Raw genomic sequence first — 58390 nt, 5'->3', positions numbered from 1 at the left:
AAATGTAGTACAAAGGTAAACAAAGAAAGCGTTTAATGCACTTTTCTTACATGTTTTTGGTTAGCTTTGTGGATTATGAATTTCGTTCCTCACCCATTACACAGTGACTTGCTTAGTACGAACGACGCTGATATGGGCTGTGATGGGAATAACAAGAATGAGGATGTTGAATGTTTCGTTTATAACCAAAAAAGGTGTATGATACCTACATACGGTACACTAATTAGATAGAGCAAGAACAAAAAAAAAACACACAAAACAAAACATGATTCTAGTAGCAAGTGCTATCGGCAAATTTGGAACGTCTGATGGTAATGAGTGTCACCGTATGACAGGAGTGTCTCCGGTATCGGTCCGGCTATTCTTGGTAGGGATCTCACTAATTTGGAGACGAGAAGCACCGAGATGAAGCACAACAGTGTTAATCACAATCTTAGTTACTTTTGCGCTGTGAAACTGTCTTGTTGATCATGTGGATATCTGGTTTCTACAACAGGCTTGCTCTTCTTTTTGTTTTGCCTACTACCGTTTCCTTGAGGAATACGGCAAACCAGCAAAGGTCGTTACATTCATTAGTGTAAGTGTGTGTGTGTGTGTGTGTGTGTGTGTGTGTGTGTGTGTGTGTGTGTGTGTGTGTGAGTATGTGTGTGATTTTGTTGTCTATTGTGTAAGTTACTCACATCCTCTTTCCTTACCATCACTCCAATATCCTCCCCCTATTTCGCTTTCCTCCCTTTCGTTATATCTCACCTTATCGTTTCTGTCTATTTTTATTTCGATCACACACTGTAGTGTCGGTAGTAGTCGGTACGGGATGTTAGGCTTTCCGTACGGCGCTTCCTTGACGTCGTCCGTTATCATCCCCGCCCAACCGTGCCGTACTCGTGCGTCGGCAGTTGTCCTTTGACGACGAACACGGCCGTCATGGCGGCGGATGAAGGTGAGGTAGCGTTCGAACCGCCGTGAAGCACGACGTCACCGGCCAGGTCCATATCCGGTGGAGTGACCGACGTGAAGGAGGTTGTGAAGGCTAACTGCTGTTGATATTGCTGCTGTTGCTGTTGTTGCTGCTGCTGCTGCTGGTGATGTTGCTGGTGCTGCTGCTGTTGTTGGTGCTGCTGCTGCTGTTGCTGCTGTTGATGATGTACATGATTTGGATACTGATGGCGATGATATTGATGGTGTGGATATAGCTGTTCCGGGTAGGGCGGTTGTCTGGCTGTTCTCGCATGGGCAAAGATTGGTGATGCAGCCAGCGGCTGATGGGGAAGATGCGTTTGCTGATGGGTGAGCGCGATCGGTGAGCTATCGCCGGTGCCATCGGCGGTTGGATGCGGTGTCACCGCCGTCAGGGATAGCGGCGGTGACGGTGGTGGCATCGGCGACGGTTGCGACACAAACAGGAGCAGTGTGCCGAACGGGTTGTTGTTCGCGCTGGCCGCGTTTCAGACCGTATCCGTGACGCCCGCATACTGGCAGGCGGACAGTCCGGCCGAGTTGGAGCGGGACACGGGCGACGACGCGGAGTATGGACTAGAGAAACCGGACGTATGCTGCTTCGCCTTCAACCGCAGCGTCGCGATGCTGGAGCTCATCGCCGTGCACGGTTCGGCTGCGGCACGGTGATGATACATGTACGGATTCGTAGGTGTCGTGTAGGGGCACGGTGTCGGCGAAACACCGGTCGCACCGGACGTACCGGTCAGCCCGGTACCCATGCTGGCCGGTAGCATCGTGCCGGTACCGGCCATACCCGCCGCCACCGAGGACGCGGACGTGTTGAAGCAGTTGATCGAGTTCTGGTGATGGTTGGTCGACACGATCGACGTACCGAGCGGGTTCACCGTCCACGGGAAGGTTTTGGCACCGAGCGGTGACGGTACCTTCGCCCAGTTGTTGTACGTGTAGGACGAGTACAGCGTGTCGGTATCGGCGAACGGCTGCACAAACTGGGGCCCGAACCCGTTCTTAAAGTCGGCCGCAGCAATCGCATTCATCTGATTTCGCTCCCGCTTACGCCATTTTGCCCGTCGGTTTTTGAACCATACCTGCAAGAAAAGTGAGGACGATGGTGGAGTTAGAAGAAATTAAGTTCATATGAAGAACAGAAAGATGTCAGTTGCAAGTATTGAGAGAAGTCTAAAGATTTGGTATTGGTTTTCATGTTTGTGATGTAACCTTTTCTCAGATTTCTCAATGAAAAAGATATTGAGAATCAGATATTACTCACTTCACTAGTCTGATGAAGAATTCCTGTTTAAAAGTTTTAAGGAGAAGACTTCAATATTTTATACACAACCAGAACTCTACACGTTGGAACTCTCGCGACCCTCATTAAATTGAAAATGGTGTCTTTTGACACTTAGAATCTTGTTGATGTCACTTTGAAGTAATCTAGTTCACTATGGTATAGATACGATAGGTAGAATAGGACTTATTGAGATATAGAATTATATCCTCGAGGGAGGTCTTAGGTGATGCTATTAATACTATCTCCCCAATAGATATCTGAGGACACCCAACTTCTTCTTTTTGGTACTACAATCTTCAGATCTAAGGTCTAAGATTTGGCAGTTTCTACTTATAGTCCGAGGTTTGAGATTTAGTACCAGGATTAGTTACAGCAACACCACCGGACATCTTACTGTCAGAATTATCTTCCAGATGGTAATATCAACATTCGCCATTAGATCTCAATATTCAATAAAACCTTGAAGGTTTTATACCGTAAGACAATTTAAATCATACATCTAACGTCTTATATCTGACGTTTGCTGTCAGTTTGGCTTGTAACATACAACCAACTGCCTGCGAATGAAAAACCACGTACAGTTCTGATGTCTTGAAGCAAAGCGAATTAATCTGTAGATAGCTCTGTCGCTTTGAAACACAACATACTTGCCCTGCTTAAGATGCTGGAGTTATATTAACCCGCCGGTACAAGAGCGTGGAAGCGTTTAAACAAAACCTTCGCCGCGTTACCGGCTCCGTACCGTACCGAGGCTTTCAACACTATATATCTTTCATTTAACCTACCAATACCCATTCGTAGCAGTCAATCGAATAAATTTACAAATCCACAACCAAGCGAACCGGAGGCGAATGTAACGCATCGAGCTGATTCCGCACTCGTTCCAACATGCTAGGCGAGTGTCCCTCCGTCTCGCCTGAGCGCTTTAATATTCGTACTACGTGTACTACGGGTCGACCACGTCGGGGTCATGGCAATATGGAAATGTGCGATTTCTGACGACAATGCAATCATGCCGTACCGTGCCCGATTTGTGAACCCACTCCTATCTCCCTTTTCCACCCTCGCCCCCCCCCCCTCTCTTCTCTCCCTACACACAATTCCCGGTCCCGGGGTTTGCCGAAGCCGTATGATTAGAAACGGAGCGTTCTTGTGTTCTCATCCTCGTCGTCATTTCGCCGCTGAAATTTATGCATCATACAGTGAGCATATGTGAAAAGCCTACCCAAAGCTACCACCGTTATCCGTTGTTCGCAACAACGGGATTTTCGGAGTATTCGGGATGGTGGTTGGAAGTGTATTGGGGAGGGGGAGGAGTGAGTGTCAGAATAGGAAAAGCGCCCGAAAGCGTCCAAGAGAGGCCAAGCGCTTGTGGGCTGTCACCGCGACACATCGGCAACACTCGGGTACGGAGGGGGGCGGGGGCACCGGTATATGCGAAAGCCATCTGCAATGAAATCCTCTACGTTCGGTTAACATAATCCCTGGAAATACCTATTTTACTGTCGCTCAATACCAACTATTCCGTACGTATTGTGCGCGGCCAACACGGAACCATTTTTCTCTAGACGTGCGTTGCGTATTGTACAGCCGGTGTACACCGGATAGATAAATATAAGGGGATTTGTTTCTATTAGTAGATTTATTTATTATTATGGAAAATAACTCGAAACACACTCTTTTGGTTTTTCATATTTATTAATGTTTGCATCGTGTAGCGATGGTGGCAGAGTTAAGTGCGGGATGTAGAGATATGTGGAGCGGAATGCAAAAAGGTCTGTATTTTTTTTTATTTGACGTATTTTTTTTTAAAGTGTTTCCTAAAATCGAAATACATTCCGTAGACAGACAATTAAATAATATTCTAGTGGTATACTAAGAAGAAGGTTAAGTTTTGTTATTGAAGCGTTTTCCCCAAGTAACAAAAACGCTTAAATCGATAATGACGTTTCTAGTGACATATGGTTGTGTGTTTACATGTCGGTATTCAGTACTCGAACTTTAGTATTACATTTTTTTCATCTTTTTTACTTCTTTTACTTCATCTTTAAGGGAAAAAAGAAGAAGTGTAAGAAAATGTGATAAACATCACGCACTTGTTCACATTTTCCCATAAAAAAACTAAGTCACGTAAAAATACAGGAACGTCCTCTTCTACCTTTAGCAGCAGGCAAACGATGCATATTAAAGAAGTCACAACACACCACCATCACAAGTAGTAAAAGCATGCTCGTAAAGCTCATTTAAGAGGGAGGGCCCTCCGGTGGAAAATAATGTTGGCCCGTTGGTTTTGAAGATTGTCATAGCACAGTGAACCATAAAAGAGTTAGAGCTGCACCGGATGGTAAATGGTGAGTTCATTAAAAAAAAAGCAAGTTAATACAAAACACGATGACTCTCTCTCTCTCTCTCTCTTTCTCTGTCCGGCATTTTCGCTTTTATCACGGTAACAAAACCGTACCGGGAAAAAGCTAAGAATGGCTAAATGAAAATAAAAACAGAACAAAAGACTACACAACCCCGACGACGAACCAACCGACGGGAAAGATTCTAAACTCACAAATCACACAGCAGGTTTCAAGGGGGGCGAGTTGCGAGATTTCGGCGTTACCATTACACGCCGCATGCAGCAGCAGCAGCAGCAGCAGCAACCGAAAACCGGGTGATGATGGTTTGCCGTTGTGTTGGTATGCAGCGAGATTAAACTCTCGTTAACTTTAATCGACTTTCATGCACCGCCAAAAAGTAAATCAACTTCGACCGAAGGATGCGCTTTTAGTTGCGCCTATTTAACCGCACGTGTCGCGACCATTTTCCCGTCGGCGGGGACAACCCACCGTAGTACCTACGGGGTCCGGGATGACAGCGGTAACCGACCGACGGGTAAGAGAGAGAGAGAGAGGGGTTTTTTGTTTGCCGAACGGATTATAAGCGTAATCCTCGGTCATGATTAACGATTTTCGTTACCTATGGGGCTGGTCTCTGCGTGAAATCGTGCGTTGTGTACGGTTTGCGAGCGGTTTTTCCCCGCTTTTTCAGTTTTCCCTGCCAGTTGTATATTTTCCTTTTCTGTCACTTTTTCTTCACCGCAGATTCTGCTTCTGTGTGAGGGAGAATGCTCTGTCGTAGCTTAGTTTCCTTAAGCCACCTTCAACCCGGGGCGGCCGTATAAAGGAGAACAAAACAAAAAAAAACATGAATGAGGGAGTTTTCGGTTTGCTGGGAAATGGTTGGAAAATTGGATGCGTTTTATTTCCTTACGTTTCGCGAATGGTACGCACACACACCGCCCCGATAGACATTTTATTGGTCTTCCCAAAAGACGATGTACACGCCGTACATTGGGGAGGAAGGAAAAAAAACACACCTCTCACACACTTTTATTTATATACCCAATGCATGGTGCACGCGGAAACTGTTACCAGTTGATGAGGCGTATAATGAGCCATGAGCCAAACCGGTGTGGAAAGCGGCTGGCAAAGAAAATCGCGCCCCGCGTTAAAGCCGTCGGCCGGTGGGCAATTGAATTCGTTCGGTGTGTACGGGCACCGGTTCCGGTGCGCGTGCCACAATTGGATGCAGTGCATGTCGGTAAAGGTGAGAAGAATGAACCATCGCTAATGTCTTCATTTTTTGGGAAGCAAAATCATTCACGCTTTTTTTTCTCAAGACGCAAGCAAAACACGCGACGAGCCCTTCCTATCGGTCTTTTTTTTGAAGCACCGTGTGTAGGGTTGGAATATTGTTTAACAAATATAGTTTTTTTTTTAATATTGTAAAATTATTTTCCCATGATATTTACAAAACATCATTCATTTTTAACCACGTAAAATCCCACAAACCTTTTTGGGTAAGTTGTTTTGATCACTTGAATAAATCACTCTTAAATGATTAGACTTAGAATTGACACAAATCTAAACTATTAAAGAATCAAATAAAAAAAATTCAAAATCTGTGGAATGTTTGGTTGACCGTTACAGGCAAAAAGGAATTTAACTGAATATTATGTTCCATCGTGTTTAATTAACACTAGAACTACCGGACCAGTCATTTTGACTGGAACGCTTAATTTTCATCATAATATTTTTTTTGGGGTTAAACAATCATAAGGTAATTGATACATGATTTTTTCATAAATATTCTAAAGAGCGACCTAAAATAAAAAATAAAATATACTTCAACTCTTCGAAATTGTTTAAAAATTAACCACGAACGAAAAACGCATAAAACGCTTGGTAGTTGTAGTGTTAAAAAATTATTTAAAATTTAAAAATTATTTTTAACTAATGTTTTTTAGTTGAATTTAACTAAGAATAATCCCTTTTATAAATAAAATGCCCATATATGATGAAAACTTTTATTTTTATTTTCGAAAAGAGTGATGAACTTTAATTCGCAAATAATTTATGTAAGATTCTAGTTTAAAGTTTCCTTATTTCAGAGCAGATGTTTACTGTTAAAAAAATAATAAAATAATAAAAATATAATTATGCCGTCGAAAAAATGTTAAACAAATTAATCCCAGTAGGTTATTAATTCAGTCTCTCGTTCCCTAAAAATTTGTTTTTCTCCAAGCGTTTTAACATTTAAGCGAACAGAGCCACTATTTCTCAAAACGAGTTGATCAATAAATGTCAAGATATAATATTTATCTTGCTTGTTTAAACCTGCTTAGATCCATTTCTTAGTTATTTATGAGTACGTGGGAACAAAATGTCCCACAAAAAGTCATAATTTAAAGAATTAATAAAAGAGTTCCAATAGCTGGATACAATAAGGCACCATCACCGTCTCCTACATGCGAATAGTTTAGGATCTTTTGAAATAGATTATATAATAAAAGAGTGTACTCCTGTTCTAGTCGTCCAGCTTTAGCTGAAGAGGTATTTATTTAGGATTTAAAGGGTATTTGTATTAGCTTAACACTAGATTGACCGTACCAGTCATTTTGACTGAAACGCTTCATTTTCTTCATAATTTTTTTAGGGTTGAACAATCCTAAGGCAGTGCAAAACATGAGTTTTACATATATTTTCTATAGTATTATCTCCAATAAATATTAAAATATACTCCAATTCTTCGAAATTGTTTAAAAATTAATCACGAACAAAAAACGCTTAAAACGCTTGGTACTTCTAGTGTCAAACATAACACCCAAGAATTATTGATTAAATTAGTTGAAATTGATGTTAAATTTTGTTCTTACATCTGTTTTAGCAGGACAACTAGGGGCACCTGTCCGCATTGTCGGAAACACGCCTAAAAACATGACAAACAACGCTGTTATCAGAAGCGAACGCCACATTGTATTGTAGCACCGCGGGTAGACGTGACAATTGGTTTGGACACACTACGTTCCTGTGTGTAAAGTGGATCTCCCCGGATGCACTTGAACTTTGCCAACCCCCCTTCGAGCAAGGCACCTACCCGTTCGAGACCTGCGACTTCTCCGCCTGGCGATATGTTTCGTCAAGTGGCCATATTAGACATGTACCACAAATAAAACGCTTAAAAGAAGGAGAAAGGGGTTGAGGGGAGGGGGGGGGGGGGGGAGGCGGGAACCGAATAAGTGTTTGGTTCGTTTCCGTTTTTCTTTCAATTTCCTACAGCTTAGTTGTTGCTGTGCGTACGTGACAGTTGATGTGTTGCGGGGTCTGTTGCTAGGATGGGGTATACAAAGTTTCTCCTAGCAGATGTAATTAAATAATCAAGCTGATGTTGATAGGGTGAAACTAAGCACAAACACACACACCAAAAACAAAAAAAAACCAGACTCTTGAGCGAATTTCTGTTTTTTATTGGTGTTTAGCGTTGTTTGCGAAAGCGATCAAGTAGTGTAAACGGTTTTGATTGAGACTTGAAAACAAAAAGTCATAAATAATAATGGCGCGGACAGCAACGGCAAGGCAGAAATGGCAGAAATATGGACACCGGTAACGTAACCTCATTTAGCCACCATTTAATGGCCACTCTTTGGCACTGAAGCACAGGACGGTGGATCATCGGATAAATGTGTTTGCCTTTGCGCTTAAGTGGGGATATAAATATTTGAAAGATTTCTTTGTCCATGCTGCAAACAGTGCCGACCAAGTCAAGTCAAGTCGGCGGAGGAGCAAAACCCCCCCTCACTTGGCGTATGGTATGGTGAGAAGCAATTGCAACTCATAATTAGTCGCGCAACAGGCGAGCAACAGAGTGTTGTTTTTTTGTTGTTGCTTGTGCCATTCCAGGCGCTCATAAAAATCTGGCTTCCAGTGAAAGATATAGCGTGGACGGACTGATACGGAGGCACTCTACCAGATTAGATCCGATTGAATCTTCCCAAGCTGTTGCCCGGTAGCTGGTGGCGAGTGACATACAATCCCACGACAAAAGAGCAAACAAACAAACAAGAGTAGAGGAAGAACCATTTCAACATTCTCCTAGCCGCTACCGAATTGATAACGGATACAAATTTTTATCATCATGTTCCAACTCTTCTCCTACTCCCCCCCCCCCCCCCCCCAAAAAGCACCTCAGGAAAGGACGGACGGATGCGGCGGTAGATATAGACATCATGGGTTATGATAACATTCAGATAAGACAGCTTGAAGTCTCTTGTCGGACATTTGCTGGAACTAGGGTGGGACAAACATGCAACCCCTTCGGAACATCTTTATGCTACCAAAAGCGTTCGTGTTTCACGGCGAAAAGCAAATAGGTAATTATCTTTTCAATCGAGTGCATACACAATACACGACTTGTTACACTTGGTGGTGCTACTGGTTGAGCGTTATACGTCTTGAAGTACCCAGCGTTACTGAGCTGAAATCTTCGTCCTGCCTTTCTCAATATTTCTTAGGTCTCTCGTCTACGTCTAATACACGCCCGGATGACTTGTCGCGTGGGTTTGTTCCCCAAAAAAATCTGACGAATCACCAAAAGTGTTAACACACGTCACTACCAAATTTCGTGAACTTTGGCATGACAGTTTCAAGAATTAGAAGGGGGGATAACAAAAATAACAAATACCCTTTACCGTAGATTTCAATCGCAAAACTCGCACCGCGTTCGATATTTTTCAGAACTCCCTTCAATTTATCTACCCAACAAAACCCCCAACAAAAAAAAAGAAGTTCCACGCACATTCCCGCACGTTATCATCAAAAATACCGCCCCATATTTGATATGTTATCATGCGTAAACACTAATAAAAAAAAACCCGGAGGCAAAAATTAAAGAAATACACGAAGCCGCGTTGTCGTTGTCAAAACTGCAGAAATGCGCCCGACAAATTTCCATCGCAACGAAATGAGCCCAATTTTTCCGTTTGTCGGTGCAGTAAAAAAGGAACAAAACTGGAATGCAAAGCGCTGGAGATGGGTTGCAAACGTGTCAAAAATTGGCTTGCATTTATATACCTCGCGTAATGAATAATGGTGTGGGATGCGACAAAAGCTGGAACAACCCGGCAACAACTCGAGCCGGGTTGATTTATATCGAAACGCACCGTGCCCGAGGTATGGAGCAGGATTAAATGCAAATGAAATTTCATTAAACGTACGATTTGAGGTTTTTGACATGTGCCTGCAGCTCGCCACCGCCGGACATCGTATCGGATATCGGATGATCATTTTCACTTTTGTTTGCCTAAAATTTGGCCCAACCCCGGGGGGAATGTTGCTGAATCAAACACCCGAAGCTTATGACATTCGTGGACAACTAGTGTCACAATAATGGATTGGCATTATGTGCGTCTATTGCTGTGACAATGGACAAAGAGACAGAAATGTCAAATGATGTTTAAAATAATATTATTTTAAGAACGCTTTTGATCCCTAGATGCAATTGCAAAATAGAAATAAATGGTCCATTTTCTTACACACAATCATGCAAAGGATTGATCGAGCATCGGTAAATATAATAATAAAGAGATAAATAAATAAATAAAGATAAATAAAAATAAATAAATAATAAAGAGCTAAAATAATATTGTTTCATTAGTGTACCGTCGTATTGTCAACATTAAGGGTACAATACACAGCACGCTTCTGTCATACTGTCTTGGCTGTCACTTTTCTGACACTAGCTGTCAATACTAAATGTCACTGGAAATTAATCGCATACTAACAACGGTGACCACAGTAGGAAGAATAAACATGCAATCAAAATGATGTTTTAATTGATTTAAATTTCCTATAATAAATAACCATTGATTAGTGATTATAAAAAATACAATTATCACCATCTGTCAAAACGAAGCAATTCCAATTAGTTCAAAATTATTTATCGAATTCAGCTTTTAGCGTTATTGTTTCGCATAGAATTAATATTATGTTTTTTCCGTCGCTTTTTCTTTTGCCAGCTGAACGATGGTTTGAACTGTTGTAAAAAAAACACACACAAAACAGATACACGTTCGAACGACTTTACAGTTTAATAAAGTGCCATTTTGCCTTCAAGAACTGACTCGTAAACATGATTGATACATTCTAACATAAAACGGCTTCCAGTAATGGTTTTTATTTCACTTTCTTTCTCGTTTAGGTATGTTCTTGCGAAGCCAACGGTTGGTCGTCCGGGTATTCAACCACTCGAAAAGGTATCCACGGTAAGAGAAGACAGGAAAAGAGCAAAAGGAACAAAAAAAAATACACAACAATCCACTAAACGAAATAACCATGAACAATAAACTAGCCAGGCTAGCTCATCAACAAGTTTTTTAAACCACCGTACCACAACGGCGTTTGTATCGGCGAGTCGATCTGTGTATCTCGGCAAAGCGGAAGTAGAACTAAAAGTTTCTAAAACAGATTTTCCACTGTGTAGCACTGTGAAATTGTTAACCACCGACACCGATAGTGGTGTAGCAAACCGAGCAAAAAGCCATAAAACGCCAGTGGTACGGTAAATTAAATATTGCGCTTTGGGTTGCAAAACTACAACACCGGCAACAGAACCATTTCCAATACTTTTCCGCAAACCTACCTTTTCGACGTCCATTTTCTTGACCATCACACACAGTGGAACGCGCGGCATTTTGTATCACACACACGTGTGTGTATTGGATCGGTAGAAAGTAACACTTCGACACCGTACGGAGGAGATGACTTCGGCTGTATCGATAACTACCGCTTTATCCGGGTGAGGCTAAAATCGCATTCGATTTTGGTGAATGCGTATTTGTTGCTTTGTCGCTACGTACGGAGTTTTGCACCACGTTCCGGTTGTACGTTGCACTCCGACGGTCACTACGGCAACACACAGCAGAAAAATCGTACCCTTTGGCTCGTATCTCGATAGTCCGGTGGCCATTTACGATGATTGTTGGAACATCGAACCAAGATTAATGATTGTCCCTGCCACTACACTAGCGCGGATGAACACGACAGGTTTTCAAGGCTCAGACCACTGTCGTCGGAGCACTATGTCTTGTGTGTCTATCTACACACACAATAAATGGCCACAAGACAATACTTCACAAGACACAGGTTTGGCACACACACGTGTTCACACCAGTCGAGCGGCGGCGAAAAGTTTGATATGTTTACAGGATTTGCAGCCATTTTTTAGCAAATTTTTTTTTGAGGTTATGATGAAGTTATTTTTTTGCTGTTGTGTGCTCCGGAAAGCCATCAGGATGTTAGTCAGCAGTATGGGGAAATTCTGACCAATCGTGGACTTTGCCATTGTTAGGCACTTTTAGGTTAGGCACACTAAAGGAAACACTACAGCTGTTTACAGCTTGTAGTTTAGAGATTAAGAACTGTTTTTCTTTATTTTGATTTATTTTATCTTCACAAAAATAGTGTAAAAATAGTGTAAAGTATAATTTATGTATATATTTTTTTTAAATTCGCACATAAAATGATTTTTATGCTGTTATTCCTGTGTGCTCCGGAAAGCCATCAGAATTTTAGTCAGCAGCACGGGGAAATTATGACATTGTTAGGCACTTTTAGGTTAAGGCACACTATAAAAATAACTACAGCTGTTTACAGCTTGTAGGTTAGAGATTAAGAAATATTGTTTTTTTATTTTGATTTACAGTAGACTCGTCGATTATCCGGGGGTGGATTAACCGGCGGGCGGATTAACCGTGCGCCAAAAATTGACAGCTGTTGAACCGTGGTAAACATTTGTACTGATGTTAGGTTGGTTAAAATTATCAAAATCGTCACCAAACGATGTGTTTGAAATGATTATTATTTAACGTTCAAAATTTTAATCGTTATTTGATAATAATTTGCTTGATCCACAATATTTTTTTGGAACAAAAGGACCACCAGAGTATAGTATATAGACACTATACAGTGTAATGGGTTGATTTTTTTTCTAAAGCAAAATGTTAATATTCTTAGGTGCACTTTGCAAAATAAATCTGTTCTGTTTTGTCGAACTTCACCCAATTTTATCATTTCCTATTGAGGCTTTTAATTCTTCCCATCACCGGTTTGCAGTTATTATGTCAATTCGCCTTTGGAACTGTCATTTCCGAGCCGCACGGATAAAAGGTACCCGGATAATCGGCGCTCCACTGTATAAATGAGCTTGATATTTAAGGAAGTATTATCCGTGGAAATCGATTAACCGGCATCAGTGCGATCCCGAGCACCCCGGATAATCGACGTTCTACTGTATTTTATCTTCACAAAAAGTAGTGTTTTAAAGTATAAATTATATTTTTTTTTTCAAATTCACACTAAAAAAGATTTATTGCTGTTACTCTTATTTGAATTATATATTACAAAAAAAAACATTAAAAAATCATACAAGTCTCACTGGAAAATGTCCAATTTATCAGGATGCTTTAGTGGTTAGCTTAGCTCACAAATTACAAACCATTGTAAAGGTGTGCATTTTGATTCACAAAAAACATTCTTGTTGTAAAAAAAAGGAAAACAACAAGTGCAAACAAAAAAAACACCCCCTGTTCACCGTAATCATGCACACAATAATCCCTTACGGCAAACGATTTTCGGTTTTCGGATGCAGAAAATTGGTCAAACGAAATTAAAACTCACCTTTTGGCTGGCGATCCTTTAATCTACCGCCGCCGCCATGGTCCATGCGGTTGTTTATGCTGGTACACTACGTGCTGTGCGCAGTACGCAGCATAACAATATACTGACAACAAGAGCAACAGCAGCAAAAAAAAAAATCGGCACACAATCCAACAAAATATAAACCCCATGGCCGACGGAGCAGTGGAATTGTTTAGAAATGGTTTTTGCCTTTCAAGCAGCACAAGCAAAGCAAAGAAACCTAAACAACAACAGTAACATAACCTAAAAAAATCGCAACATGTCTATGGTTAGAGACATAAGAAACAGAATACCAAATCAAACAAGGCGAAGGCTCGTCGGACGACCATCCACCACGTCCCACACACACACATACATTTGAATGTTACAATTTCCCCCCCTTGCCCTGCCCTGCCCCGCCCTTTTCCCCCTCCTGTGCCCGGCGTGGTGGTAATCCTTGTAGATTTATTGTCTTAATCATGTGAGGATTACCCCCTTAAACCGGCCCGGAAGGACTACGGGTAGGTATATTTTAGCTTAATGTAATGTTTATTTATCTGTTTGCCCGGTTTTGATTCGGAGCAACTTTCACGATAAGTAGTGGCGAATAGAGTGCAAAAATGCTACTTTTAGACGCCCGTGCCACACGTGGAACATGGCAAACATATGTGTATGGCCGTCGGTACTGGGTGCATCAGATGACTATCAGAGGGAGGGGAAGGTTAAATAATGGGCGAGTGGCGGCAGTGTAGGCAAGTAGTTTTACCAAGCTAGTGTAAGACGACGTTACAAATGATGCATAACTGCGGGATTACTTGAGGAATAAAACAAAACAAAAACGAGTTCTAAATTTAAACACAGCTGACAGAAGAAATAAAATTCTCTACATATCACACATAAAATACCTAAACAATATTTCTTTTAGTTTTTGAACTCTTTAAAATTGTTTAAAAATTTTTGTGTGATAGTTTTTTAACACAAAAAAGTAAAAAATTTATCATGCCAAAATATCATTCCCATCACGAAATGCAAAAAAACAAAAACGCCTAATAAACCGGTAATAACATCAACTGAAATTACCTGTCAAATTACCAACGCTACGCGTCATAATCAATCATTTTTTTGTATGCAATTAGTAGCCTGTCAGGCAATACTACCACAACCCGGAAAAAAGCGATCAAATTTTACGGTTGAAGTGTTAGATGATACGCTATGTGTGTGTGTGTGTTTGTGTGTCTGGGTAGAGTTTCTTTAATCTTTAAGTGTGTTTACTATCCCGTGACGTAATTTCATTTACGTGCGCCTGAAAGTATGCAATCGATAGTTTTAGTATCTGTTTAGCTAGTAATATCTGTCACAGGATTTAATAAGTTGGAAACTTAAATGCTAGCTAAACTGCTAAAAGTTTTCAGATGGAATTCAGGATAAAAAAAACAAGTTATGTCATGTTGAAAAACTTGTTTGATTTTTGATGAAAAAGATTTCGATTTCGAATCGAGGAAAATAATGCTATCTTAACTTGCCAGTTTCTATAGAATACTAGAGGGTGTTTAAAAATAATATCGCCAAAAAGGCATACCAAAAAAATTTGAAGTCATCAAGGACACCATATCCCACCAAACTCTTCGTTGAAAATTCGAAAAATTATGAAATTGTATATTGCATACATTTAGGCGCGCGTGCACATAACAAACATATTTAGAAGTGGATACATCGAACAGCGATAAAAGCTGTTTTTAATGTTATTTTTAACTCACTAAAAAGCACTTTTAGTATAAAAAAGGTGCCTATACCATCTTCAAAAGGCATAAAAAGCAATGTATCTTTATTTTTTTATACGTGTACGCTAATTTTGCGCACATAAAGGCAGGCACATTTATTTAAGCGATTAATGCCCACCCCATATGATGGCCTGGGCACTGTAAACTGTCGTGTGGGAATTTATTTTTTAAAAAATCTCTACCAGTACAAACAACCTTGACAGCAATTTTTCTCTTTTCTCCCTCCATTCCTTTCTTTGTCTATCTCTCTCTCTCTCTCTCTCGCCTTCGAATAGGTGTAGTAAAATATTTTCAAAAGCGATAAATCATTGAGTTGCATAACACGTCCGCTATCGCTATCGGTGTCATTTTTGTGGTTTTTCCTATTTGCAAAGATTTATCGAAGAATCTTCTTAAGAAACTATTGCAATTAACTGTCAATTGTACATTGTTTTTTTTTTGCGAGAACAGCGAGAATGTGTGTTGTTTGGCTTTGTCTTTTTGGGTAAAAAAAAGGAAAAAAGGATTGCAAGCTCCGCCTAGACACGAGCCTTTTATGGTGGAAGCCGTTTTCTTCCACAAATTACACACCGAACTGAGGCGAAAATTGGCTCCATTTCGGATTGGCAACAGGGGGAATGGTAAAAACAATACCATAATTCATACGATACAGGTGCAGGTGTGCAGGCAAAGTAATTAAAACCATCTCGGAATGGCATTCTCAAAAACCGTTTCCCCCCTTTCCGTTCTGTGCCAAACTGCCACCACTGCTTCTGCATTCCGGTTCCCTTGACCTCAACCCGGCGGGGGGGGGGGGGTCTCGCACAGTTAAAGGTAGAAGGCGGATAGACATTTTGCTTCAACCTAGCTTCAACCAACAGCTTCTTAAAGATGTCCGGTCCGGTATGGTCTATAGACCACAAAACCGATCGACAGAAGCGAGAAAGAGAGAGAGAGACAGAGCGATAAGCAAAATCCGGACCTCCCCCTCCTCCCTCCTCCTCCCACCAAAAAAAAAGATACATTAAATAAACTGCCATAAATATTGCACTCCGCATATATATCATGCGGAACATTGGATGAATAATGGCTGCCTCAGGTTTTCGTGTTGTCCCACCTTTCCCCCGCTTTTCCCCCATCTTCATTGCTCCATTATTAAACACAATCAGGCCTGGGCTGGACGTACAGTACAAGCACGAAGGATCGATACCCGACATGGTGGCTGTCCGGGTTCAAGGTAGCCGCAAGCAACATGGCGGTAAGTAGTGTCTTGCGATCAAAGAAAGCTGCACGTCAAACCTGGTGCCAGGGGTGAAGAAGATGGCGACGGTACCATCCTTCATCCTCTCTCCCAATCCTCCTCATCCCCCTCCCCCCGTAGAGAGTGGGTGCCAAAGTTTTTGGAGAAGCGCAGCCACCGGTCTTATTTTGACAGGCGGTTATGGCTGCCATTTTGTCGTCTCCTTCTCTGGCCCGGCGCAGCGACGGCTTAACAGTATGGCCACGTCACTGCTTTACCCACAAAATGGTGGAGGGGGGCGAGGGAGAGAACGACTAGCAATCGCAAGCAAGTATTTTGAAGTCAGAACATGATAATCAACGTGCCCCGGGAGTGAAATGATTTATTTATTGTCCCGGGGCCCGGTTTCGCTGCTAGATAATTAATTCATTTATTACCCGCCGTACACAAAAGTTTTTTTTTGTTTGTTTGGGAGGCAAAAGGGCGCCTTTCCACCCGCTCCCCGCGCAAAAAGACAAGAAATTGCACTTTTACCTTCTTTCTTTTATTGTTTAGTAACCATCTTTGTATAATGTTTTGTTGTTTTGCTCTCTCTCTTTCTCTCTCTCTTTCTCTCTCTCTTTTTCTCTCTCGCTCTTTCTTTTTCTTTCTCTTTCTTTTTCTTTCTTTTTTTTACGGGTGTATGTACGTGTGTGGGAGGGCAATTGTATTTTAATAGTCGATTAACCACTGATCCATCCTTACCACTGTTTGAGGCGTCACACCCGGGGGGGGGTTTACATTTATCTATCATTTACATACAAAAAACAAAATCTCGTTTTCATCATTTTGAGGGAAACGATTCCATTTAGTGTCACTTCATCACACAATCACATCGGAATTAAATAACAAAAAAAGGAAGTAAAATAAAACACGCGTCCATCTTTTAATCATACTAAAAGACAAACCAAATCAAAGCCCCCTAGTTTTCGGGGTGGGGTGTGAGATTTCTGTTGCTTTTTTTTCTTGCTTTGCATTTCTGCTTAGGAAAAAAAAACACAAACGACTCAATAAAGGGAAAAATTCAAGCCCACCCATCGCGCTAGTGCGCGCGCTGGGGCAGGCGGAAATATCATTAAAAACCATAAGTTTGTCGATTAAATTACACTGTGCGTTTCCTTCACACCATCCCTTTCCGTGCAGCGCGGTGCAGTAAAAACCCCGAATGACGTAGAAAATTCCGATTGTTTCCTTTCTGTGTGCTTCTGACAAAAAAACCGGGGGTTTTTGTAAGCAAATAAAGACTTGCCCTTAATGTCTGGCCTTTCAGGGTGTTTTTTCCCCTTTTTCTTCTTTTTGTTGCTTTAACAAAACACACACACACGCAACGATGGGGGGTGAAATAAGACGACAGTTCAGCCTACTGACATCTGAGATTATCGATGATATCCTTCTCGCACCCTGCTGCGCTAATGGGATAAGATAGTGATGCAGCCCAGGCATCGATTTTTGGCACCCTTTTTTTTTTTTTGGTTGGGAAACGTTTTCCCTTTTTCAGAGCGAAACCTAACCTATTGGAAAATCGCGAAATGTGTGGTGTCGCATAAAATTACAGTTTTATTGCCTACCGGAGCGGTGCGAGCGAGGAGTGGTGTGAGAGGGAGAAAGAATATTTAAAGACTAGTGATGGGGGCTCCGGAGCGGAATCATGAATCTACTCCGACTCCGGAGCTGTGACACCCGATTCAATTGGAAAAGCCACAAAATAAGGAGTCGATTCCGGAGATAACACTGGAGTTCACTCCGTGTTAGGCCGAAGTCGAGACCGAAGTTAAGTTCGATTTCGACTCAAGAGTCGACTCTATTCGAATTTTCATCACAGTACCAAGGGGTCTTAACTCTGTTTCCAAATGTTTTTTTTTTCGCCAATGTTTCCAAGGTTTTTTGCTGTAATTTTCATCATATTTTGTGGCTTTTTTCCAAATATTTTCGCAAAGATTTTTTTTTGAGGAATTTTTCAAATTAGAGTTTTCCACAGTTTTTCTTAAGGATTGTTCTAGTTTTTCCACAATTTTATTGGTATTTTTCATAGTTTTTAATTGGTATTGTTATTGATGTATCATTATTTAAAATCGTTTTTATAGAGTTTTTCCCGCCTTTCGGTAATTTAGTAAGGATGATTTTACGCTATTCTATATTATCTTGTTGATAACAGCAATATAATTTTGAAACCCCTAGTCGGAGCTGCTCCGGAGTTGGATTACTCCGTAAGAAAAAATCGTATTTTACCCATCACCACTATAGACCCTCATTTCTGTTTTACGGCGTACTGGGAGCCTCCATCCTCCCAGCCAGTATCCATAATAAAATACATCGTGCCAGCAGGACACATTTTGCCTACCGGAGAGAGAGGCGGAAGCCGAGAAAACCCGATTGCATATTGACGTTCGTTTTGTGGAAAAGTTTCTTACACTGGCCGCTTCTTTCTTCGGGGCCGGGGTAAAACGCAAATTAGGGCGAGGGTGTTGTACAGAAAAAGGGGTGTGTAGGTTTCATTATGGTAATAATAATAAAACTATTACATAAAAACCGTTTGTCACCTTACCCGCCAACCAAAACTGCGGACGGGATGTAAAGCGCAACAGAAAACAGAAGGAAGTTTAGTCATTCTTTCCCTTCTGTTAATTTCATGCGGATGCGGAAAAGAATCAAACCAGACCATATTTAGAAAAACTTGGGAAGGGAAAAATGATGCGTAAAGATGTTCTCCCCTGCAACCAAAAGGATAGTTTTTCAGAGTGACGAAAAAAAATGAGCAAGGGGTGAGCATATGTTCACAGTTTGATCACTGCTTTCGCAAGGCTTCAAGTAGTTACTCGACTTGTTTGGCAACATTTACCCCCGAAAAACGATCAAACTGCTTTAAAATGAAGACGAATGTCACACATACCAGATTCGCCAAAAATTTCTCTCGGTTTAGTTTAGTAAAAAAGGAAAGGGACTTACCCGTACGCGTGCCTCGGTCAGATTTGTCCACATCGCGATCTCCTCCCGGGTGGACATGTCCGGGTAGCGGTTGCGGCTGAACGTTTGCTCTAGCTCGTGCAGCTGCTGTGAGGTGAAGTGTGTCCGCTGGCGTCGTTGGCGTTTGTTTTTCTTATCGTTCTTCGTACCGTCGGTACCGTCCTGCTGGATCGTTGTGCCCGGTGCAACCGTACCGGAACCATCCTCGTGCGACATTCCGCTGCTAAGATTTTCGGTCTTTACCGATGCTTCGTTGATACATCGAGATACTGCAGTAAACGAAAGAAAGAAAGAAAAAAAAACAATATCACCAAGTGAGCGCGACCGAAAGCAGGCAAATCAATTTAAACTTTCTCAACAAATAAAAAAATGCAGCTCGAAAAGCTGCAAAGGTGCAAAGATTATCTGTCGTACATCTTCAGGAGAGAGTGAGAAGAAAAAGTACGAATGTTACGTAAGAATACAGTTCAATATCACTTTTTAATAGTTGTGTAACGAGCAGAAAGGAGTATTGTTCTTTTAATACTTTTTATGTATTTTTTTTTCTTGACATAATTTTATGGCTTTTTTACTTCCTTTTTGTTATGAAAGTTATGAAAAATTATTTAAAATTTTTAAATTTTCTTGATAATTCCTATACGTTTTTCGCTAAACGAAAAATTGCTCCTCTTTCTTATTATCTTATTATAAACCGTTTATTCCTTTGTAAAATTAATTTTAAAATGGTTAATTTAGAAGATAGAAGTCCCGAAACAAGAGGAAAAGGTTTTTTTTGACAATTCTGATTATTTGCTCTAGTGTGATTTGCGGGATTCGAACATAGGGACGCTTGAATGACCCCAAGCAGCGTTCACGCGCTTACCTGTTGTGCTATTTACGCACACCGTTACCTGTACGCAAAACTACGCATAAAAGCAATTACCACTACGTACCATCATTTTTTCGATCCCGGGAGCTTCTGTTGCGAGGTGAAGACGCTGGAAAACCCATCTGCGCGTGGTCAATACTGCTAACGGACGTCATACCGCTGTGGCTGTTTTCTCGAAAATCTCCCGTTTCTGCCCAAACTAGTGAAAAAAAAGGAAACAAAAAAATGAAAAATTTATTTTTATACATTTCACCTATTTATGCTTGTAATGGAATGGATTTTTGACAATTTTTTTTGGTTTAAAAAAGTTCCTGTGTAAAAAACTCTTTTACTAATGTTACCACGAAATAAGCAAAATTGTTTCCGGTTTTTATTCCTCCTCACAGGTAACACAAAAACCACATTAATTGCGCGGTCAGTATACCCATTAGTAGCGCAAAATTGATCGGTTTTAAATTTCATCACGTGGTCGTGTTCGGTCAACATGCTACAATCGCATGTTTTTCGCTTGCGCTGGCTGTTCAACCCCAAACCGCGCGTTAAACGGTTCCAATGAAGGAAAACAATAAAAAATAGATAAAAACAATTAACCACAGACCACAGAACTTATGCAATGCAATGTGTTTTTTTTTTGGTATGAGGTCGAAAGAACGGTAGACAATATGGAAGAAAAAAAAAATGAAACATTCACTAAAAAGGAATGCTCATTGTGAGAACGAGCTTCGTCCAGGCAGCAAAACGGAACCGGATAATCATCCGAAAAACTGGTCATCGTGCAGCATCCTGGCACACGGTTCGAAAACCCACTCGAACGCATTCGGATAAGGATAGCAAATTGTTTTTGGGACGGGATGCAGCAATGCAATGGAAGAAGAGAAAATGAGGAAAACTTCATCCAACAGCCAACAACAACATAAAAACTGTCCACACACACACACAGCCACGGGACGGGAGTGTTGCATGCAGCCATGGAAAAAGGCAGAAGGAAAAAAAGGGGTGTTAAAATATCAAAATAATTTATAGATAGTTCGGATCGTGTTTCGGGGTTCGGTTTATCGGGGAGGAAAAAAAACCCCTGGCCGAGGTTTTTGGTAGGGTTCTCGCCGGCGGGGCGAGAAACATAAGTTATGTGCTTTTGCAGTTGCAATGCCTGACATTGGGTGGCGTATGGTGCATATGGGTTTTTGTGGCAAAACCAGTTGGTTTTTGTTAACACCTATTTATGACCCCTCACTATGGCAGACGTGATTGATTGCGGGGTGTATATGCCCGCGTGTGAGTGTGTGTGTTTGTGTGTGGAAAAATGTGCAACGTACAAACGAATTGATGGTGAAAAATGCAGCACCTAAGAATGGCACAAAAGGGGGTTTTTAGCAAATTGGTCTGTTTATTTGTTGTTTTTTTTCCAGTTCCAGCTACTTTTATTACTCTTTCTGTTCTCTTATATTTATGAAGCTTCAATCACAATAAATGATATCGCATAATGACAAATTTATGACATCATATAGTTGTGCGATCTGTCAAACTCAAGCTGTCAAACTCGTCTTTTTATTAAGATCAATTTAAAGCGAATAAACAAATACATGGTTATAAGCTTCCTAGTTGGAGGATTACGTTAGTGATTTCCTGGTGTTTTCTTTAAAGAAAAACTACCTCAAACATTCAATTGGGAGTATTTTGAAAAGAACCTATACACATGCAAGAATACGTCAGTAAAAAAATAAAAACACAAAAATATCTTCAGAGTTCTGACTTTAACAAACTTAAGATATGAAAATAATTATAAACGAATATGATATAATGAAGTTCTGTAAACTTACGACAAATTTCCACCAAGAACTTGTCAATATTTTAACCAGAAATCTCAAGAAAATCAATTCTTCAAGAAGCTCTCGTCAGGTGCGTTCAGGAAAACTTAGTTCTCAGATTAAAAAAAAACTAGATCTTCCTATTTGCCTAATGTAGGTTTGAGAATGATTGAGTTTTGAAACTTTGAAAATGGACGATAACTTCGTTAACACTAGAATTACCGGACCAGTCATTTTGACTGGAACGCTTCATTTTCATCACATTATTTTTTGAGGTTAAACAATCCTAAGGTAGTTGAAAACATGAATTTTGCATATACAGTCTATAGAAAGATCTCCAATAAACAATAAAATATACTTCAACTCTTCAAAAAAAACTTCAAAATTAAGCACGAATAAAAAACGCTTAAAACGCTTGGTAATTCTAGTGTTAAATATCGGTTCATTAAACTTGTTGTCCAGATATTCCTGAGAACTCGAAAACTCGTCTAGATCTTAAAGAATACATTATAATCTTCGTAATTTTATGTATCGGTTTTATCTCTAATTATGTTTCATAATCTATCTAAATCTGAGAGATAATTAAAAGCAAGAAAGAGTCAGAAAAGATATTCCAATTCTTCTTGAGGTTTCAGTACCACAAGAAGGAAGAAGTAAACCGAATTAAATTTTGAGAAATACGAAAAACAATCTTCAGAGATCTTCAAGAATACTCCTAATCACAAAATCTGTTCATTTTTCCAACACTTAAAGCATGTCTTTAACGTTCATCATCACTGGGCTAATAAAATAAAAATAAATCAGCTAAGACCTGCCTGGGGTCGGCGATTCGTCTGGAACTGGAAAATACAAAGCGCGTCAAATCTACTTGAAGTTTTGATGTTTTGATCAATTGGAAACCAAGTAACCGACACAAATGCCTCGATGTCATAATTCCGTCCGTACGGACGCTGAGATACAGATTAGCTTGACATTGAACCATTTCTTTTTGGGGAAAAAAATAAATCTTCAAGTAGCACAGTTGCACTCGGATTACAGTGGCATGTTTCAAACCCCGCGGGGTTGCATGTTTCCTGTCCACGCGCGAAGGATGCAACCGTGACGGCATCGTAGCATAAGTAGAGCCGAACGCCTGTCCAGCCTTTAGCGGAGAGTGCGAGATGTCAGAAAAGATGTTCGGTTTCTTTTCCGTTTTCCCGTTTTTTTTTCGGGGCAGTTTAAATTGAAACTTCTTACAGCAGAGCAGCAACACCATTCCCAGACGGATGCCGGTTGCACGGTTTGCTGGAAAATTGAACGCACGAAGAAATATGATACACACCAACCACACGGGAAAGGTCTATTCATATGTAGCAAAGCAGCATCATGTGCCCGTACCCGTTTAACGTATTTCACTTTTGTTCCCATGTTTTGTGTGTGTGTGTGTGTGTGTTTTTCCCCCTTTTCTTTCGATTGCCTTTACAAATTGGAGAAAAATTAACCATCATTTAACACTTGTAAGGAATGTTTCACATTTCTCGTCTGCGTCTGCCCCGAATTGACGAATTCCCCGTAATGTGGAATGTGTCGTTTCCGCGTGTAAGTTATTAGCTGCAGGCTATTCCTTAACTATTTTTTTTTTTGGGGGGAGGTACGCAACCAGAGTACCAGAGATTCCCTAGAATTCCTAATTGCGTGTGGCTATTTGCCAATGCAAACACGGAAGATTCGGGCACGCGAGTTAGCAATAGGGGGTTAGCAAAACTGTGCTATTTCAATCAAATTGTAATCCTTTTAATCGAGTTTGTCTATATATTAAGCAAATATTTGTTTGTGCAATTGAATTCAACAAATAGGCTAGCGCACAGGGTTTTTTTTGAGTGTCAAACGTTGGAAAGGAAGTCACCCGAAGTATACCTTTAAATGTACATACGCTCAGGTATGGGATGGAACGTAGTAATGCCCAGTACCCAACCAACGCAACCGAGCGCGAAACCGGTTGAACGCTTGAACAGTCGGCGGGGAAGTTATAGCAAGGATAACTCGCTGCTCCTGCTCTGGTGTATGGGGAGTGCGACAGAGATGCCACATCGTACGGAGGAACCGAAGTTCGCTGGGATAGTGTGTGTGCGCGCGCGCGAATATTTAGCACACACCCACACGTGCGAAAGCGAGACCCCAATAGGACGCAGCGTCATCGTCCGATGTATGGATATGTTTGCCACCAACATGGAGTACGCCTCAATGTGTTGGAAAACCCTGGTGGAGAACGCCTTTGTGCGCCCCAATTTATGGATGGAAGATACCGAGGCCGAGGATAGAGTCAGATTTTTGGAGGAGCAAATAGAAGGTACTACAGCACTTCGTGGAGAATAGACTTGAGTTTTTTTTTTGTTGCTCAAAGTAAACCCTGAAAGCCTCACACACATGGTTTGTGGGTAGGTATCTCCATATCGATTTGACAGCAGCCTCGGGCTACTGGTCTTATTTGAAAATGACAATTATACATTTTACAGCGTGCCAAGATGCGTACAGATGTACCCTATATTAGAAGACAAGCTACTCCGTAGGTATATAAATAGGTGTCACGAATATATATGTGCGTATAGTCTAAAACCATCACTTCCTTACCATTTGTCAATATTGCTGTCTTTCGCTCGTAAAATCTTCTATATTGCAGGTTTTTGTTTTATTTTTTTTGGGTGGGAGGGCTTATTCTTCTCGTCTTTATTTTGGAGAGGTTAATGCGATGCATCGGTACCGATTCGAGACACAATTTATAGGTTCAGGAAATAGTACCGCGCTCGCCCCCAACTTTCCCAATTCCTGTTGCCCTGTGTGGCTTACTTTAACGCAATGTGTTCCGCACTCCGACAATCGAAACAGCGTTACTAATGCTCCTCTTAGGAAAAGTAGGATTAACCAGGATTAACCGTTTGCCTGGTCTGACTTGGCCGTGTGCGTTTTTTTTTTCGCTTCATTTCGAACTCTGCCTTCGGGCCGCGCCAGTCTGGAAGGTGTGGTTTAAAAATAGCCTCAATACGGCCCACTCCAACTCGTGTCCCGCAAACAAATCTTACCAAATATGTGCCTCGTGAGTAGTGCGACAAGGATCTCGAGAATCAAGATTTTGCTCGAGATGTGATGCCACATGATGGCGTTTTGTTTTTTTTTCTTCTTCTTTGTGTTCGACCCAGGCCACCAATGGCGCTCAGTGCATTGAACCGTAAGCTGACATCGATGGAATTTTTTTTTGGATGTGAAATAAAACAGTATCCCCATATATGTAGTATCTTTTTTTTGTGCGGTGTAAAGTTTTAGAGAGAGATGAGAACCAACCTCGGCCTAGTTCCGAGGAGCTGAGTTTTAAAGAAACTACACAGTCAACACCAATGTCTTGAACATGTCCCGCCGAACTGAAACTAGTTAATCAAACAAACAAGCAAAACGGGGTTTACTTATCTGCCCGACATACAGTGCCCGACTACGTACGTGTACTGCGATGTCCCCAGTAACAGCCGACCACAATAATAGTAGGCGACAACCTTCAATTGCCCGCGTGAGGGAACTCACGGCAAAACAGTTTTTTTTCGCAGCCATTAAACACACACACCAAGGCGCGGTGGCCTTCTCAATCAGCATGCGTCATAGAATGTTTGTGCCTCAGGTTTAAGTACACGTATACCGAGGTATATACATCCGAGATGTGGTGCATCGCAGTTGACATCCGGTGACACAGATATATGCAGCACCAGTTTTATTGGACTGCACAATTTCTCCACACGGAACACACACTTTACTGTGCAAAAAAACCTATATTGACAAATCGTGCTGCACTGGGTTGTAACAACGACAACAACAACAAAAAAAAGCGCCGCATATCACGTGGTGTGTCCCCTTTAGTTGGGGCGAAAGATTAATGATACCCCGCCGACTATAGTTACTCTCGCACTATTTTCGCGCCGAGCGCAAAGTGCACACACTTGACTGGGGCAGACTGGGGCTCAAAATTTATTGCACCTCTTTACAAACCCCAACACACACACACACACACACCTAGTGGTTAGGAGGGCTTCCTCCTACACCCGGGTGCTGGGAGGTATCCTCCGTCTGGGGATGGTTCGTCGGGAGTTCGTCGGAGCGAAGGCAGTCACTCGGAGCTGAGACAGGGATGGCATCGGCAACAGTCTTACCTGCCGCACTCTAGATGGATGCAATTGCCGTCTGTGGCTATTGTCAAGCAATTACAAATGCCTAGGCTCTACGGATGACATTGGGACACTGTCACTGACAAACAGTGTGCTATTTCCCCACCAGGTGTCTCCAGTGCCTGTGTACTACCCGCTAAAACTATCTTGTTGTTGGCCTCGTTGTGTGTGTGTGTGTGTGTGTTTTTCTTCTTCTTATTTTTAGTATTCCAGCCCGTGTTTGTACGGTGATAATTTGCCTAATTAGTAAAACAACCGTACGTGCTGTGTGTCTAAGATCTCCATCTCCTGAGGATGCCCTGATGGCAGCTGCATCTTGCATCCATATTACCGCCTGATTTCATTTGGATATCTGGTTGATTGCTTTTAAATGTAGTTTTCGCTCAATCTCCACCAGCCAAATGTCAAATCTGATACAAGTAATCTTCCAATTTTTTTTTTTCGTTGTCAGCCCATAAAACGGAATACCTCGAGGCTATTGTTACTTTTCCGGGAGGGTAGGATAAAACACAACCGATACCGAAGGGTGACCATCTTCAACCGTACATTCCCGCCAGCTGCATTAGTTTCTTATTATTTGATAAGGTCCATAATGATGACCTAATAAATATGCACCCGCAAAACAAATTACACCGATCGGCAGTAACATGTTTGCTTCACCCCAAAAACGGCCCAAAAACCCCTAGGTCGCCACCGCGCAAAAAGTCGCAGGAAACGGAACAGACGGGCTAAAACCCTACCCGCCCTGGTACCGAGCAAATGGAATTGGAGATGAATTAGGAAACAACAACAAAAAAAACACAACAACGCAGACACTAATCTGGCTCATCTGTTTCAATCTTATCTGCTGCGGATCAGGGGCAGTTTTTCCCTACCCGATCGCCACGGCTGGCTGGGTGTTTTTAAATTGTGCGGTGTAAAAATGATTACACCCGCCCGAGTAGTACGTCCTTTTGCCCCGAGAAAACCCGGAACATGTGCGTATTGCATCCGCACGCCGAAAGCCTTATCTTGACTTTGATTTCACACCCGACTGCACGGAAAACATTTAGCATTTTCCGCCGGTTTTTGTCTGCGTCTGTGTGTGTGTGTGTGTGCGCGGTACCGATTAACGATCAATCACTCAGCCAGGGCAGCAAGATATGGGAGAGAGGGGGGGTATCTGGGTGACTTTATGGCGTACGGAACCCGGTGGAAATCGTACCGGGTAAAGGTACCCGGGTATGACCCGTTTCGTGGCAGCCAAATGCCCTACGCATTTATTAACTTGCCTTTTCGAGCATTTGTTTAATTCTCTCTCTCCCTCTCTCTCTCTGTCCACCAGACACTGAAAGAGCGCACAGGTTTTACTTTGTCGGAACCACCTTACGATGGGCATACGGTAGCAACCCTGCCTAACCTTACATTGGAAATGATAATTTTATAGGAAAATGAATCTGTAAAACCACGGGAAAAGGGAAAGAAAACCCCTTCTATTCTATCGGTCGATGAAATGTTTGTGCCCGAAGCGCATTTTCCCGGGTTTTTGGGTGATGCTGCCTTTTACCGAAACACCGTACACCAGCAAAGAAATAGGCAGATAATGATTATGCGATTTTGGTCAGAGCCTTGCACCAAAAACGGGGAGGGTTGCGTTTTTTTTTTTGTTTCGTTTCCCTTCGCCCGTTTCGTTTGCTTGGTTCACATCCCTTTCCCACCGAGCGAGAAATTGTCCTGCATCAGTTACAAAATAGGAAAACAATAAGCCATATGGGACCAATTTAATGGTCAAATGAATTTATGTGGTTTCGCACCATACTGCACGCAACGGTAGATGATCGGGTTGATAGAGAGAAAGGCAAACAAACAGCAGCACAAGCGAAAAAAAAAGTGCTAAACAAGGTTTTTGGACCGAGGGAAGGAAAAACTTCCAAATCCAATGTTTGTTTGACTTATGGATTGGAGTTTTTGTGTGCAGGATGCAGGATGCGTAATAATAATCAAAACCATTTCAAACACCATCCATCCGCACCATACGGTGCCACGAATTTCGCACCTCGGCATAGGCGTTCCGCGTGTGAGCAGTCAGTAAAATCAAAGAAAGGGAGGGGGGTGTTAGTAAATGAGATACGGAAGCAGAAGAAAAAGAAAGATTAAACGGAGAACAATAACACTTGCAAAATGGGGAAAATGAAATAACAAGACGAAACTGGTAAAATAGAATTGCTTTTCAATATTGCTGATAAAATTTGGAAGAGAATTGTGTTTGGTGACACTTTCACTCGCACAATTTTGTCACCTGCGAACGTCACTCCTGTGGAGCTGGTTCGTAGCATGATTGGTAGGCGCGTTACACTGTGCACGCGTCTGTCCGGGTATCAAATCTCATCTCAAGCCTTTCTCGCTCGCTCTCTTTCTCCTTTCTCTCAATCTGTTTTTCGCTCTTTCTCAATTAATCTGCATAGAAGAGTTGATAGACGTTCCTCTTCAATGTTCTTTAAATATCCTGTGTTTAATTACAATTATTGTAATGACGATCGAAATCTCAAATAAAATACGAAAATTATCATTTGTTGTTGTAAGGATAAAAATTTTCCCAAATAATTCACTTATCCATACACATGTGTGTAAGTAAATGTCAATATTTATTTACAAAGGCGTGTGTAATATTTCTCATTACCCAAAACAAAACCCAACTCAGCGCTCAGTCTCCCATGACGAAAGATACACCCACCCATTCACCAAAACTGTGGGCTAGAAAACCCAGGATGTGTGGCATGTGTTTGGACACCATACTATCCTTACTAATCGTAACAAAAAAAACACTTTTCTAAACAGTCGTGCGCGAAAACCGTACGCGATACTTCTAGTTTACGATCCATATCCGCTACGGTGTACCGAGAGGAAATCCTCGGGAAAAAGCGATCAAGCATATTCAAAAACTTTACTACTTGCGCGCACAATCGTCATCCTTCCTACTTCGTCCTCCGGTTCCACGATATTTTGCTCGCACAAATAAAGGATCGCAAACGAAGCGTAACCATTTTGAGCCACATCTCCGGTTTGCTTACCGAACCATAAACCCGGACAGCCAAGACAGCCACCGGATGGGATGGTGAAGGATGGGCTACACTTTCCCGACGGCTAGAATACTTTCGCTCAAAACACACACACACACACATGTGTGGCCACCGGAAGGATGCGGAGCATAAGGAGTTTCACATTTCATCTTACCCAGGGCTCCGAAAGCGGGATCCGCTAGCATATTATATCGGGGTGGGCCCCTGTACAGTGATGTTGCCGTTTTGAAGAATGCAACTCTTCGCTCCTTTCGTTCGTCTCCCTGTTCGTGTTCGTCCGTATGGTGCCCGTGTAATGTGTCTTCATAAATCTCAATTTAAACATAATCTAAAGCTCCTTTCATTACATTCACTTCAGGTTACAGCACATCTACACCATCCTTTACCCTGACACTGGTTCGTCAGAGTACGCTTACGTACGTGGTGGAGCTGGATGTGGGATTCCCCAATCGGTAATTCAAAGTTGGGAGAAGGTGCCTAGAGCTTCGTTATAGTAATTCTATACCAGTTCCGGTTTTTCGGGTCCTAAAAACTGCTAGACTAAATAGATAATAAAACAACAAGCAAACCCGCCCCAAACCCCGGGGCCGGAATAGGAAGAAAAAGACTTGAGACGATGAGGACGTGTGTACGTGCGTCCGACGGAAGATGCTCTGTACCGACGGAAGACACACTGCCGGAGATCGATAGACTGGCGAAAATCTCAGTGGATAACGATAGATGATGGAAATGATAAGGGTTCATGATGAGCGCTATGAGCTACCATTGATGACCTTGATCATTTCGAAGGTATTGATTTTTTTTGTCCGATGGGTAACTGTGCTTAGACATCATTGTATCCACCTCAAGGCGTTCTCTTGAAGTGTGGTTTTATGTTGTATTTATGAAAATGTGCTTCTTCAATATTCTTGCATACATCATAGAGATTGTTTTTTCTTCTCCAATATTTTCTCCAATAGAGAAGAGTTTTTTTTATGAGACATAATCACAGTTTGCTACTCGAAATTGACCAAAAATGAAGCTATAAAGTGTGAAGTGTAACTCTCAGTACCTTCTCAGATAGTGGCATTAGGCATCTCACTAGCATGCCGTGTGTTGAATGGACCAACTGAACACGAACTTCCAAAAATTCCACTATTTCCGCTACTACAACTTGCCTCCTCACTCAAAACCTTTAGTCGGTATTCACAAACCTCCACTCAGCACGGACATTCGTTCGTCGTCCACAAAACACCCGAACATCCATTTCTGACCCCGGGAATTAGCCCCCCCCCACACGGACGGTACACTGTTGCGCGCCGCGATGAACAACCGGCGACCGTTTAACATGTTCCGCATCCGCAGCAGCAGCAACAAGCAAGCCATCAAAACACGGTGTTGATGTGATGCCAAGCTGCGTATTGAACGATCCCGGCTCCGTTGTCGCACCAATCCGATGTCAACGGGGTTTCCATCGCATTTTCGGATGATGTTTTGTGTGTCTCAAAGCAGCTCACACACAACAACAGCAAAAAAAAGGAAGCCACACACAGACCCATAGCAAACCAGGAGCAAAAGGTGCAGAGAACTAGCGTGTGTACGTACTCATCACGAGCGGGGAAAAAAAAGAAAACAAACAAACAATTTGCAACACCGTTGATGTTGGCAATTTGCTCCGGCGGTACAGATAGCCGACGAACGCAGCAGCATCATCCCCCCCCCCCCTGCAAAAAGCCAACGACACGGCAACTGGTGACACCGGTCGGGTTACAAAACATTTCTAGCTGGAGATGTCGTAATGTCACTTACAGCAATAAGGCTTTCTAAAATTGCTCGGAAAGGTTGTTATCTCCGGTACGTAACCACATTCCCCGTTGTGTTTAGTGCTGGGAAAATGGGTGGAAATTTCATTCCTCTGTGTTGGGCCTGCTGCAATGAAGTAGGTGTATTTGCTAAGCATCGTATTGCTAATTTGATTAGAAGAGGTTACTCCACAATTTACGTAAATGGAAACGAAATTAACTTTGGTTAAACTTCTTCAGACAACATCTGTGTCAGAGTACTGAAATAAATGAAGTAATATTTTTACATTTTTAAAGATCTGTACTTGTATTAAGATACGTGATAGCTATTCTCAAGTTTTCAATTTCGGCCCACCATCTCCAGTATTTAGACGACATAAAATTTTGTTGAAGATAGCATTGTTCGGTGTCATTCTAATGACTTATATAACGACTCTTCATAATTTAAGTAAGTCATTATATGAAAAGCATGGACTAGGATGGTTACCAAGCCTCAATTGGAGAGAGAGAAAGAGTCTTCGAGGAGTTGGAGTCCTCCACACTCTTCTACAAGCTAAAAGACATAGATTGACGACAAGAACGTCTTTGATCTGGAACTCTCAGAATCTAAACGTGGCAGACAAGCAAGACTGTCAGTGACTCTACTAACAATGTCTAACTTAAGTAGGCGTGATCTACAGATTCAAACTTCACATTTGATCCACTGAAAACAGTTGGTGGTTGACAAGAAGTTTCAGAGCAACGCCTAATTTCTCTCGCTATATTAGAGGCGATCAGTTCTACATCCTCAAAACTTATGCTTTAGCCGAATAATGATAATAGCGCCAAATGATCTTTAAGAGGATTACTTGAAAACTTGAACTCGTAAAAAAACCTGGAAACAAATAGACATCTTAAACTTCAAAAGTAGTTACAGTGACTTATCTCCTAAAGGTGAGTTAGCTGACGAGTATTCTATCAATAATGTATACAAGGGTCTTAATTTGGGAAATTCTGAGAAGGATTTTTCAAGAATGTTGTATGTAGAGTCGTCGCCTATCGCCGTGGAGTGTTTATTTGAAGGACTTACACATTCCTAACAAGAAGAGGTTCCAAGTTATTTCCTTGTCGCTCTCCAAGAACTCTATTGATTGAGGTGTGAAGCGTTTGTTGTCCAATTTAAGCAGCATTAAGTCCAGGTCTCTCACCCCTATCAGGTGATGTCTTATGTCAGTGAAGTGTCTTAAATCCTGGTAAATCTTTTCCAATTGCTAATAAACACTTGTCGGTGTGGAATGGATTAGTTGGTACAACAAAGAACATTGAAGGAACGTACTTGGGAATTGGGAATTTTTGCATTGCAAGTATTTATATCTACTCAATGGAAATGAAATTGAATGTTTTATATACTTTTAAAGGCAAATTCTAATTCCAACAAATTTCTTCCAGACTTTGTTTCTTTAGTTGTTATTATCCACAAGCCTTATCATTGATTTGTTTTCTAGTTTTGGGCTCTCGACTGCAGATGTCTAAGAGCTGTTGAAGAACATCGTGTACCTAAAGTTTCATTACAACTAAGTCTGCACGTTCTTGCCAACCGTGCGTTACATTTCGTTACAGCATCACCGTCACGCCGGTTGTTGTTCTTCTTTTTTTATCGTAGTTTTTTTTGTTTTACTACCCAAAACTGACAGTTCGAAGAATTATAACTTTACCAGCTGGCAAGTCCTCGGCAAACGTACCCGCGTATGCACTCGCCGTGCATTTTGTGCGTCAGGCGTGTTCCGTGCCCGAAAAAATGCATCATTACTGTTGTACTGGGGAGATTAACTGTGGTCGCGTCTTGTCTTGTGCGGTGCGCCTTTTGTTTTTATTGTGCACAGCCTTCACACCCAACGAAGCGCACGTTGGGAGTTTTTTTTCTCTTTCTCTTTGGTTGCTGGTTGTTGTTTTGTTGCTGCTTTAACTTTATTTTTCTTCGCCACCGGTTCAGTGGCGTGTTGTGGAGAATGTTTCGCGTTCGGTTATGCCGCACCGGGTATGATGCTGCGGTCACAAATCTGGCAGAAAAAGCGTGTGGAAAACCGGAACATTCCCTGCGTGCCATTGGTAAATTTTATAGCATAGATTATTTTTCCAACCGTGTGGGTCCCCCGCCTGTCCACAGCGTTTCTTTTCTTGGTGGGAAACGATTCGGTTGTGTCGGGGTTTTTTTTTTATTGTTATGCCTCATCGCCCCGCAGCTCTTGTGTTGCATTGTGCCGGATGGATGAAGTCGTATTTTATGACTCTATCACCAGCATCGTTTGTCCGTATACCCGTGTTCATGCATTTTTAAGCATTTTTTCGGTGCGTAAGTTACCAAAAAGTTTGACTACTTTTATTTTAAGGGGATGGTTTTCTCTCTCTCTCTCTCTCTCTTGTACGGAAAATCACCTTGCTTGGGTGCAGATTCAATTTTACACACGCCATGAAACATTATCGACCAGTGCGGCTTTGTGGAAAAAGATTGATCTTTTTTTTTGCTTCAAAGAAAGGTCGTTCAAAGCATGAAGTTAATTAATTTTATGATTTATCAAACAACTGACCTCTTGTTTGTGTATTTTTATGGCGTAAGAAAGAGAGAGAGGGAGTTTTTTTTTAGTTGATTCATGCAATACAGGGTTTTTCTATTCAGTTTAGACTAGCTGCACACTTTTTCCTACTCGGCGTACTTGAATTTTAGCAAGCAGCGTGTTTGTTTGCCTACCCGCGTCAAAAACCAAGTGCGCAGAGCAGGAAAAAGTGTGCGGCTAGTCTAAACTGAATAGAAAAACCCTGTAAAGCTTATTTTGTTGTTTGGTTGCATACATTCAGGGGCGGAAAAAATTAAAATGATATTTTTAACTGTTTTTAAATATCTTTTATTTTATTCCAACTGTCTTTTTTATGACAAAATGGATAAAATAAAAATAGATATTTTCAAACAAACTAAAAAATTATTTAATAGTAAAATAATTTAACCTAATAAATCTGCAGCAACTATTTGTAATTTTTTTTTCATCAAATTTTCATCTATTAAATTATTTTTCCTAACATGGAAAACAAAAAAAAGAAAAACATACAACCACCCACGTAAATGTTTATCCCAAAAAAAAAAACAAAAGGCAAAAATAAATGTACCTTCAACGTCAATAACTGTCAGGTTGCATTCCCTAACCTCAATTGTTCCGTTTGTCGGAGGAAGGTGGCCGGCAGCACACACATTTCCAACGGTGAACAACAAATTAATATGCTTATCAAAGAAATGAGATGAAGTTCTTCGCAAAACGGATAAACAGCACAAATAAACAGCAGGATAATTGAGATAAATTAATGGCCGCGCCGGCAACGAATCTGTCGCCGCTGTTCGCGCATTTCGCGCCCCCTTCGCGCACCACTTCAACCGTGTCTGGCGATGTGTTCCGCTTGTGCGTTTTCCATGTTGCTTTTGCTTATCATCTTGTCTTCACCGGCTCGTGCCCATGTCGTGGGTGTGTGTGTTTGTGCATTATTCACGCTTATCATTATTGGAAAAATGTAAAAACCGTTTTTACATACCGCTCGCCTTGCATAAAACATCATTTTCCCGGCCCTTCTCACGCTCTCTCTTTCTCTTTTTGTCTCGTGCCATCCAAAAACCTCAACGAAACAAAACGAGACGAAGGGAAAAAAAGGACCTAACCTCACAAAACCCAGGGTTGGTCCGTGTGGACGGGCGGCCATGGGAGAACGAATTTGCATGGCCCAGCTGTGCTAAGGCCTTATCCGGTGTCCCTACTCACCGTCATTTGTTTACGAAATCGTGCTCAAGCATCACCGAGCAAACCTCTCACCGTTACGCTCAATCTGCGGCGGTAATTTGTCATTATGATGCGTTTTCTTTTGCCCGTTAGCCCGATAGGGAAATTCACCCCGCGTGAAGGTGTACCGATGGAAGGGGTGGGGGGTGAAGAGGGGAGGAGGGTGCTCAGCTTCCGTCGCCTGGGTTTGGGAACAATTCGGTACGGAACGGATGAGATACGTGTGGAAACTCTTCACGGCTAATTGATCACCCTTCGCCCCGCGGAAACGGTCGATGGTTTTGTTATTATTTTGAGCGGGAGTAGTAGTAATCGGCTGAAGGTTTCTCTGTGGCGTTTTTAGTTGTGAGGAAGAAGAGAAAAAAAAACCCAGCGGAAACAAATGGGACAAGATTAACCGAAAGATGCAACAATAGCAGCGCAAAACAACACAAAAAAATAAAATCCCTTCCCTTCTCAACATGACTATGGAAATGGAGATGAATGAGCGATCGGTAGGAAATGACGATGACGGCCTAAATAAGTGAAATGAATGAAAAGTGTCCAAAAATATAGACTGGTACGTATCTTTCTTTTTTTTTAATTTTCTCCAAAAGCTAACCAATATGTACTAATCATTCTGGCACATCAGTCTCTTGTCTTCAATTTATATACACTTCTAACTGCGGAAAACGGTAAAGCAGAAAAGGGTACTTTTACTTATTAAAATTCAACCCACTATGCGTATGCATGGTGAAATGGTCCATACGAAGGAATTTATCAGCTAAAACAAAAGCACAAAACAAATAGAAAAATCAGTTTGCCGGCCTGTTTACATGTTTTTTTGGGGAGAAAACTTTAATCTAAATGTAAAGTTAGATCTAAGCCCCCTTCATCAGCCAGATTAAAGGGCAAGAGCACACAAAAAAATGCCAAATGGATGCGTAACACTGTGGTTCCGAGCTTTGCTGACTCCCCCTTTTGCACAGGTCTATTGGAGTATTTTAAGGCCTCCATTTTAAGGAAGAAGGAAAAGAAGTAGACTGTACGGTACGGAAAGAAGCCGTGCCGTAACCATCTCGTAATCCTACGTTTGAATCTAAATGAAAAGGATCACAAACTGCAGTTTTGTATCTATTTGTTTTTAAATGAATTTGAGAGCAAAAAGAAGCTTTTCTTACATTCTACCAGAGGGCGCTCGTGATGTTTACTAAGCGTTATTTTGAAGGTTACTAAGGCGTTAGCTTGAAATTGTTTTTTTTTATTTATTATTAATATTTATGTAAAAAAAATATTATTTTTGTAAAAAAAAACTTTTTGTTAGGTGAATGATAATTATTTAACAATATGTATAACAAGAAAGTAATAAAATATTTTTAACACAATAAAAATATCACAGCAATTGGATTTACTCAAAAATGTGAAACTTTTCACGATGAAAGCATAATGATAAATTCCATCACGTTAACTTGTTAAAAGATGCGTTTTGCAAAAAAAAAAAATCTTTCCGAGATTAAAGGAAGTGAATCTTATCCGTGCCCGTAAATCTTTATCCCACAAAAACCACACCGCTTATTGAACAAAAGCTCACGCAAAGTAGGAAATACAAACATTTCACCCTTGCACCCTAACTTCAACCCACCTTCCGGCGCGGGACCTGTTAAACCCCTCCAGGGTTTGTGGCACCATTCCGCTTAGAATACGGCCGGCAGCACACTCTCGAAACGGTAACAGAGTGGAACGGTGTACCATTTTTTTGTTGTTGTTGCTTCCACAACCCCGGTACGCTCGTATCAATTGTACAAGGGGTTGCGCACGAACTGCACTGAATATCGCAACACAAACCACACGGTTTTTGCGGAGGGGTGCCACAAAACGTAAGCAAGGAAGCAAAAAAGGGAGCGAACTAATTGGACGCTATTATGTTTTTCGGATCTAATTTGTTTAATTGTGTGATAGCATAATAACGATTACATCATAATCATCCGGTATTGTGATCGACCCGACGCGACAAGTTGTCGCATTTCGAGCACCTTGGGTGCAGATCGGTTTCTTTCGATGTTTTTTTTTTCGCGTTGCTTTTGAGCAACCGTACAAGATAGCACTTGTGTGCTCAGGTTGCGCTCTGTTATCGGGTACCGTTCACTGTTATCGGGTGTGGAAAAGGAAAAGAAGCAGGTGAACAAGAATGACATATTCACAGGGAAGAAAGGTGGCAACATTACAGCCAACGAAATCGAACCCGAACGCACAAACAATGAGAGCACTTGTCATGCAACTACTGTCAATGAGAGATTTCATCACATCAGTGTGTCTGTACCAAGCTGGCCGGAATTGTGACCAGCCGCAGCTAGATAATACCGTGCATGATGCCCGAACGAATGCAATGTTTAAAATCGAAGCGATCAACTTACTAGTGCGGAAGAAACAACGGTTTTTGGAAGATGTCAAATAAAAAAGATACTTTTGTTATGCAAATTGCATAACTTTAGGATAAAATGTCTTCAATTATATTATTTATTTGTAATATAAATGGTTATAGTTGATAAGAATGTTATCTACGCATTAGCGAGACTCACCAAGGTCTGGACCAAATCCAAGTCACCAATATCCTGGACCAAGATTCATAGAATTTAAGATCAGAAAACATGCTATCTAGGGAAAATGTAGACATTGAGCTCTTTTTAAATACCGGTCAATCTTTCCCGACTTGAAGGAATGTTTGTGACCTTCGCCTCATATGTGGTGACTATGGACGAATTCCTTTTAGGACTCTTTGTTACCACCAAGGATCTTCATCAGGTATTAATGATATTGACCTGTCGGTTCTTAGCTCTAGAAAGAGAAGGCTTACCACGAATTGGGTATGAAATCTTCAGAGTCCATCATAATTCAATTCAGGTCCTTGCATACATTGATGACATATACTCGTCTCGGAGCTCGTCTACATTGAGGATGCTTATCTGAAGATGCCAATTAACGTAGAGGTGATGAACCTATCTGTCAGATGATCGAACCTTTAAAGTTGCCTAAGTAGTTTCATCTATCTTGAGTTAAAAGTTAAAGACCTAGAGACTTCGATGTCAAGGTCTATACAAGTCTTACTGTTAAGCAACGAACTGTAATGACTACGAACTGTAATGTCCAATATGTGGAACTCGTCATTAGAATAAGACCAGACGACTCAATCTGTAAAACTTAAACTGTCTGGAAAGTATTGGTCGACAGAGGAGGCAGACATAAAGGATTTCTTGACTAGGGTACTCGACCATAAACGGTGCAGATGAGTCTTGTACCACATTAGATAAATAAGTATGCAAGCATGGAACAACTGAGGCAGAAAGAATCGATTCGTAACCTAAAATTCTTCGTCACGTCCCATTCGGACATAATAGACGTGTCAACGTCTAACCGCAATACCGGGGTTTTGCTACTTACGTTTCAATTTCTCCAGCGGTTCGTGCAACGCCGACGAGTGATGATGCTGATGGTGGTGATGATGATGGTGATGGTGCGCAGACAGGTCAGGTGCTCCGTGATGCAGGTGTCCAAGCCCACCGGTATTAATCCCGCCCGGTGACATCAGGCTGGTGATGGCGGACGATACGCTAACCCCACCGCTCACCAGCCCATCGTGGAGGCTGTGATGCGTATGGGTACCGTGATGCGTACCGGTACCGTGCAGGTGATCGGCTAGCGTATTGTTCGTACCGGTTCCACCACCGCCGGTACCGCCACCGGCACTCCCACCGCTACCGGTACCACCGTTAACGCCCACCAGATCCTGCAGACACAGACCGGACGAGTCGTTCATCGTGTCGAGGCTGCTCGGGGTCGGACCACCGGAACCGCCGCCACCGCTGCCTCCACCACCTCCGCTGCGCTCCATCACGGGTTGCGGATATAGCGAGGATAGCTGGTTATGGCCACCGCCCGGGAAGATGTCCTTATACGGCCGAAGATAAATCGTTTTGACGGTTTTCTGCGTACCGGTGTCTCAAAATAATGGGAAAGCCCACCGCAACTAGCTGGGCTGATCGGTACCGGGGACAGACGCTCACGTCGAACGTGGACGGGTTGCAGCGATGGTGCTTTGCCGCGATCGTACCGGTTCGGTATGGTTCCAATCACCTAGCGAAGGGAGAAGAGAGAGAGAGAGAGAGAGAGAGAGAGAGGGAAAGAGAAAAAAGGTTTGAAAGCCATAAATAGTGTGCAAATTCATTAATCATGTCAGGGAAAGGAGTGCTGTACAACACACTGCAAGCCTAGTTCGCCTTAAAGTGAGCCAACATGCAGTGCAGTTTAAGCGGTTCTTGTAATCTGGGATATAATAGTTACTCCTGCAAAAACTTTTTTTTTCTTTTTACTACTTTTTTTTGTTTTATTATTAAGAGCTAGTAGACCCTTCCTGCATTCGTCATTTAGAGCTTAATAAGCTCCTCAATAGTTTATTAAACTAAATAAATTTATTTATTGCGAATATAATAAAAATTGTAAATTGTCTAATTTGCTTTAGAGCTTAATAAGCTCCTTAATAGCTTATTAAACTAAATAAATTTATTTATTCCGAATTTAACAAAAATTGTAAATTGTCTAATTTGCTTTACAATATATAGAGTATTCTTTTCACAGTAAATAATTTTAGTACGCAAAACCAAATTTTCCTGTTACACAGCTAGCAGCCCAAAGGGAGTGGAAATGAACTTTCCAATCGGAAGAAATGGCAAACAATGAATAAATGAAAATAAATTGGCGAAGGAAGTGCATTCGGCACAAAAACCTTGATTGACGATTCAAATTGCCTCCGACAGTGAAAGAGAAAGAAAGTGGATAATGTATTTCCATAGTGAGGGGAGGGGGGGGGGGGGTGGAAGGAGGGGGAGGGAGAGGGGATGAGAAAGGGCAGAAGGGAGGAGCGCGCACAAGTGAATAAAGATGGCGTGGGCTTTCACTTTCTTTTAATGCTGAATTTTCTTCCCACCCCCCCTGTCTTCCTTTTCCTTTTCCCAATTGGAAAATGGCGCATGCGTGTGTGTGTGTGTGTGTGTGGGGTACGGTTTAAAAGTTGCCGAAGGAATCTGGCAACGGTTCTGGCGGAGCACCAAACGTCATCCATTTTATCCAAACCCCCCGTGCTCTCGATGATGTCCTTGACAGCGAGAGGACCCCCAAAAATCTTGTGCTAACATTATCTTCCGCTTGTTGTGCGTTTGCGTACTGCCAGCGTTTACGGCTTTACGAGGGTGTATCTGCAACCAGTACTACACCATCTTCGCCTCATTATGCGTGGCAGCATTATTGGGTTGCTGCGTGTTTTTTCCTCTTTTTTTTTAATCTTTTTTGCTACTTCTTTTGTTTTTTTTTTTTTTGTTTTTTCTCTCTCTCTCTCTCTTTCTACTCTCTGTTTATTTTCCAAAACGTCAATGAATGGTGGAGGGTTAACGTTAATTAAAAATAATTTAATATGCCTTGACCGTGTAACGCTGGTTCGGGCTTTCGGTCGTTTTGTGCTGAATTCGATCGGGCATAAATTGACGACCGAGCTACACCCAGCTACCTGGGCACGATTTTGCTGCAGTACGTGCAGGGCCAAACTCTCGTACAGAGGAATCCTTTTCCCTGTACAGGACCAGTGCCTGAAGAAAATCATGCCTCCCATAATCTAGGCAATGAAGCGAAGGGACGGAGAAAGGGAGAAGAATTTTCCCCGGTGTCGAGAAAAAGGTGGATAGGAGGAAAGCCCCGAAACTTGGAAGAAAGGAAAGAGGGTGCCACGTATAGGGAAGTAAGACGGGCAACCGGGGGTGGCAAAAACCAAAATAAGTTTTTGGGATGAAATTCGAAAAATATCAACCAACAATCTTAATTCCATTGACAGCGCATCCAGCACAATTTGGTTTGCGTGGAACGGCGGGTGGAAAATGGGTTTTTTTCCCTAAACCTACAGCGGGAGTGAACCTGTGCCCTGTGTGTGTGTGTGTGTGCGTTTTTGCCATCGTTGGCGAACCCTTCCAAAAACTCCGCCAGAAACCGAAACCCAGGGGGGGAGGGAAAAGAAGGAATCGTTCGGAAAACTCCCCCTCTCCCACCTCCCATCCTTCCCCCCCTTCAAAACACCTCACCAACCTGACAGCAATGGCTGCCATTGTACGGAATTGGTGGATCTGAAATTCGTTTGAAGTGAATAAGGATTTCCCCAAATGTCAAATGCCAGTCACACGTCTTGTCGGGGTCTTTTTCCCCCTCTTGCTATCTCGCTCTCCCTGTCTCTCTCTCCATCACCCACACACACACACACACACACACACACACACAATTCGGTGTCGGTAAAAGTGAGTGGATTCTACCCCATTTTCATTTGGTTTTCCCTTCATTTTGGGATGCTAAATTTTCATTGCAAATGAAATGGAACGTTAAGAAGCTTTCTTTCGGGTGTGTTGAGGGAGCGATTTTACTTATATAAATGTATTTAAACGTAGCGTAGAAATAAGACAGCCTCCCTGTTTTGTGATGCCCCATCCTAGCAAGCAAAAAAGGTACAAATTATTTTATAGCAAAATAAAAACCTTTTACTATAAATAGTTGATTTAGTATTTGAAAATGTATGGCAACACATGTTGGTATACAGTTTAAGCGACAAGTTTACTGGCCCATTGTAGTAAACAATAGCCCGCAGCTACTATATTAACAATATGTACACCGTATACGTATTCAAGCAAGCAGTATAAACGCGAACCCGCCGGACAAACCGCACACAGTACACATCGTCTGCTGTTGTTGTTTTCTTTTTTTTTATAAATATATTTCTTTGCCTTTTTTTCCACAACCTCTACATCCTTAGCACAGTCGCCCCGTAAAAGGCGGGTAAGACACAGCAAAAGGACCCACCACTCTTGAGCCCAGTTGATTGAACAAAAAGATAATTGGATGTGCATTATGCTTTCGTTCAAGCTCAAGCAAGGGTACGAATGCGAAATACTGTCTCAGGGTTTAGTGGCATGATTTTCTTCTTCTCTCTTTGTGTGTGTGTGTTTTTTCTTTTCTTCTTTTACGTTATCGTTTTATTCTGTGTGTGCGGTTCAAGAAAACAGAAATAGCGAATAAAATGGATTACTTCGCTTCATCTCTGTTTTCCATCGCCCGGAGTCGGAGTGCAACCGACCGTACGGTAAGAAAGGGGGAAGGTGTGCGGGGGTTTAACAATAAACATTCGAAAATTCACTGGAAAAATAGTACTGTTTTCCCCCCCCCTTGGTTACTGTACTATAAGGACGCACATGGCAGAAGCGCTTTGATGGTTTTTTGGTTACAGATAACCAGGCGTCTCCACTGGCAGAGGTTCATCTTCTCGCATTTCTTTCTATTCTCAAAAGGACACACACAGAATAATGTTTCAGTACATAAATTCTATCTACATTGATCGGTTTAGTTTCCGTTTTTTTTTGGTTTTTCTACACATATTGAGGAGCATTTGAACTGGGGGAAAAAAAAGCGGGGGCAAAGATGTCAACTGTGGCAGTACAGTGTACAATTTATTTTTGCTTCAGTTATTTGTTTGTGACATTTCCAGTGCTCGTTGCTCAACTGGAACTAAAATTCATTCCACTAACCGGGTGATCGGTGTTTTTTGACGACCATTTTGAATTGTTTTTTTTTTTTAAATACAAAATTCTATTATGCTTACTAAAGCTGATTTTGATAGGCAGTCTAGTGAAGAAATTTCGTTTTTCGTTTTAAATTATTGGTATTAACACTAGAGCTACCGGAAAAGTCATTTTGACTGAAACGCTTCATTTTCATCTCATTATTTTTTGGTGTTAAACAATCTAATGGTAGTTCAAAACATGAGTTTTACATGTGTATTCCATAGTACGATCTCCAATAAACAATAAAATATAGTTCAACACTTCTAAATTGTTCAAAAATTAGCCAAGAACGAAAAACGCTTAAAACGCTTGCTAGTTCTAGTGTTAAATTCATTGTAAAGACGCACACAAAATAGGCAAACAACAAAATATCACTGTTGCGTTATTATTGCAAATTTAGAAGGAAATTAAATTATACAGATTTTATAAAGCTGCATCTACTTATTCTTTTTTGAGCTATTCTTAAAATGATAGTAGCAGAAGTAAAATAAAATTGCTAATTTAATCTTACTTTTAACATTTTAATACAAAAAACTGCATTTTTACGATAATCATCAATGCTTTCACGTTATTGCTTCATTCACCTTATTGCGTGGAAATTAAAATTAAATATTTGTAAAATTTCCACACTTCATTATCCGAAACACTAAACACTTCAAAAACACTAAACACTTCAGAAACACTTAACACTTCAATCGAATATATTTCTCCTTTTTTTGTTTCAGTTTGTTTCCGTCGGAAAAAACATCTTTTGTTTGAATGTAACTGCTTTAATCAGGGCCATTAAACTACACACAGAGGTAAAAATCATCCAAATCTAATAAATTACCCTAAAGTTCTACAATTTCCCTGCAACTCTGTATTATCACACTACTAAAACGCTTCAAAGTGACATTTCGTTGATGTGTCAAATTGAAAGCTGTCAAAGCGCACTAAACTTGACAGTCGCATAGTATTGTGCTGTCATATTATTAAACCTTATAGAATTAGTTGTATATGTATGTGAAATACGGGTGAAATATTGTTTTTATTTTAAAAAAATAAATAAATTCCAATTTCTTTATTTGCTTGTAATGTATCTGGACGTCTTTAATATTAATAAAACATTAATAAAAATTAAATAAAAATGAATATACTTAAAAATTAGAAAACATCAACATCCTTTTTCTGATTTACAGGATTTTTTTTGCTATTAATTATCTCATAGATATTCATTTTCGAGATTAAGACATAAAAAAAGTTACCATCTCAACTTTAGTTGTAAATATTTGTGCACACTTGAGTGAAATTAATTGCAATATAATTTACAAACAAGCTGCCAAAAAAAAAGCTTGTCCATATGCTGTAAAGTACGTAAACGAAAGAGTCCGTGTTCGGCCGTGTAGAATGGTCCGGTGCTGATTAAAAACATAGTTCCACTGGAGGTCATAGACGCGCACACGGCACGTTACATATTACAACTCGTAATCTCAAGTTGGAATTGTTTAGGTACAGCAAAAAGGAGAGAGCTTATGAATTACCTATCTATCCTACCATCTTGAATATTGAGGGTTAGTACAATTGCAAATAATAAAGAAGATTATTAACGGCTGGAAGCGCTCAGGAAAACGGAATGTTATAGTGTATCCGTACAAGAACCGTGTGTCGCCTCTCGGCTTCTCCCGACGCCGCGTACCGAAGCCTTTTTGTTGTCTTTTCTCGGCTTTTACCCTCCAGTCTAATGTCCTGGAACATGGCCAACAGCAGCAGCAAAACCGCAGCTTCATGCGCGCGGCCATACGGACCTTGGCAGCGAAACGAAAAATTGCCTTCAAGAAGACGAACAATGCCCCAGGCATAAAGCTGGCGAGGATGAACAGACATCGTACCGGTCTGTTTTGTTGGGAATGGGGGAACCACCTCCCTTTGCATGATCCTGCAACCCTACAGTACCAGCAGCACCACCACGTTCGGCAGAAAAAGTAAAACGAGTCAAAAAATATGGCTTATAAAGTTGATAGGATATAGTTTATGGTTATGATCTGTTTTTATTTCCCTCCGTGCCCCGAACCGTGCACCGGTACACTGTCTTACACGGATGTTGCATGTGTTACGAGGGTATTTATGAATGACATATGGAGGAGTAAAGTTGAGCTGCCAAGTCTCTCCTGCCAAAGGGGCACCAAATTTTCCTGTGCTGCTGAGGTTTGGCTGCGGCCGTACAGACTCTCGCAACACATCTGTCTGTGCCTACGGCTGGCTTCCACATCATCCACCCAGGCCCCAGGCGAAAGTGGACGATACAACGCTGAAGATAGCAAAAAGGGCAACATCGGCACCAAGAAGTGGTAAAAAACGATAAAATTTTCAAAGAGCCTGTATGTGTTCCTTTTTTTTGTTGTTGTTTTGTGCTACCAGCACATTGGGTGTGCTTCTAGGTTGAGTTATAGGGCGGAGTTCCACGTCGTTAGATGTATGTCGACAGTTCCAAGGACGACGTTCAATCAACTGCTTGAACCGTCGCGCACGATGAAGCATTCCTGCACACAACGGGCCCCAAGAGGCTGGCAATTTCCAGTATCTTCAACCATCTTCTTTTCTTAGTCTCACTACACTACCACGAAAGTGGAACTTTTTGTTGCCCATTTCGGGCAATTATGTTCCATGTTGTTTTTATTCGCTTCCCTTTCCTTTTCCTGGGCTCATGGTAATGAAATAAATTTTACTTTACCAACCATCTCACAAACATCGAAGCAAAGTTTGACGGATTCTGTTGTTTTTTTGTATTTTATGTTTTTCTTTTTTTTGGCTTTTTACATGTTTTTGCCCACAAAAAAAAACCTTGCTTAGCGGGCCGTTCCAGAGATGGGCTAGATTATTGCACCAAAAAAGAAGTGTAAATCGTTACATGCTTTAGAGAAATTGCTCCCGGTTTATGTAGCAACTTATAAAGAGTGTAGCGATTTTTTTAAGCCACAAAAATTGGAGACTCTTTTTTGTTGTTGCTCCTTTGGCATAACTTTCATCAAGCAGGGAGTTACAATCGGAACAGTAAGAGAGGCGTACTTCAGGAAATCGAATATTATATACATTGTCTTTCAGTGTTGTATTTTATGGCAAATTTAAAAGAAAAGGACCTTAGTTTGTTACTACTTATTGATTGCTTTAACACTAGAACTACCAAGCGTTTTAAGCGTTTTTCGCTTGTGGTTAATTTTTAAGCAATTTCGAAGAGTTGAAGTATATTTTATTGTTTATTTTAGATCTTTCTATAGACTATTCATGTAAAATTCAAGTTTTGAACTACCTGAAGGTTGTTAAAACCCCCAAAAAAATATGACGAAAATGAAGCGTTCCATTCAAAATGAATGGTCCGGTAGTTCTAGTGTTAAACAAATTTAAAAGAGTTGGAGTATGTGTTATTGTTTATTGAAGATCGTACTAAAGAATTCATATACATATAAAGTTCATGTTTCAGCCACCTTAGAACTGTTTAACCCCAAAAACATGTGATGAAAATGAAGCGTTTCAGTCAAAATGACTGGTTCGGTAGTTCTAGTGTTAAACTTATACGTCAAAACATTCTGTTGTTCAAACAAGGTTATGACTGTTTACAATGTTTATTTAAAAGATTATATACTCTTAGAAGCTTGAACAAAATTTAGTTTTTGGGTAATCCAATTCAATTGCGGATATTCACACTCAACAGTATGTCCATTTTGGGGGCGGCCCGTTGGTGTATGTGTTAAACGTCGCCGGTTCCCCATGAAAGGACCGGGAATCAAATCCCATCCGGACCGTCCCTCTCGTAGCAAGGAATGACTATCTGGCCACGTGGTAAAATAAGTCTCGTAAGCCAAAAATGGCCAGCATGACCTCAGAGGTCGTTACGCCAAGAAAAAGTATGTCCATTTTGAATTTCTTAAATACAGAAATTGACTATTTCACAGAGCTTTGTACGGAGTAATAAAAAAACGAGTTTGCCGAGGTCCCAATGCGGGACTCAAAAATTCAGTGCGGGAATTCTCGAATGAAGATACAGTAGTACCTTAAGAACTGAGTGTCCTGACATGCGAGAGTTTAGAGATATGAACCACCGAGTGATCTTTGAGATTTGAGGAATCCTACACTATATCTGAGGACATCTACATCTAAGAGAACAAATATTTAACCTATGTAACTAGACACATTGAATATTTAAAGTCCAATTTATTGGATATTCTCCGAGAATAGACATCAGTTACGTACGTCACTTAGCTTAGTTGAATATTCCATCTCTATTCCCGCACCTGAGTGATCAACAATGTTTGAAGACTTCATTCTCTTCCGTCTTTAGTAGCTCCAATATTTCTTGATATTCAATTTTAACGCATGGATGTTCCGGATCTCATTTCACCAACTATTTTCTAAGTAATTGGTAATACAGAAAACTTCTCACAATATTTCGTCTCTTGCTGGATCTCTCTCAGGAATCTTAGTTTTGGAGTACATCCACAAGCACCCAAACTTAATGTAAATGGGATAAGTAATTCCCCTAAAAACATTACCAAATCAAATTATTAAAAGTAACACAAAAAGCAAAATTCTACCTGAGGCAACGGCAAGTTCAACAACCTTGGTGGCGTTATTTAAATCAGTCAAACAATTCTCCTCTTTTTTTGCTTTCACTCTGACGGGCAACATTATGTACCAAGAGTGTTTTCAAAAAGGTACTTGCATTCGTTAGCGAATTGTGCGAATACGAAACTCATCATCGAGTTCTTAAAAATAAAGCACAGTCTTTAGGTGTAACCACAGCTGCAAGTGTTGTCCATTGCTTTTAAGGGTCACTCACTTTAATTGACGTGTCGGTAAACAAGTCGCGTACCGTGTATATCTTTGTCGCTCAGTTGTACGGTATGTCCACACCTTGCGTATCATCCTGGTAGTCGGCCGTGTGAAAATTGTCCGTAAGGAATTGAGACAGATGACACCGTCGTAGAAGTTTGAAAAAAAACCGAATGTTGAAAGTGCTGAACTAACCTAACACGAATTAACACACAATAGCACCATGAATAGCCCGTCTCGAGTCACCAACGAATCGTCAAATATTCGTCCAATGCGTGAGTGGTTGCAATTTCGGGTTGCATTCAGGGTGCAGCGGATCATCAACACTCACGTCACACCGGTCTGCCGGGTTTTGTGGCACGTTAGCAAACCGGTAGCACAAACAAGAGAGAAACAGGCAACCTCCAAACTTCAAACATTGAAGAAGCAAAAAAAAATCCACCCCGAACAACATCAGGTATCACAACAAACACACGGAGTTCACTTACGTACTGCATACATTGCTTATCTTATCACACGCCGCTTGTACGTATATGGCACTAGCTATGTATAGGTGTGTGCGTGTGTGTGTGTGTTTATAGTTTTTGTCCATAGAGAGAAAAAAAAGACTCCAAGATACGTAGCGTGAGTACCAAGCCGTACAAAGTTAACCCGGCTGCCGACGGGATCGACTAAATCTAGATAATAGAGACGCGTATGGCGCTCCAGATTTTCAACAAGCCGGAGAAACGTTAGGCACGAGATGGGTAGTGTGTGTAGAAAAAAAAGAGGAGAAAACACACAGTAAAGAAAACTGAACGACAGTTTATTGCTTGCAGTTAACGAGATCGATGTACTAGCGCCTTTGATCGTGACGCCTTTAGTCTAATAGACCAAATGTCAACTGGAAAATGCTTTTTTTTTGTTTACATGTAGTTGACAACGGTGTAGAAAATAGATAAATAAAGGACTTTACAAAACTATTGGAAGAAAGGTTTTTATTCACGATTTAAAGAGAATGTTTTATATGAAAAATTTTAAAATGTCGGAGTAAAGGTCAAGTAATGCAATTTTTAGGTTTAACGTCAACACTATCGGGATCAGTCATTTTGACAGGTACGCTTCATTTCATTGTCATAAATTATATTGCTATACGATTTTTGTGTTGTCTGTTCTAGTGTAAATTTTAAAAATACCAAACTTTCATACATAACTACTATTCCCTTTTATACTATAAATTCCAAACAAGCTTAACGTTAGAACCACCAAGCGTTTTAAGCGTTTCTTTAATTTATGAACAGTTTTAATGAATCCAATTGTTTTTTTTTATTTTTTTTTCAGAGTCCGTATTATAGAAAAGGTATGTAAAAGTCATGCATCAACTATTTTTGAATTGCTTATCCGTCATCAGTTTCTGTGATAATAATGAAGCGTTTCATTCCAAAATGACATATCCGGCCGGTTTAGTGTTAGTACATTTTTGACATTTGGCATTGTTTATAAGACATTCTAATCGTTTGATATATTCTTAGTAATTTTTTAGTACATCTCAGTGAAAAATGGGTTTAAAAATTTAAATTTATTTATAGTAAAGAAAGTTTTCCTTTGTAGTACTACTACCAGCGGTGGTCTTGTACTACCATTTCTCACACTTTTCATTGTTCAAAATTGCAAAGGTATAAATTAATTTCAATCACAAAATTATCTTTACACACAACATGAAGAGCTACACATTAGAAAATTCTGAGTTAATGCCTTGTACACTGCATAGTTAAATCTACTATCTTCTAGGAAAGGAAACGAAGAATAGAAATAACACAAACAATCACACATGATTTTTAATTTCGATCACAAAAAAACTCTTCATTCTAGCAATTCTTAACATCACTGGTTGGTTTTCGTTTTCCTAACTATTTAACCTTTAGCTTCATTTAAAAATTTTGCTCTTTTTTCCACCCTCCTCCACTCACAACTTCACTCCCCCGTCCGTTTTTAACCACCTTGACGCTCTTTCTCCACTTTCATTTCACATATTATTTCACCGGGTATCGGGAGAAGAGTAAGCAAATATTGATGTACGGTTTTGTTATCAAACATTAGCCCCGTGTAGATCTTTTACATTTATTTGTATGTTCTCGACTAACCGACACCAAACAACCGTGGTTGGTATCCCCCTGTTTTTCCTGTATGCAGCCGGACGCAGAATGCACCAAGCGAAGATGCACCACAATGAGGCGGTGGGAGGGGGAGGGGGGGATAGGGAAAGGTGCACGGGCACACGTGTGCGGCGGAAGCGAAAGTGGAGACAGAGAAGAAAGGTTTGAGAGATGAGTGTACACCAACCCGGTCCGGGGCGCCAGTAGGCATACACAACCAGCGCTGGTGGTTCAACGCTAGAGATAAGAAATAACCTAGCTACCTGATTACGGATAGAAGGTACGACTCCGCTCGTATGCAGACGTACGGATTGCGTTGACATTCACAACCGTTTGCTGTCTCACTATTTCTTTTTTTTGTTCCATAAACTTTCTGCGTGAATAAGTGCCACGTGACGATATAGCTGACTGATTTGTAATTAGCGGTATAATCAAGGTGTGTAGTAAAATTGAAATAAGATATACATATATACTTTTTTTTTCAAAAGCAATTATTTTAATTTTTATTGACGGCTTTTATCGTCGGTATCGCCCACATCTCAGAAAACAATTGAATACAAATTTCCCAAAAAAAATTCTCTTTGTATATATTTTTTTCCCAAGTACATAAATATTAGTATTTAGTTCAAAAACAAACAAACACAAATCAGTACAACAGAAAGCATACAGATATAATCACGGGAACAAAAAAATAAAAATAATACTGAATCACATGATAAATATCGTTTGCATACATTCCCTTGATATTCCCCGCGAAATAATTCTTTGAATCGCCTAAACTGGTAACTAAAATTAATCTCGTGTAACACCAAGAAGTAATTATCAATAACGTGGAAAGAGTATCTCGAACCCGCTAAAACGTATATCTAAAATGTACACATGTATAATTTATATTCCTCTTGAATAAACTTTTCTACTCTACTCTGCTATACATTCCCTTGAACTATTTTTTCTCGCTTTCTATTAATTATGTACACAAAACGAGTTTCGAGAAAAAGTCTTATTCATTCTTAAATATTTAATACATGCAAATTTTTATTTTTAGAAAATTGTATAATTAACACTAAAACTACCGGGTCAGTCATTTTGACTGAAACGCTTCATTTTCAGCACATTATTTTTGGGTTAAACAATGCTATGGTAGTTCAAACATGAATTTTACAGATAGTACCATCGAAAATAAACAATAAAATATACTCCAATTCTTCTAAATTGTTTAAAAATGAATCACGAAGGAAAAACGCTTAAAACGCTTAAAATTTTTAGTGTTAAATTAAATTACTTCCTTAGCTGTCCCATATTTAACGGCACCCAAATTCCAAAGTTTTTTAGTGTTAAACACACCACTCCTACTTGATTCTACGTAAAATCACACCGATCAAAATCGAGAATTGAACCAACGACGGGGGAGGAGGATTTTAAGCTGTGTCGAGCGTTTACTAATTGCGCCATTTTAGCGTCGCTAAGTAGCTCGCTCTGATACGCCTTTTTGTTCTTCAGCAGATGAAATTCAATGTTAAGCATCATTGCATAAATGAGTTAAGCAATTTATTTGTAAGATAAATCGATAAATCCTTTCAAAAATGTATTACCTCAATATATTATGATGCAATTTTGTTTAATTGAAGTTAAAAAAAAGCTTTCCATTTCGCGAACGCTTCTAAAACCGACGCAGCTGTAAACAAATGGTCCATAATCCTGCCGTTACCTGGACGTTTCTAGTGCTTGCCGCTGGTGGCCAGTTGATTGAAGTGGTTTGCCGATAAGCACTCATCTACATGCGGCTTGTTGGATTTAAAAATGGGATACCGCCGGAATTGATTCGGATAATTTGGATTGATTGTTAGATAGTAGCTGCTCACCTTGTTTTGTTAATAACAAATGCGCGCTATTCGACGTTCCACTATAACACCACCCGTTGTACGATACGTGATGATTCGCTTGAATTTTTTTTCTCTCTTTTGTGATTGATTTAGATATATATAGATATTTATATATATACTTTTTTCCTGCAGGTCACAATTTGCACATTCAAACACAAAACTCAAACTGATACTCGGTACCGCAGGAAGGGGTTAAAGGTTTTCATTTCTTTTTTTTTTGTTAAGGAGAAGGGAGAGAATTAAAACAATAACTATAAACGCAACCTGTACGGTGAAACACGATCGAGAGTGGGATATAGTAGCACTGTATACAACTGTAGACACTTCTTGAGCCCTACTAACACTCAGGAACGGGGGAAAAAAGCACGTTTGATGCACTACACCTCAATAAGTACTAAACACGTGTACATCACTAAAAAACAAAATAACAACGTCGCGCAGATTGGGGGAGGTTGAGGGTAAGACCCCCCACGTTTGGCGTTGAAGTTCGTAAAATGAGCCTTGCGATTTTCAATACACTACATGCATATGTAAGTACCTGCAAAAGATGAATTTACTACGAGTTTAGAAAATAGTAATTTCAAATCTGCACATTTTTTTATATATTTAATCTAAATGTAAATTAGAGTGTTTTAAAATGTTTTTTTTTTTTCGTTTGTAAATTTGCTTTGAAACACACCCGTTTGAAGACAATTCGCTGGAGTAAGCAACTCTAAGCTTTTTAATAACTTTTTACATATTTTTGTTCCTTCTTTTTTCCACTCTCTTTTTCTTTTTTTCACTAGAAAATTTAACTTCTTTTTTTATTTATTTATTTATATATTATTCTTTTTTTCTGTTACGTTTTAAAATGTTTTCTTTTGCACCAATACAAGTGTTAAAATGTTTGCCGTTTTAATCCAATATACACCATCGGCATCCTTCCTTCGCTTTTGGCGTTCGTGATTTGAAATTTGATCGTTGTTTTAGGTGAGTTTAGGGTATCCGGAGGCAAACTCTTGGTCGCACTCGTTTTTGGTTGTAGTTTTTTTTTCGCCCCCTTTTATAAAAAACACAATTCTACACATATTTCACATTTATAGCCAACATATTTCGATATCAAAATTTACATCTCTATCCTGCACTTGTGCATTTTTCACTCGGTGGCACTCGTTTGTGACGGGTTTCTTTTCCCATAGTTGGTTTCTTTTTTTGTTTACTACCAGTTCTAGACGTTTACTGTGCAGCTTAATAAGTGCTTAATTCATCTTCAACCACTTAAATCCAACTTAATACTGTTTTTTTTTAATTTTCCGGGCTTTTTGTTATTCTTTTTTTTTTGTTCGCTTTCTCCTTGCGTGTGTCACTACGCAATTACAACAGTAAGAACTTTACCGCCGAGGGGTAGGTTGGGGGTTTAACAACAACGAAAAAAAAACTCCACTTAATCACCGCTAAACAATCACCGCGTCCAAGCGGCAAAACTACGTAACGATACACACACCGCACACCGCAAACACGCACGGTGACACTGGGTTATGTGAGTTGCGTTGGTTGACTTTAAAAGTAGCTTTGGGCGCTCGCTTCTCGAAAAACGCTCGTAAGCAGCGGTCTACGGCTGGCGTACGTCGACACGTATGAAGCGTAACGATAGATCAAGCACCGACGAGACCGACCAAAAACGGGACGAATTATACCGGTGCATGTGTATGGTCGGTCCGGACGCCGTAGACAACCACAGGCACCGAGCGCAAACCCCTCCAATGGTAGCGCACCAACGAAGGAGATGATGATACGTAGCCTGGGCGCGCACCGGTGCGACGGTTTCGTTGAAGGGCCCAACGGTGTGTTGTGTTGGTTCGCTTCCTCTCGCTCTCGTTCGTACCACGCGCGGCATGATGGGCGCCGTCTGTGTGTGAGAGCGAGAGAGAGAGAGAACGAAACCGTTCAAACCGATTAGAACGAAAGAGAAAAAGTGAGTGAGACAGAAAGAGAAAGAAGTAAAAAGTGAGAGAGGAGATCGCTTGCCTTTTTTTCTAAGTGCAAGAGAGAGAGCACTCATCACGTTCTCCATCGCTGTTCTACTCACCCTCTCTCTCTCTCGCTCGCTATCGTTCTCTCACACCCTTTCATTCGGCGTGTGTACGAAACGTTATACGCAGGCTGCAATTGGTCGATTTCGCGTACGAAACGACAAACATAAACAACGCCCATCTACACATGGGTGGAAAAACAACTGGCAGCTTTTCCACAGGCAGCACTGGTACCGTTTGCTCCTTTTGCCCCTTTTTTTCCGTCGTACGTCCTTTTTAAAATCCACCCCAAAGCAAGTGCATGGTTTCGCATCAAACGGGAAGGGCTTGAAAACGGGTGAGTGTGTGTGCGTGTGTGTGTTTGGCTCACATTTCTTACTCCGAGAGGCCCACCCTTTGCCCATCATCCACCCTTTAACCTTTAACCGCCCTTTCTCCGCGGCAATGGTACGGAGCCTCGGTCGGCCGTTGTTTTGACGTTTAGTTTGATCTTCCTTTCCGCGGCATAGTTTATGCGCTTTCTCGGGTCACATTTTCCATCACAGTTTGCTTTTTTTGTTCGCTCGCTCGTTCGTTCTTTCACTCGCTCTAAGGTTACCCTGTGATACTGTGCCCCAAAATTGCCCCCGGTACAGATCCTCCACCAGACAGATAAAGAAGTTGAACATACAGAGACATACACAAACACACATGCTGCTTAAGATGCTTAAGGCACGCGACATGTTTGTGCGATGCGAAATCGGAAAGTGCACGTGGTCACACGTTTAGGTGTGTTTGTGGTGGAGGAGAGTGGAGAGTGTACCCAGGGCGATGGGGGGGGAAAAGGAAAAGGAAAACACTTCGAAGTGGTAGGTTAGTTATGCTCAATAATTTACCAGAAAATTCAAGCTACCGTTTTTATTTACATGCACACTGACTACATTCGTTACACGCACGGGGGTTTTTTCTCCATTTTTTTGTTTTGTTTTAGTAGGCAAGAATTGTGCCGAAGAGATATTGCGCTCCATGGAATAGATATGCTATGTGCTTATATTTATATTTTAGTACATTTATCATGTATAAGACACATGAAGGGATGTGTATAAATTTGTATCTCCGAACGGAAAGATTAGTTTTAGACTTTTATTTATACTGCAAAAGGTGGTTTTTCTTCTCCTTTTTTTTCATTACATTTGCTTTATTTTGTTAGGTTATCTAGTTTCATACATTTTGTTTTATTTCTATCGTTTTTTTTTTTTATTTTTAAACATTACATTAAGTTGTTTAACACTTTTTTTACATTTTAAAACACATACTAATTCACCTTTCAAAACGTGACTTTTTCCTTTTTATCTCATTTTTCCCATTAAAGCCCACACACACGCAAGGTAAAGCATTCACATGATCAATCCACCCTTTTTTCCCCCTTTCTTTCACCCATTCCAGCAGGGGTGGCACTTTGCCCTCGTAAAGGGCACGTCTTTTGCCCCGTCAAGTGTCTTACGTGTTTGCGCCGTAAGCGCTGTAAGCAATGGCTGCAGGAGATAAAACCTTAGGATGGGATAGAGTTTTGATTTACTTAGCCACACGGCAACAAAAAAACCCCCACGGTACGGTGCGAGAGCCCGTTCCAATCACTTTGCCAAGCATTTTGCAGCACTTCTGCCTGGCCAGTTGAACGGTGAAACGGCAATTTTGCGGGAGTGTGCGTTTGACAGTGTGGGAGAGATAGGGAAACCCCCTCCCCCCTCCCCCCCCCAACGAGAAGATTGAAATGGAATTTCTCGTTTCCGGTGATGTTATGTATTTTCGGTTTCAAATAATTTAAATACAATTTTATACCCCCACAAACAACAGGAGCAGGGTATGTTTGGGTGTGATCGAAAAAAAAACACGAAAAACATGTATGAGGAAACAAAACATTGAACAAGTACAACAGAAAGCGCAACGCAACGTAAGAGTGAAACGAAAAGGTATTTAAAATACAAAAAAACAAACAAACAATGCAAAACAGATTGGGAAATGTGAAGAAAGATGTAACATAAGTGTAAAACAAAACAAAAAAACAAACGAAAAACAAACAAATAGCACAAAACATGAATTTGCGGAAAAACAAGACGAACATAAACAAACGAAACGTAACGGCCGAAACAAGGAAAAAGTCGCCAGCGAGTGAACAGCATCCGCCGATGAAAATGGAGCAGGGGGCGGAGCTAACGCTTCGCTAAGGAGGCGCCATATAATGGTTGCCGTGTAGCGCGTAGCTCCGCCCCAAACCGGCGAACGATGCTGTCGGTCGCGCTGTGTGTATACCGATTATGGAGCCGCGACCATAATCTGGTGCGTCCATGATATATATAGATCCTGGCGGTTCGGCTTCTCGGTGCCTTAGTAATTGCATGTGTGTACACTGGCCCCGAGTGAAAGCAAACGAAACCGGGGGCACTTATTTTCCCGCCCCGTCAGACGAAGGGGGGGTGGGGGGGAGGGGAGGGGGTTGGAAAAAGTGGGGAAAGAAACAAGGTGGGGCGCGGAGTGCATATCAAATTATAGCTCTTCCATGAACTGTACCCGTACGGTTTGCGTTTCAGGCTTGAGACGAACTCCGGCGTATGGTAAGAAATAATACAACCAACAAGAAGAGAAGAAGAAAAGCACAAACAAAAGAAAACGAGTGCGCCGTAAAGAATGGCAATACAAATTTGATCGATAGAAGCACCACTCAAGACAGATCTGCCAATGCAAACAGTGTGTGTGTGTGTATGTGTGTTTGTGTTTGTTTCTTTCTCTCTTTTTCTTACTGTTGTTGCTCAAACAGGATGTGTTGGGTGTCGAAGTTTTAGTAGTGTAGTGGCGTCCGCACGGTGTACTGCACTTAGATTGTATACAGATTTTGCTAGTTTGTAGCGAACATTTACTTTTACGAACTTGTAAACTCGAAGATGTCCACAATCAGCAATAAGGGATGGTTTATAGCTTCAATTTTTACTTAAAGGATTAAATTACCTTCTTGCTAATGAATAATATGTATTAAACATACTTGAATACACATTTTACCAGTTGCGTTACATAATTAGAATTAGTTATTTAATTTATTATAAAATATTTTTTTTACAAAATATCTAAAATTCATGGTGAGGCGAGATCGACATTTCCAGTTTTCCTTCTATTCCGAAGCATTAAACTAATTTAAAATCATATAAAAACACTCTTCTAGTCCTGAATTAACTACTAGAAGTATCAAGCGTTTTAAGCGTTTTTCGTTTGTGGTAATTTTTTAAGCAATTTCCAAGAGTTTGGGAGTATATTTTATTGTTTATTGGAAATCTTTCTATAGACTATATATGTAAAACTCAATGTTTCAACTGCCATTTGATTGCCTCACCCCAAAAACTAATGTAATGAAAATGAAGCGTTTCAGTCAAAATGATTGGTCCGGTAGTTCTAGTGTTAAAAAATGAGTTTAGAAAAAGTTTATCCAGAGTTTAATGGGTAATATAATCATCTTTTTTTTCTCTTCATTTGAAAATAGAAAAATAAATTTAATAAATTTAAAAGTTATTTGTGAAGTTCGGCACTTCTAAATAGGCAGGTAAGGTTCATGAAAAAATACAAACAAACAAAACAAAATACCAAAACCTTGATCGGGAGTACTTACCACAGCTGTTAAATAATTAGAAAAAACGCTTTTTTGCGCCGCGCCCCTCCTTCACCTTTTTCAGCGAATTGAAATTTAACCCATCGCTGGATAATAGGATCGAGATTTTGACCCAGATCGGGCGTATCATTAAGCCGTAACCGTACCAACTGTAGTACTGGGAGTACGGGTAGTACACTGCCTATAAAGTGACTCTTTCAAAGCATTCCAACATCAAGTTTCAACCATTCCAATGTAACGGTTTTTATTTATTTTCTTCTCTTTTCAGCTATAATAACATCTGGACTTGACTTTGGATCTGACTTGATCAAACAGGAAGATAAATTGCGTAAGTAATCTTGGAAAATTTCTATATGTTTGAATATTTTTAATTTTTTGGGAGAAAATTTGCTTTTCATAATTTTTGAAAAAAATGCTTGTGGCTCTCATTTAGTTAAATTGTTACTTCAATTGTGGGAGAATATTAATTAAATTGAAATGGTCTGTCTAAGCATTTTTATACTTTCTCATGTCACAATGATCTTGTTTTGGTGTTCGAAATTAGCCCCAAAAAGATTCGCTACATTCAAAAGATCCAAGAAAAAAAATCCAAGCGAAGTTTTTCTTCTTATCTTTATATTATTTTTGTTGGACAAAAGTCCAACATAAACAGTGCAGTTAGATGATGGAAAAGGACAACCAAAGCCGTAAGAAATCGTGAACGAAGTTTGCTGTACGAAACGGTATAAAAATTAGTATTCAATATAGACTTTTGTTTTAGTAATTAGTACAATTTACTTTTAATAAAGTTTTCTTTAATAATACTTTAATACAAAGAAAGTTGCTGAATGAACGAAGTTATTCTTTTTTTCGTTCATTATTAGCAATAGTTATACTAAAATCAAATACTACTTAAATTTAGTACATCGCTCAAGTAAAGTAGAACGTCGATTATCCGGGGTACTCGGGACCGGACTGATACCGGTTAATCGATTTCCACGGATAATAGTCCCTTAAACATTAAGGTCATTTATACAGTGGAGTGCCGATTACTCGGGTACCTTTTATCCGGCTGTCCCATTATCCGTGCAGCTCGGAAATGACAGTTCCGAAGGCGAATTGGGATATTAAATGCATAATCAAGAAATAAATGCTTCAATAGGTAATGATACAATTTATTTAATTTAAAAAAAAATAGAACAGATTTATTTTGCCAATTGCATTTAAGCAAATTAACATGTCGCTTTATAAAAAAGTCCACCCATTACGCACTAAACATTAATATTTATCAATAAGAAGAGTTGTGTCTATTATCCGTTATATTCGCTTATCCGGCAGGGGCTGAGTCTCGCACGAGCACGGATAATCGGCGTTCCACTGTATAGCTAGATAAAACGTATATAGTATCTATATACTATACTATGGTGGTCCTTTTGATGCTAAAAATGGTCCTCAATCAAGCAAATTATTATCAAACAACAATTAAAATTTAGAACGTAAAATAATATCATTTCAAATATATTGTTTGGTGACGATTTTAATAATTTTAAACA

The 58390-nt window shown here is 40.6% G+C and overlaps 1 protein-coding gene across 7 annotated transcripts; it reads right to left on the bottom strand.

The window, feature by feature from the left end:
* Nucleotides 1-1445: 1445 nt before the first annotated feature.
* On the bottom strand, nt 1446-52995 carry LOC125770611 (pituitary homeobox homolog Ptx1). Of its 7 annotated transcripts, none has more exons than XM_049440458.1 (7): nt 52584-52869; nt 51189-51747; nt 50919-51110; nt 38178-38870; nt 20190-20324; nt 19240-19526; nt 1446-2048 (listed from the first exon to the last, which is right to left on the bottom strand). In XM_049440458.1, the coding sequence occupies exons 4-7, from the start codon at nt 38626-38628 to the stop codon at nt 1446-1448; spliced, it is 1476 nt and encodes a 491-aa protein (XP_049296415.1). In that variant the 5' UTR covers nt 38629-38870; nt 50919-51110; nt 51189-51747; nt 52584-52869. The 7 variants fall into 7 exon arrangements, with proteins under 7 accessions (XP_049296415.1, XP_049296394.1, XP_049296443.1 ...); XM_049440437.1 differs by having other exon boundaries at nt 51035-51110; XM_049440486.1 differs by lacking the exon at nt 52584-52869 and adding an exon at nt 52886-52995 and having other exon boundaries at nt 51035-51747.
* Between the last annotated feature and the right edge of the window lie 5395 nt (nt 52996-58390).

This window comes from Anopheles funestus, chromosome X, assembly GCF_943734845.2.
Source record: "Anopheles funestus chromosome X, idAnoFuneDA-416_04, whole genome shotgun sequence".
NCBI lineage: Eukaryota > Metazoa > Arthropoda > Insecta > Diptera > Culicidae > Anopheles > Anopheles funestus.
This window is presented reverse-complemented; position numbering and strand designations above follow the sequence as displayed.

Excerpts from the sequence above, each read along its gene's own strand:
- LOC125770611 (XM_049440486.1), bottom strand. The coding sequence starts at position 38,628 with ATGGAGCGCAGCGGAGGTGGTGGAGGCAGCGGTGGCGGCGGTTCCGGT. Across the intron at positions 19,527-20,189 it reads CCGGGATCGAAAAAATGATG|TATCTCGATGTATCAACGAA; the intron begins GTACGTAGTGGT and ends CGTTTACTGCAG. Across the intron at positions 2,049-19,239 it reads TGACCGAGGCACGCGTACGG|GTATGGTTCAAAAACCGACG; the intron begins GTAAGTCCCTTT and ends CTTTTCTTGCAG.